Below are 72,089 nucleotides of genomic sequence, written 5' to 3'. Positions count from 1 at the left end.
GGTTAAACAAGAAAGGTGAGTGAGGGTCGCCTTGTCGAACCCCTTTGTGGCTCATAAAATATGGCCCATTTTTATTATTCAGCTTGATGCTAACCGTGCCATTGTTCAAGATATTGTTATTCCACTCACACGACTTATCATTAAAACCCCTCATCCTATGACACTCCAATAAGAAGTCCCAATTGATTTTGTCGTATGCTTTTTCAAAATATAGTTTCAAAACCACTCCAACCTTTTTCTTAACATGAGTATGGTGCAGCACCTCCTGCAAAGATAAAATCCCATCCATAATATTTCTGTTTTTGATAAAAGCATCCTGGTGACGACTGATCACTTTATCCGCGTAGATGGCTACACGGTTATCCAGCACCTTTGTAATCAGTTTATAGGGACAACGGAGAAGGCATATAGGACGGAATTGTTGGATCTTTTTGGCCCTTGCCATTTTAGGAATCAGGGTGATCACACCATAGTTTAGCCGGGCTACATCCAGCGTTCCCGCATGAAAAGCCTCAAAGATACGCATGATATCCACCTTCACAAAGTCCCAAACAAGCTTTATAAAACTCTTCTGGAATCTTATCGGGACCAGGAGCCCTATTACTCTCCATACCAAACAAGGCTACCTTGACGTCTTCCTCAGAGAAAGGATGGGTCAGAAATTCATTATCTTCATTATTAAGTTTCTCATGATCACCCCAGGTGTCAGGGGAAAGGTGAAAAAGGTTGCCTGGGGCGGCCCCAAAAAGCTCTTTATAATAGTCAGTAGCATGATTAAGAAGGTTTTTGGTGCCCTCAATCACATTTTCCCCGTCGGTAAAGGATTGAATAGTATTCTTACATTTTTTGCCATTAGCGATGCGATGATAATATGTCGTATTTTGATCACCCTTCGAAAGTCGTCTCTCCCTAGACTGTTGGAGTCTAAAGAGTTCTTCATTGGTGAGGATCACATTGAGTTCAGCGAAAAGGGAGGCCCTACGGTAGCACATCTTTGCACCAATATTACCATCCTCCTCTATCTTTTCGATCTCCTAAAGGTCTTCACGAATTTCCTTCTTCCTTTTCCTATCGTGGCCCAAAATATGAGACCCCCATCCTTCAAAATATCTCTTGAATCTTTTCAGTTTGATATTAAGGATGTCTATGGGGTCGTTTGAGTTGACAGGTTGCTCCCAGATTTCTCTAGCTTTAGGCAAGAAAAGTTCATTACTCAGCCAGCTAAGTTCGAGCTGGAATTCTTTTTTCTTAGGGGACTCGAGTCTATTAGCTTTCAGTGAAAGCAAAAGGGGATTGTGGTCAGAAATGTCTCTCACAAGTTTTCGAACCGACACCAAGGGAAATAAATCCTCCCAATCATAACTCGTAAGCACCCTATCCAACTTCTCAAGAGTAGGATGTGCTTGACGGTTTGACCAGGTATACTTACCGCCGGTCAAGTGGATCTCTCTAAGGCTAAAAGCATTGATCACAGAGTTGAACTTGTCAACATAAGGGTTACATCTCATATCTTTGTTCTTATCATCTCCCCCTCTCAGGATATTGAAGTCACCACCTATAACATAGGGGATGTCACTATGAGAGCAGAAGGAAGCTAGTTCGACAAGGAAATCCTCTTTGAATTCCTCTTAAGCCGCTCCATAAACTACCAAAAGGGCCCAGACTACATCTCATTCCACATCGTGCACAGTGGCTTGTGAGATGAACTTACCCACTTTCCAGGAAACAACCTCAAATTTCTCTTTTTTATCCCACAAAAAATACCACCAGACTTACCTATCGAGGGGACCCTACGCCAGGTGAAGAGATCATATGGGTCAATTTTTCTAAAATAACTGTTATGAAAGTTCTTTTTCATTGTTTCTTGTAGCGCCAAGAAATCAAGGGAGTAGTCCTTAATAAGATCGGAGAGGCAGGTGGACATCCCTTTTTTCCCTGCCCCCCTACAGTTCCAAAAAACAACACTCATTTAGTAACCGTAGTATTTTTTCTCCCCCTGGTAACCTTGTTAGGAGGCTGAACAAGGTTACCGATTTTATTTAAGGACACATCCTTATTCTTTTGACTCCTAGTGATAGGTCTACTGACATTCACCATAGGTTTCCTCGTTCTTTTCTTCCTGGATTTCACCAGGGTATATTCATTAGTATCAGATTCAGGATCGCGCTCATCCCCCCAATCCATATTCAAAGGAGTCTTATCCCCCTTAGCATTAATTAAGAAAAGGTTGCCGCTCTTGTTATCATTCTGAATTTTTTCAGTGTTAATTCTCAAAATATTAACTCTAGATTTCTAAAGTTCATGGAGGATATCTACACTTGCAAAATCTGTGTCAGGAATATTAACACCCATTTTCACAGCACGCAAAATCAATTCCGGATCAGAAAGAACATCAAAGGTATTACTAGTGTTGTTATTACCTTCCAGATTGCGCTTCTTGGCCACCGCTGCTGCCTTTTCCTCAATTCGCATCAGGTTAGTTTGAGCATTTTGCAGACTGAAGCGGAGGTTCTCTTCCGTAACAAGAGGTGGGGTGGGAATCACCTCATTCTCATTATCCATCGAAGAGTCAGGGGACTGGACAAGATACTTACTCGGGCCCTGCCCATTGAGAACACTGGTCTCCTGCAAAGGTTTTGTTTGCGTACCACATTTAACAGTATCAGCATAAGATCTTTTTTCAGTGCAGGATATATTAGAGCTTTCAGGAGATTTTATCATGTTCAACAAGGGGGAAGTGCTTACACTTTCATATATAGCATACTTGCCAGAGGATAGAGCCCATTTTTCTTTCTTTTTTTCAGCTTCATCATGTTCCCTAGCCAGAGTGTCAATCAGAAGGGTGTTATCAAGCGACTCATCCAATCCATCATCATCAGGTGTACCTTGGCTTTTTTCCTGGCTCTTGAATTGAGTACCACTTGCTATACCAGCAGCAGTAGAGGAAGTTCCCATATCATTCTTTTCATTATAATTCTGCATTTTCATTCTCTTAAACATATGGTTTCCAGTGTCAGAAGGATTTGTCACTGGTATTTTCCCACGGTCCGGGTCTCTGATCAGCACCTGATCCAGCTCATAAAAGAAGTCAAAGAAATGATCGCCCAACACTGCCTCAGCTATAGGTGGGATTTCATCCACATTCCTGCATCCAATCTTCACACGCACAAATTCAGGACGATGAAGGGTAGCACCATCAATTTCCAAGGGGACTCCAACTAGAGAGGAAACAAATGCCAAGTTTCTTTCATTTCTTTTTTCCAAGGGGACATTACTAACCTTAATCCATGCTTTCTCCATGATCCCTTTGGTTCCATGGGCCGAGGTCCATGGGTCAATTTTCACCACAGTACCAGTGGATTTGAGGGTCATTCTACCAGAGTAGCAAGCTTTAGAGACATCACGATGATTAGGAAATCTAACAATGAAAACACCAGGCCCAATAGATCTAGCAGTGCACCTCCACCCCGTACCAATGTATTGGGACATATCAAACTCCATTTCCCGAGTCGACGTGTGTCCCTCAACAATAGTAATCACCACACAAGTTTCACGTTCGTTCATCTGCCTAGCAGTACACCAATAATGGATGTGATAGAACCCTTGCCCTTTAGCAGAGAAGGCACACATCGGTGCAATGCAATCCCAAGGAAGAAATTGAATGCAATCCCAAGAGAAGGCAAGGTGACCTAGCTTACTGCATCTCTTACACAAGGCTTGCGGACATCTAGCAGGTACATGATCAGGAGACTTGTAGATCAGACAGGCAACATGATTCATGGACGAGTTCAACTGAGTGGGTTGATTGCCCAGTGGACAATGATGAGGTAATCCCCAGTATGCTTGTCGATGTTGTCTCCCCCTCCAGATCTAGACGTGGCTTTGGGTGTCTCCACCCAAAACCCACCGGATTTGGGGTCCTGGCGACCTGTCGCAGCAGCTCCCCACCGGTCAACGGCGTCCATAGACTGGACGACGTTGGAAGAAGAGTGGTCGGCCTCTCCGTCGTTCCTCCGCCAGGAGAACTTGTTGTGCCCATGGTCGAAGCGCCGTGCTCCCCGATCCGCTCATCCAGCTCCGCTGCCGTCGCGATTGTCGCCCCGGTAGCCACGCCCCCGCCACCAGCCATCGAAGGAGTCCGCGCCGGGGAGGCCGTGACCTCCGCGAAGGATCTGTCGTCGCTTCCAACCTTGCCGCGCCACCAGTGGAAGGAGGGTGGAGGACTTGTTCTAGGGTTTTTCGGTGCCGCCCAAATATGGGAGAGGGCAGAGTCTAGATCGAGGGGGCGGAAGGATTTGGGATTTATACCCGCGGCACCTGTGTTGCTCCTCTCATGGCGGCCCGGTGCACCGTCCACGTGGGCAGCATCCGCCATGGGTGGTGCCGTGCCACCCCTAGGCCCCGCACCCTGCAACCCCGGGTCGTTTGACCTCCTCGGTGCAGCGCGCCCGTGTACCGCAGTATCGCGCCTCCCCGCAGCCAAACGTGACGGGCCACCGGGTTCGATTGCCGGTGCCGGCGCCGCCGAGGCCACCGGGATCCTGTCCCAAATCCTGGCAAAAAAAACATGGGAATGGAACTATGTGGCCGATGTCGATGTTCTCGCCCTCCCTCAGGAACTGCGCGTCCATCGTGCACCCCTCCTCGTCGAGGAGAACCAGGCGGAGCGCATCGTGTCGGAGAACGATCTTGCCGACGTCGAACGTGATCGATCGGGCGGCAAGGAGATCCGCCGCATAAGTCGCCCCCCAGCGCGTATCGCCTGCCATCTCCCAAATGCCTGAGATCCGTGAGGCGCGAGCTATAGAGGGAGGGACGGAGGAGGACAGAATGGACCGAAGGAGCACGACGAGGAAGGTCAGTTTTTATGTAGGAGAGTTCCTTCGGGTTTTTTTTTGTTTTGAGAGAGAAGGAGAGTTTACCATATATAGTCACATATCATCCAATAAAATCTACGCGACGGCACGCAGAAAGCCACCAACTAACCCATGTGTGAAAAGCCAAGGTGGAGCGTGCCTTGCCATCTGCAGTAGTCAAATCAACGCGGCATGCACCAAGCCACCAACTAAGCCATGTGTAAAAAGCCAAGGTGGTACTTGACGCGGTGCACTGCAAAGTCTGCAGCCACCTAATATATATATATTGTCGTCCCCAACCAGCTATATATAGCTACAACTGTCGTCAAGCTTTCCGAATAGATTTACGTGTGAAACATATGCAGGCCACCCGCCTAATATATGCATGCTACTGCTAGAGATCCAATCTAGATCACGCCCACATGCTCTCTACGTGTAAAGCCTGGTGCCCGTGCTGCTAGTTGCTCATTGATCTATTGTCACTTGTGCTCTCGCATCAGTCCGTCGGGTAGGAACTCCACCCTATAAGAAGCCCGGCATTCCACTCCATTAGGCATCAACCTCCCAGCACGAACCAACCCAGTCCCTGCTACATATTCAGTTTTTGCAACCAATCCTCGCCAACCAGACGCAAGCATGAGGCCCCAGGTGCTGCTCGCCGCGCTGGCCATCTTCGTCGTCCTTGCAGCTGCTCTGCCCGTCATCCACGGCCAAGGTGAGCCCGGGATCCTCCTTTCTTTCTTCATCTCCTCGCCGAGTAAGCCAGTGTAGCCGCTTACTGACATTGGTGGCTGCCTGCAGGTGCGACCCCAAGCGCGTCGCTGTGCTGCGACAACTGCGGCACCTGCACCAGGTCTATCCCGCCCAGGTGCACGTGCATGGACGCCTCGCCCAGCGGCTGCAACCTGGCCTGCAAGACCTGCGACAAGTCCACCATCGCCGGCCGCGACAGCTTCCAGTGCAAGGACCGTGTCGCAAACTTCTGCCAGCGCAGCTGCACTAAGGCCACATGATTCAACCTGCTGTCGCCCGAATAATGCCGATTAGCTTGTTCTTTTCCTTTGTTTTTTGCAGTATTTAAGAGTTCCCTCTGCATCTTGCTCTGGTAGATGCAGAGAAGAAATGAGAGTTGGATGCATGCTCGTTGTTCCTTCTTGTGTCTGAAATAAAGAGCATATTCTTTGCTCAAAATCTTCTTTGTTAAACCATTTATGCATTGCGACCAGTAAAACGCATATGCATTGAATGGAATGGAATATGAATTCAAATCCAAATCATCTACCACGTAGAGGCAGGAATGGAATGCATTGATCGATGTACAAATCATCAAGATGGAGAGCTGTCAAATTTAAATCCAAGTTAAAGAATCTATCATCAAATCCGTTACAAAATGGTAATCTCAAACCCAGTCCAAATTCTTTAGATCCAGATCTATTAAAATCCAACGAATAACAAAATTTTGAAATCCACAAAAAAGTTCGACACCAAAAATGTCAACATCGTGTTAAAACTATAGTTTTCATGAAATGAATGGGATATTTTGGAGATGATTTAGCTTGTTTAGGAGTTACTATTTTTTGCAGTTGGCAAGTCTATATGCACAAGTGAAACCCCCCAAAACCGGAAATCCATTTTGGCTCTAGGGAGCACATGCTCCTGCGTGCCAAAAATGGATTTCACAAATATAAAAAAAATTGGACAAAACTAGATGTGTTCATTGTCGCACTCAAATGGAATATGCAAAAAAATTTAGGGGAAATTTTTGACCTATGCGAAAAAAAAACAAATCGAAGGCCATATGTTACACTTAATTTTGTTTTTCTCACCGATGAAGCACTGCTATCCCGTATGGCATGAAAATTTTCATGGGCACTTGCTACACTAATATGAACATCTGCAAAAAAAAAGTCAGTGTTTTAAAAATATATTTACTATTTATTTTATTTTACTATTCATTACGGAGCATATGCTCCCTAGAGCCAAAAATCCGCGTACAACAAACACTAAATTTAAACCCACTGTGGATGATTGAGATCAATTTCAGTATTTAATCTCATGTTTAGGCAATCTGCCATGTGCATGCACTCAGCAAAAGGGAAGGTTTTACCCTGTGTAAAAAATCGGCAAACATGATGACCAATAACAAGAAAAAATTAACATTGGGGAGGGTCCTTCGAGGCCGCCGCACCACGCTTCGCCACCGCATCTAAGCCGACGCACTACCTCACCACCTCGTCATGCCCGAAGTTCGTAGAGGTTGCCCTCCCACACGCTCTACTCGTGCTGGACCAACAAGAAGAACATGACGGCCAGCAAGAGAAGCAATAGCGGGACCGGGGAAGAGGAGTTGGTGCTACTGGCACGTCGAGTCCGGCTAGTCGCGGTTAGCGTCGACGATGTCATGGAAGAGGAAGAGCGGGCGAGGGCGAGTGCCAAGAGAGGCGGGCGAGGTGATGCAACATCGGAGGCAAGATAGCGTTGAGCAACGGCAATGCTGGTTAAAGAATAAGGTCATTAAGCGAGCAACACTGACACCTCGGCTTGAGGCGGCCGGGATCTAGGACAAATGGATGGTCCAGATGGATGGGCCGTTGGCAATCCGCGGGACACTCGAATTGACGAATTAGAGTGTCAACCAAAAAACCATCGGCAAACATAATGTTTTCTTCTCTATTTTTTATTTTTTTTATTTTTTCGGCCCCTACACCCCTGTCAAGCCCATTCAAAAGTGTCTTCACACTTCTATGAAAAACCTTATACACAGAAACTTAGCAGTAGCGCTGGCCAAAAAGGGGGCGCTACTGTTAATTAGCAGTAGCGCGTGCAACAAACAGGCGCTACTGCTACCAGCTTAGCAGTAGCGCGGCTCGATAGAACCACGCTAGTACCAAATTTGGCGTACCGTTCCCGTCACGCTAGGTTTAGCAATAGCGCGCCCATGGTAACCGCGCTACTGCTAATGTGATAGTAGTAGCGCACTTTTACTGCACGTCGCTTGTCACACCCTAGCTAGTTATGCATTAGAGTGTTGCATCATGTTTACTCATTCATCAGAAACTTGAAATGGGGATGCAGAACCCCCAGTCCCCTCTGAAACCAACTAGGGTTTACTAAAATAATTTTTCAATGAACCTGAAATGCCCTTCTAAAATGCCCATCATTTTTGCCTTGGTTCAGAACCTCTGCCAAAAGTGGTGCACATTTTCCTAGGCCATCCTAGGGTTTTGGATTAAATCATAACTATTTGAATTTGGGCATTTAAAATTATATAAAATATTTAAATGCTCAAATATCTCCAAACTAAAATGTTTCATGTTGGAAATAATCCAACTATGGACCAGGAGTAGTTTGGTGATTTTTGGAGTTGCCTAGGTATTTTATTTAATTCAACAAAGTTGCAGTTATATTAAATAAAAACAGAAAACAGAAAAGAAAGGGGAAGACTTACCTGTGCGGCCCAGCCAGCTGGCCGGCCCAGCCAGCAACCGACCCAGCCCAGCACTGTAGCTCCCCGTCGTCTTCCTCCCCTCGCCCCGAAGCTGCTGCGTGCTCGCGCGCGCGCGGCCGCGCGGCCACCTCCTGCTTGCCGACGCCCTCCTGGCCGCGTGGACGATGCCCGCAGCCCGTCCCGATCCCCTCTGCTCTCTCTCACTCCCCCCGGCTCTCTCCTTCCTCTCCCTCACTCTCTCTCTCTCACGGCCGAAGCTCACCGTCGCCGCCGTTCGCCTTAGCCACCGTCTCCCACCACCCCTCGCTTCCCCGACCAGCTCAGAAGCTCCGCCTCGACTCCTTCTTCCTCCCCACCGCTCCACGGGTCCCCGGAAGCCCTGCATCGCCGCCACGTCGCCGTTCCCCTCTTCGGACTCCGACCACCGTCGCCGTCAAATTCGTCGTCTCCGACGCGTCCCCGAGCCCGCTTCGACGCCCACTGCAACCGCGGTGAGCTACGCCACCGTTTCCCCCTTCTCCCCTGCTCTCTCCCGACCCCTAGGCCCTAGCCCCACCGCGGCCGAAAGCTTCACGCCGCCGGCGATGTCGCCGTCGTGGCCACGATCGCCGTAGCGCCCAACCGAGCACGCCATCGTGCTCCACATCTCACTAGGAGCACGTAGCACGCTCCAACACCCCCCCTAACACCCTGCAACACCGTTCCCGTGCACGACCGAACCCCGGCCGCCGCAGCCGAGCTCGCCGCCGTCGACTCCGGCCACCCCGACCCGAACGGACTCCGCCAAGAGCCGCGGGTCGTCCTCAGCTTCACTCCGGTGGCCTCCGCGGTTCATTTGGTGGCCGAAACGACCAAAACCACTATCGCCGCCGCACTGATGGTCGCCGCCGGCCAGAACTCCGGCGAGCTGACATGGCCTAGTTAATTAGCCACTAAACCACCACCTACTGACGCTGACAAGTGGGCCCCAGGGCTTAGTCAAAGCTAACCAGCCCGGGTCAACACGGGATTAGCCCCTGTGTCACTGACGTGTGGACCCCACACGTCAGGTTTGACCCGAGCCAGCCCTGTTGACCTGCTGATGTCACTGTGACGTCAGGCTGACGCAGTAAATGATATTTCTGGATTTAAATTAAATCAGGAAATTCCAGAATATTAATTAAACTTCAAAAATTCATAACTTTTATTCTGTAACTCCAAATTGGACAAATTATATATGAAAAATGATCAGAAAAATCCAATCTATCCATCTGCACTATTTTCATGCATGATCCAACAAGTTAAATGGATGTTTTAATCAGAACAAGGAAAAGCACTTTAAAAGGCCATATTTGAAATTGAAATTTGAATCTTTGATTCAAATTTGTTCAAACCCTTCTGGCTTTAGTTGCATTAGCCCAACACACTCATATTGCCATGTTTCATGCATGCATCGTATTGTTGCACATTGTTTGGTGATGCCTGTGTATCGTTATCCTTTACGACAGGATCTGTCCCCGAGGAGTACCGTGACTACCCTAACGAAGAACCGTATCCGTGCATCGAACCATCAGGCAAGCAACCAACCATTTGATCATATCGATACAATCCCATGTTCTCGCTCCTGCTCTCTTTTACTGCATTAAGACAACGCGATTCAAACTGCTGTGTGCTACGGTAGTTGAACCCATTTCCTCTGCATGACCTGTCATTGCCACAGTAACTAGATGAAACCCACTAGCATGTGTAGGAGTTGATTGAGCCATATGTATGTGTTGTTCCTACCTTGCTATGCCTGCTATGCTTAGAGTCGTGTCAGGTCTGGTTCATCTGGGTGATGGGCTAGAGTGAAATGATTATGTCGGTAATGAGAGTGGTGTGGTGAACACGATTTTGTAAAGGTATCGATGAGAGGCCATGTAGGAGTACATGGTGGGTTGTTTCATTGAAGCCGACCTTAAGCACTGAGATCTGTATGCGTGATTTAAGATACAGCTACTACCATGCATTGGGCCCTGAAATATGACCCCGCTCGACTTCTTATTCACCCTAGCTCTCTGTCCAGGAGTTGCAAGTAGTTTCTGGTGTTTGTAGCCTACTGGAGGCCGTGGATAGCGCTGACCGTAGGGGTGGGCTGTGATGCGGTAGGTACGTGGCCGGGTGTACCGAATACCCGTTAGGTATCTCGGGAACCCTGTTCACATCGTTCGGGGCCGTATGGGAAACCTCGGCCGGACTCCCTGCGGATGGAACCTGAATAGGCGATAAACCTGGACTGGAGGCTTAGGTGATTAGGTAGGTCGTGGCCGACACCCACGTTGGGCTTCCGCTTGAAGGTTGCCGAGTACATGTCGTGTAAACGACGGTAAGTGGTGAGAGCGTGTATGAAGAAGTACCCCCTGCAGGGTTAACATGATCTATTCGAATAGCCGCGTCCGCGGTAAAGGACTACTTGGTTGCCTATACAGTTCATAGACAAGTAAATGAAAACTGTTAAAAACCTCAAGATAAGTGTGAGTGCCGAGGATGGCTCTTCCGTAGGAAGACGGAGGCGGATCCTCGGTAGTGTATTGAAGTGGTGAGTAGTGGACTCGTGTGCGCAAAACCATTTCAAGTTGGAGTATCGTAGGTTAGCCTAGCCAAGAGTCAATGCATGTATGTAGGATCTGATGTAAGTCTTGCTGAGTACCTTTGTACTCATGTTGCTATAATCTACATTTTTACAGAAGACGCTGCAACCCCTTCTGATGGGTTCTATGTAGACGTTGACATCAACGAGTAGGCTAAAGACCCAGGTGGTGACCCTGAGCTTGTGAAGGACCACGTAGTATAGCTAGGCTTTCCAAGCCTCTTTTATTTTACTAGTTGTCTGTACTCAGACAAGTTACTTTCGCTGCTGGTTTGTATGACTGTATGACTTGTATGTGGGGTCGTGAGACCCGTACCTTTGTGTATGTTATGTATGGCTCACCGAGCCTTAAATAAAGTACTTGTGTCATAGAGTCATGTTGTGATGCTTCGTTGTATTTGCACATATCGAGCATATTGTGTGTATGATTGAAATGCTTGGTATGTGTGGGATCTGACTATCTAGTTGTTTATCTTTGGTAGCCTCTCTTACCGGGAAATGTCTCCTATTGTTACCGCTGAGCCATGGTAGCTTGCTACTGCTCTGGAACACTTAGGCTGGCCGGCATGTGTCCTTCTTCGTTCCTGTGTCTGTCCCTTCGGGGAAATGTCACGCTTTGAGTACCGGAGTCCTGTTAGCCCGCTACAGCCCGGTTTACCGGAGTCCTGCTAGCCCAGTGCTACAGCCCGGACCCACTTGCTGATGACCGACACGTTCGAAGCTGGGTCATGGATGCCTGTCCCTGTAAGTCTGTGCCACTTTGGGTTTACGACTAGTCATGTCAGCCCGGGCTCTTTATCATATGGATGCTAGCGACATTTTCATATACGCGAGCCAAAAGGCGCAAACGGTCCCGGGAAAAGGTAAGACGACACCCGTGGGGATACCGTGCGTGAGGCCGCAAAGTGATATGAGGTGTTACCAGCTAGATCGATGTGACATCGAGTCGGGGTCCTGACAGCGTTGGCATCAGAGCAGGACTGCCTGTAGGTTCTCCAAGCCAAACTGGTCGATGTTGAGTCTAGAAATTCTTTAGTTATATGTAGGGGAATTGTTTGTGGGTTGGAACGTAAGGCTCTTTTTACTCCTTATACCTTATGACTTTCTGATCTGAGTCAGTCCATTCTTCCACCGGGGGTTAAGGAATTAGGATCTACTCTCTCTATCAGGATCACGTGTTACTAATCAGTAGTACCTTATAAGTTTGATGGTTACAAGCCTAGTTCAGTTCTACTACCACATTATGTTGTTAGAATGGTTCCAGAACCTTGATATGATGATGTTGGGTGTGTACGAAATCCTTTGTCAAATGTCTCAATATCCTTTTTGAGCATTTACAGTTGTTATGCTGCCGAAATTTTGCTAGAAATTCTAATGCCTTGCATTATGATTATGCTTTCAGATGGCCACTCGCGACCTCAATCAAGTGGTTCGCCTAACTCGATGCCTAGATGTACCCGGCCATACTGCTAAGTTGGTCAGGGTAATGACTGAGGCTGGATACCGCTGGTATCCTGAGTACACGGTCGAAGAGCAATTCCGAGATTTTAATCAAAGCCAGTATCTCTGCACTGTCAGGATATTTCCATCTTATCCTGGATCCACTGAGCCTCTTCACTGCTCCTATGGACTCGGGGTTACTATCGAGATGGCTGTGCAGGATGCCGCCTACTCTATGATGACCATTATGCGAGTCAGATCTGGTTTATTTCGGGACTCTGATTTCCGGTATATGCCAGGATCACTTCCGGGAGCACAAGGATATCTCCAAGCTATTTATGCTGACTCCACTCAGGAGGATTCACGGACTCGCACCACTGCTGAGATGCTCGAGGATAAGGACCGTGAAAATCGGGCCTTAAGGTTAGAGCTCTTCAATACCCGTGCCGATCACTGGGCCACTTTGACTCGGTTCGCACCGGCGGTGCAAGCTGGATATTCGGATATGCGCGATCTCTATCCTGTGAGATCTGCTCTGCCGGACGTGATGGTTTGGCGTGATGTAGGAGGCATCACCCCACCTCACGGTCCCCGCAGGCCACCGTTTGTTGGTCCAAGGCCTCATCCTAGACCCTATGGTCCACAAGCTCCGCGAGATCGTCTGTTTCCGGATGAACATGTTGAGCTTCCAGGCTATGGAGGTGACTTTTATGAGGACTACTACGGATCGGTCTGAGTTAGGGGTAGCATCACTAGTTCGCACTAGCTGTGTCATCTATCGTTCCGCGTGACTCGTGGGATATGTCCTAGTTTGTACTCTTTCCGGAGGTGTAGAAAATAATGTATAGGATCTTGGAATGCCTCTGACGAGATGTAATCCTTTTCTCACCATAATAGTACTTTGTTTGGTCTTGTACTAAACCTTGTATGGTGTGCATGACGATGGAATAAAGAAGCAGTTTCTGTATCTACCATGTCATACGGATGATCATCTTGCATTTCGAGTTATTCCTTACCTTATGTATCCTATGTCGGAATTTTACCATCCTGACTAAATCATTGTCTTGTCTACCTAGGATGGTCAACACGCGCGCTAATCCTGCTTCCCAAGAGCAGGCCGAAGGCAGTGAAGCCAGGAATGAAAATCTGCCTCATCCTCCTTCACTAGCCGAGGTGATGATGGAAGCTGAGAGAAACAAGCGGGAGACAAACCGTTTGTTGGAGCGTATAGAACAGAATACAGCACACCATCAGAGGGCTAACGTGGTATCACTCAGTGATTTTATCAAATTGCATCCACCCACGTTCCACCACTCCGTCGAGCCTCTCGACGCTGATGACTGGCTTCGCAGTATCTCTCACAAGCTGTGTTCCGCGTTGGTAGCGGAGGCTGACAAGGTCACCTTCGCCGCATATCATCTTGAAGGCCCCGCCAGTCTATGGTGGGAGAATTATGGAGCCATGCGCCCAGCGGGCCATGTCACCACTTGGGCTGAGTTCAGTGAGGCTTTCCGTGAACATCACATTCCGGAGGGTCTCATGGACCGTAAACGTGAAGAATTTTGCAGTTTCACCCAAGGCCGACTTTCTGTGGATGCCTATAGCAGAGAGTTTGGTAATCTCGCACGATATGCAACTGAGGAAGTTTCTACTGACGCCAAGAAGCAAGCAAGGTTCCGAAAGGGCCTTAGCCCTGAGCTTCGCCGCGACCTCCGTCTGCATGAGTGCACATCTTTTTCGAAACTTGTCAACAAAGCCATCAGTGCTGAAACTGGTCAGACTGATTATGATGCAACACGCAAGCATGGACGTGATATGGGTTCCTCATCTGGTGCTGGTCCTCAGAAACGCCGCGTGTGGGTACCCAATACCGCCCTGCCACCCAGGTTCACACCGAGGCCATCTTTCCAGGCGCCTCGCCCTGTTCAACAGTCTGCACCGGCCAAGCCCTATGGGGGTCCATCCAATAATGCTCCTCCACGTACCAGTTCCGTGACTTGTTTCAAGTGTGGGGAATCTGGTCATTATATGCGCGAGTGTCCCCAGACCAACCCCAATCAATCTGCTAAAGCTGTTGGCCGTGGCAAGCCGACAGGGAAGGTGTTCCATGCCAAACCGGTCACCGCTTCACGTGGCCATGTCAACTGTATCTCTGCCGAAGAAGCTCAAGAGGACCCCAACGTCGTTCTCGGTACGCTTCTTGTTAATTGCCACCCGGCATCCGTTCTTTTCGATATAGGAGCCTCTCATTCTTTTATATCTGAAAGTTATGCCCGTTTGCATAACGTTGCATTCTGTGACTTGCCATCCACTATGGAAATCTCTACCCCTGGGTCTAGATGGCAGACCTCTAGGGTAAGTTATGGAAATGAGATCCAAGTCGACAGACTTGTTTTCCTTGCATCCTTGATAGCCCTTAAATCTTCGGATATTAATATCATTTTGGGTATGGACTGGATGTCAGCTCATCAAGCCAAAATTGATTGCTTCTCTAGGACTGTTCAACTCACCCATCCTTCAGGGAAGATAGTCAATGTCTTGACCCGAATAGCCAAGCGACAATTATATTCTCTTAACGCCAGCCCTTTGCCAGACCTTGAGGACGTTCCGGTAGTCCGTGACTTCCCGGATGTCTTTCCAGAGGAATTGCCAGGTGTTCCACCTGACAGGGATGTTGAGTTCGTAATAGATCTCATTCCAGGAACCGTTCCGATTGCTAGAAGACCCTATAAGATGGCACCCCTAGAACTAGCCGAGCTTAAGAAACAACTCGATGAATCCTTGAAAAAGGGTTTCATCCGCCCTAGTTCATCTCCGTGGGCTTGCCCCGTCCTATTCGTTAAGAAAAAGGATGGTACGGACCGGATGGTTGTAGATTACCGACCTGTCAATTTGGTCACAATCAAGAACAAATATCCACTTCCCAGGATCAACGACCTGTATGATCAGCTCGCTGGATCCTCAGTCTTCTCCAAGATGGATTTAAGGTTGGGCTACCATCAAATCAAAATCAGAAACGGGGACATTCCTAAAACGGCCTTTGTTACTCGCTATGGCCAATACGAGTACACCGTTATGTCCTTCGGATTAACCAACGCTCCAGCCACCTTTTCTCGGTTAATGAACTCAATCTTCATGGAGTATTTGGATAAATTCGTCGTGGTTTATCTCGATGATATACTCATCTACTCCAAGAACGAGGAAGAACATGCCGAACATCTAAGGCTAGTGTTGAAGAAACTTCGAGAGCATCGCCTTTATGCCAAATTCTCTAAATGTGAATTCTGGTTGTCAGAAGTGACCTATCTGGGTCATGTAATATCTGGTAAAGGTATTGCTGTTAACCCTGAGCGAGTTCAAGCCGTCCTTGATTGGACTCTGCCCGAATCAGTCAAGCAAGTTCGGAGTTTTCTAGGCTTAGCGAGCTATTGCCGTCGCTTTGTCGAGAACTTCTCCAAGGTTGCTAAACCTCTAACTGAACTCCTCAAGAAAGATAAGAAGTTCGAATGGACTCCACAATGTGAGCACAGCTTTCAGGAACTGAAAAGACGCCTGACCTCTGCTCCCGTACTGGTACCGCCAGACTTCTCCAAGGACTTTGTTATCTACTGCGACGCCTCGCGACAAGGACTAGGTTGCATTCTCATGCAAGATCGACACGTAATTGCTTACGCTTCACGGCAATTGCACCCACATGAGGAGAATTATCCCACTCATGACTTAGAGCTTGCAGCCGTAGTCTATGCACTTAAGACCTGGCGACATTATCTCCTCGGTAATCGTTGCGAAATATTCACTGATCACCAAAGTCTGAAGTATATTTTCACCCAACCGGATTTGAATCTCAGGCAGAGACGTTGGGTTGAATTGATCACAGACTTCGACTTAGGGATAACCTATACCCCAGGGAAAGCCAACGTCATGGCTGATGCGCTAAGTCGTAAATCTTATTGTAACAACCTGATGTTACAACAAAGTCAACCGCTTCTCCATGAGGAATTTCGGAAGCTTAACCTTCACATTGTACCTCAAGGTTTTCTTTCCACCTTGGTGGCAAAACCTACCCTTACGGATCAAATTTTCAACGCACAGAAGGTAGATCCGGGAATCTCCCGCATCAAGAGAAACATTCAGAAAGGAATTGCGAATTGTTTCTCCGTTAATGATCAAGGAGTCGTATACTTCGGGAATCGACTAGTAGTTCCCAAAGTGCGCAACCTAAGGCGATTAATCCTTAAGGAAGCTCATGAATCTCCTCTCACCATTCACCCCGGTAGCACAAAAATGTATCAGGACCTACGCCAGAGGTTCTGGTGGACTAGGATGAAGAGAGAAATCGCTCAGTATATTGCTAATTGCGACGTCTGTCGTCGTGTAAAAGCAGAGCATCAACGGCCTGCTGGCACCCTTCAACCATTAGCTATTCCTGAATGGAAATGGGATAAAATTGGTATGGATTTCATTACCGGTTTTCCCAGGACCAAAAGAGGGAATAATGCTATTTTCGTTGTGGTCGATCGTCTTTCCAAAGTAGCTCATTTCTTACCTATTCGTGAGAGTATAACCGCTAGTCAGCTGGCAGACTTATACATCTCCCGAATAGTGTCTCTTCATGGTGTCCCTTTGGAAATCAATTCGGATCGAGGAAGTCTTTTCACCTCTCGATTTTGGGAAAGTTTCCAAAATGCTATGGGAACCCGTCTCTCCTTTAGCACCGCTTTCCATCCTCAGTCAAGTGGTCAAGTGGAACGCGTCAATCAGATTCTAGAAGACATGCTTCGAGCCTCTGTTATCTCGTTCGGAATGGACTGGGAGAAGTGCCTTCCATTTGCCGAATTCGCTTACAACAACAGCTATCAATCCAGCTTGGGTAAAGCCCCTTTTGAAGTCCTCTATGGACGGCGATGTCGAACACCCCTTAACTGGTCAGAGACCGGGGAAAGACAATTCTTTGGCCCGGATATGATTCAGGAAGCAGAAGAACAAGTTCGTATCGTTCGTGAAAAGTTGAAAACAGCCCAATCTCGTCAAAAGAGTCAATATGACCGAAAACATAAGGCTATGACTTTCGAGGTTGACGAGAAGGCTTATCTTCGGGTCACCCCTCTGAAGGGAACCCATCGTTTCGGTATTAAAGGCAAATTGGCTCCTCGTTACATTGGACCTTTTCGCATTCTTGCCAAACGAGGAGAAGTTGCCTACCAATTGGAACTACCTCCGCACCTCTCCAGAGTTCACGATGTCTTCCACATTTCTCAACTCAGGCGTTGCTTCTCGGATCCTATCCGTGAAGTGGACCACGAAACGCTTGATCTCCAAGATAATCTTACCTATCGAGAGTACCCCATTCGTATCCTCGATCAAGCCGAACGTACCACGCGACGTCATAATATCAAGTTTCTCAAGGTTCAATGGTCGCACCATTCTGAAGATGAAGCAACCTGGGAAAGGGAGGATCGTCTTCGACTTGAATATCCCGCCTTCTTCCCGGAGGAACCCAAATCTCGGGACGAGATTCTTTTGAGTGGGGGTGAGTTGTCACACCCTAGCTAGTTATGCATTAGAGTGTTGCATCATGTTTACTCATTCATCAGAAACTTGAAATGGGGATGACAGAACCCCCAGTCCCCTCTGAAACCAACTAGGGTTTACTAAAATAATTTTTCAATGAACCTGAAATGCCCTTCTAAAATGTCCATCATTTTTGCCTTGGTTTAGAACCTCTGCCAAAAGTGGTGCACATTTTCCTAGGCCATCCTAGGGTTTTGAATTAAATCATAACTATTTGAATTTGGGCATTTAAAATTATATAAAATATTTAAATGCTCAAATATCTCCAAACTAAAATGTTTCATGTTGGAAATAATCCAACTATGGACCAGGAGTAGTTTGGTGATTTTTGGAGTTGCCTAGGTATTTTATTTAATTCAACAAAGTTGCAGTTATATTAAATAAAAACAGAAAACAGAAAAGAAAGGGGAAGACTTACCTGTGCGGCCCAGCCAGCTGGCCGGCCCAGCCAGCAACCGACCCAGCCCAGCACTGTAGCTCCCCGTCGTCTTCCTCCCCTCGCCCCGAAGCTGCTGCGTGCTCGCGCGCGCGCGGCCGCGCGGCCACCTCCTGCTTGCCGACGCCCTCCTGGCCGCGTGGACGACGCCCGCAGCCCGTCCCGATCCCCTCTGCTCTCTCTCACTCCCCCCGGCTCTCTCCTTCCTCTCCCTCACTCTCTCTCTCTCACGGCCGAAGCTCACCGTCGCCGCCGTTCGCCTTAGCCACCGTCTCCGACCACCCCTCGCTTCCCCGACCAGCTCAGAAGCTCCGCCTCGACTCCTTCTTCCTCCCCACCGCTCCACGGGTCCCCGGAAGCCCTGCATCGCCGCCACGTCGCCGTTCCCCTCTTCGGACTCTGACCACCGTCGCCGTCAAATTCGTCGTCTCCGACGCGTCCCCGAGCCCGCTTCGACGCCCACTGCAACCGCGGTGAGCTACGCCACCGTTTCCCCCTTCTCCCCTGCTCTCTCCCGACCCCTAGGCCCTAGCCCCACCGCGGCCGAAAGCTTCACGCCGCCGGCGATGTCGCCGTCGTGGCCACGATCGCCGTAGCGCCCAACCGAGCACGCCATCGTGCTCCACATCTCACTAGGAGCACGTAGCACGCTCCAACACCCCCCCTAACACCCTGCAACACCGTTCCCGTGCACGACCGAACCCCGGCCGCCGCAGCCGAGCTCGCCGCCGTCGACTCCGGCCACCCCGACCCCAACGGACTCCGCCAAGAGCCGCAGGTCGTCCTCAGCTTCACTCCGGTGGCCTCCGCGGTTCATTTGGTGGCCGAAACGACCAAAACCACTATCGCCGCCGCACTGATGGTCGCCGCCGGCCAGAACTCCGGCGAGCTGACATGGCCTAGTTAATTAGCCACTAAACCACCACCTACTGACGCTGACAAGTGGGCCCCAGGGCTTAGTCAAAGCTAACCAGCCCGGGTCAACACGGGATTAGCCCCTGTGTCACTGACGTGTGGACCCCACACGTCAGGTTTGACCCGAGCCAGCCCTGTTGACCTGCTGATGTCACTGTGACGTCAGGCTGACGCAGTAAATGATATTTCTGGATTTAAATTAAATCAGGAAATTCCAGAATATTAATTAAACTTCAAAAATTCATAACTTTTATTCTGTAACTCCAAATTGGACAAATTATATATGAAAAATGATCAGAAAAATCCAATCTATCCATCTGCACTATTTTCATGCATGATCCAACAAGTTAAATGGATGTTTTAATCAGAACAAGGAAAAGCACTTTAAAAGGCCATATTTGAAATTGAAATTTGAATCTTTGATTCAAATTTGTTCAAACCCTTCTGGCTTTAGTTGCATTAGCCCAACACACTCATATTGCCATGTTTCATGCATGCATCGTATTGTTGCACATTGTTTGGTGATGCCTGTGTATCGTTATCCTTTACGACAGGATCTGTCCCCGAGGAGTACCGTGACTACCCTAACGAAGAACCGTATCCGTGCATCGAACCATCAGGCAAGCAACCAACCATTTGATCATATCGATACAATCCCATGTTCTCGCTCCTGCTCTCTTTTACTGCATTAAGACAACGCGATTCAAACTGCTGTGTGCTACGGTAGTTGAACCCATTTCCTCTGCATGACCTGTCATTGCCACAGTAACTAGATGAAACCCACTAGCATGTGTAGGAGTTGATTGAGCCATATGTATGTGTTGTTCCTACCTTGCTATGCCTGCTATGCTTAGAGTCGTGTCAGGTCTGGTTCATCTGGGTGATGGGCTAGAGTGAAATGATTATGTCGGTAATGAGAGTGGTGTGGTGAACACGATTTGGTAAAGGTATCGATGAGAGGCCATGTAGGAGTACATGGTGGGTTGTTTCATTGAAGCCGACCTTAAGCACTGGGATCTGTATGCGTGATTTAAGATACAGCTACTACCATGCATTGGGCCCTGAAATATGACCCCGCTCGACTTCTTATTCACCCTAGCTCTCTGTCCAGGAGTTGCAAGTAGTTTCTGGTGTTTGTAGCCTACTGGAGGCCGTGGACAGCGCTGACCGTAGGGGTGGGCTGTGATGCGGTAGGTACGTGGCCGGGTGTACCGAATACCCGTTAGGTATCTCGGGAACCCTGTTCACATCGTTCGGGGCCGTATGGGAAACCCCGGCCGGACTCCCTGCGGATGGAACCTGAATAGGCGATAAACCTGGACTAGAGGCTTAAGTGTTTAGGTAGGTCGTGGTCTACACCCACGTCGGCTTTCGCTTGAAGTCTGCCGAGCACATGTCGTGTGCAGACGCTAAGTGGTGGAAACATGTATGAAGAAGTACACCCCTGCAGGGTTAACATGATCTATTCGAATAGCCGCGTCCGCGGTAAAGGACTACTTGGTTGCCTATACAGTTCATAGACAAGTAAATGGAAACTACTAAAAGCCTCAAGATAAGTGTGAGTGCCGAGGATGGCTCTTCCGTAGGAAGACGGAGGCGGATCCTCGGTAGTGTATTGAATTGGTGAGTAGTGGACTCGTGTGCGAAAAACCATTTCAAGTTGAAGTATCGTAGGATAGTCTAGCCAAGAGTCAAAGCTGGCTTGCTGCAATAACTCCACCAACCCTTCTTGATAATATGCATGTATGTAGGATCTGATGTAAGTCTTGCTGAGTACCTTTGTACTCATGTTGCTATAATCTACATTTTTACAGAAGACGCTGCAACCCCTTCTGATGGGTTCTATGTAGACGTTGACATCAACGAGTAGGCTAAAGACCCAGGTGGTGACCCTGAGCTTGTGAAGGACCACGTAGTATAGCTAGGCTTTCCAAGCCTCTTTTATTTTACTAGTTGTCTGTACTCAAACAAGTTACTTCCGCTGCTGGTTTGTATGACTGTATGACTTGTATGTGGGGTCATGAGACCCGTACCTTTGTGTATATTATGTATGGCTCACTGAGCCGTAAATAAAGTACGTGTGTCATAGAGTCATGTTGTGATGCTTCGTTGTATTTGCACATATCGAGCATATTGTGTGTATGATTGAAATGCTTGGTATGTGTGGGATCTGACTATCTAGTTGTTTATCTTTAGTAGCCTCTCTTACCGGGAAATGTCTCCTAGTGTTACCGCTGAGCCATGGTAGCTTGCTACTGCTCTGGAACACTTAGGCTGGCCGGCATGTGTCCTTCTTCGTTCCTGTGTCTGTCCCTTCGGGGAAATGTCACGCTTTGAGTACCGGAGTCCTGTTAGCCCGCTACAGCCCGGTTTACCGGAGTCCTGCTAGCCCAGTGCTACAGCCCGGACCCACTTGCTGATGACCGACACGTTCGAAGCTGGGTCATGGATGCCTGTCCCTGTAAGTCTGTGCCACTTTGGGTTTACGACTAGTCATGTCAGCCCGGGCTCTTTATCATATGGATGCTAGCGACACTTTCATATACGCGAGCCAAAAGGCGCAAACGGTCCCGGGAAAAGGTAAGACGACACCCGTGGGGATACCGTGCGTGAGGCCGCAAAGTGATATGAGGTGTTACCAGCTAGATCGATGTGACATCGAGTCGGGGTCCTGACATCGCTACTGCTAATCTTAAACCTGGCCACATGGCGGGCCCCGCTTAGCAGTAGCGTGTCTGCTAGGAGCGCGGTACTTCTATATTATTAGCAGCAACGCGTTTTACTCCCGGCGCTACTGCTAAACCGCAGCCATACCACCTTATTCCTTCCCCTCCCCTCCTCCCCCATCCTCTCATCCTTCACTTTCCCCACCCACCTCCTCTCTCCCTCACTTTGCTTCTTCCTCACTACATCTCCCCCATTACTCTCCTTCTACCTATCTTTCTCTCTCTTTATTACTCCTAGTTAACTACACCGCCTCCGCTAATGCATCTCCTTTCTCTTTTCCCTTCCCCCTCCACTAGTTGAAGTGTCTCCTCCAAAACTAGTTAGCTAGTTAGATCTAGGTAGGATTTAGTGAAGTGACCTATGTACCTCCCTAACTAGATCAATAGCCTTGTCAAGAAGAGCTTTGTCCACTTTTGATCATTCCATAGGTGTGTGTGGCAACACCTATCGACAACATCATCACCGTGCTCGATCTCGAAATATGTGTATGTGTGCGATATGACATAGTCGGGCGATATGATGGAAATTGTGTGTGTGGCATGAGTTGCCGCCGAATTGTGCTTTGTGAGTTGCCTATGTTTTGCCGAAATGCGGATTTATTTCCATTTCGGTGAATTCTGGGCAAACTCTATATGTCCTATTTTTAGGGAAGGTCATGCCGAATTTTTGTATGACTTTGATGCATGCATGCATTTTTATAATCAATTTGTTTATTATTACCATGCAGGCATTCATGATGGTCAGTGGAACGGTGGTGGACAGGTGGTTGCGGTCGGCGACACAGGACATGAAAGAAACTAACCTGATAGAGGTTTTATGTCCATGTCGAAGATGTTGGTGAACGTAGCAGAAATTCAAAATTTTCTACGCATCACCAAGATCCATCTATGGAGTAATCTAGCAACGAGAGGAAGGGGAGTGCATCTACATACCCTTGTAGATCGCTAATCGGAAGCATTCAAGAGAATGGGGTTGAAGGAGTCATACTCGTCGTGATCCAAATCACCGAAGATCCTAGTGCCGAACAGACGGCACCTCCGCGTTCAACACACGTGCAGCCCGGTGACGTCTCCCGTGCCTTGATCCAGCAAGGGGAGAGGGAGAGGTTGGGGAAGACTCCATCCAGCAGCAGCACGACGGCGTGGTGGTGGTGGAGGAGCGTGGCATTCCAGCAGGGCTTCGCCAAGCACCGCGAGAGATGAGGAGGGAGAGAGGTAGGGCTGCGCCTTGGAGAGAAATAACTCGTCTGTTTTGCAGCCTCCAATACCTCAAGTATATATAGGGGAAGGGGAGGGGCTGCGCCCCCATCTAGGGTTCCCTCCCTAGGGGTGGCGGCAGCCCCCAAAACCCATCTAGGGTGGCAGCCAAGGGGGGAGAGGGGGAAACTTGCCCCTCCAAGCAAGGTGGAGGCGCCCCCTCCCCTAGGGTTTTTCAACCCTAGGCGCCTTGGGCCCTCGTGGGGGCGCACCAGCCCACCTGGGGCTGGTCCCCTCCCACACTTGGCCCATGCAGCCCTCTGGGGCCGGTGGCCCCACCTGGTGGACCCCCGGCACCCTCCCGGTGGTCCCGGTACGTTACCGATAGCATCCGAAACTTTTCCAGTGACCAAAACAGGACTTCCCATATATAAATCTTTATCTCCGGACCATTCCGGAACTCCTAGTGATGTCCGGGATCTCATCCGGGACTCCGAACAACATTCGGTAACCACATATATCTATTCCCTATAACCCTAGCGTCATCGAACCTTAAGTGTGTAGACCCTACGAGTTCGGGAACCATGCAGACATGACCGAGACAACTCTCCGGCCAATAACCAACAGCGGGATTTGGATACCCATGTTGGCTCCCACATGTTCCACGATGATATCATTGGATGAACCATGATGTCAAGGATTCAATCAATCCCGTATACAATTCCCTTTGTCTAGCGGTATAGTACTTGCCCGAGATTCGATTGTCGGTATCACGATACCTTGTTCAATCTCTTTACCGGCAAGTCTCTTTACTCGTTCCGTAACACATCATCCTGCGATCAACTCCTTGATCACATTGTGCACATTATGATGATGTCCTATCGAGTGGGCCCAGAGATACCTCTACATCACACGGAGTGACAAATCCCAGTCTCGATTCGTGCCAACCCAACAGACACTTTCAGAGATACCCGTAGTGTACCTTTATAGCCACCCAGTTACGTTGTGACGTTTGGTACACCCAAAGCATTCCTACGGTATCCAGGAGTTGCACAATCTCATGGTCTAAGGAAAAGATTCTTGACATTTAGAAAAGCTTTAGCATACGAACTACACGATCTTGTGCTAGGCTTAGGATTGGGTCAGGTCCATCACATCATTCTCCTAATGATGTGATCCCGTTATCAACGACATCCAATATCCATGGTCAGGAAACCATAACCATCTATTGATCAACGAGCTAGTCAACTAGAGGCTTACTAGGGACATGGTGTTTTCTATGTATCCACACATGTATGTGAGTTTCCTATCAATACAATTCTAGCATGAATAATAGACAATTATCATGAACAAGGAAATACAATAATAACCATTTTATTATTGCCTCTAGGGCATATTTCCAACAGTCTCCCACTTGCACTAGAGTCAATAATCTAGTTCACATCACTATGTGATTGTAATGAATCGACACCCATGAGGTTTGATCATATCTCGCTTGTGAGAGAGGTTATTAGTCAATGGATCTGAACCTTTCAGATCCGTGTGTGTTTTGCAATTCTCTATATCATCTCCTAGATGCAGCTACCACGCTCTATTTGGAGCTATTCCAAATAACTGTTCTACTATACGAATCCGGTTTACTACTCAGAATAATCCAGATTAGTGTCAAAGTTCGCATCGGCGTAACCCTTTACGACGAACTCTTTTACCACCTCCATAATCCAGAAAATTCCTTAGTCCACAAGTTACTAAGGATAAGTTTGACCGCTGTCCTGTGATCCATTCCTGGATCACTCTTGTACCCCTTGACTGACTCATGGGAAGGCACACTTCCGGTGCGGTACACAGCATAGCATACTATAGAGCCTACGTCTGAAGCATAGGGGACGACCTTCGTCCTTTCTCTCTCTTCTGCCGTGGTCATGTATTGAGTCCTACTCAACACTCACACCATATAACACAACCAAGAACTCCTTCTTTGCCGATCTATTTTCAACTCCTTCAAAATCTTGTCACGGTATGTATTCATTTGAAAGTACTATTAAGCGCTTTGATCTATCCTTATAGATCTTGATGCTCAATTTTCAAGTAGCTTAATCCAGGTCTTCCATTGAAAAACACTTTTCAAATAACCCTATATGCTTTCCAGAAATTCTAGATCATTTCCGATCAACAATATGTCAACAACATATACTCATCAGAAATGCTATAGTGCTCCCACTCACTTCTTTGGAAATACAAGTTTCTCATAAACTTTGTATAAACCCAAAATCTTTTATCATCTCATCAAAGCGTATATTCCAACTCCGAGATCCTTACTCCGGTCCTTAGAAGGATTGCTGGAGCTTTGCACACTTGTTAGCATCTTTCAGGATTGACAAAACCTTCTGGTTGTATCACATACAACCTTTCCTCAAGGATATCGTCGAGGAAACAATGTTTTGACATCCTATCTGCAAGATTTCATAAATCATGCAGTAATTGCTAATATAATTCCAACAGACTCTTAGCATCGCTATGAGTGAGAAAGTCTCATCGTAGTCAACTCCTTGAACTTGTCGGATAACATCTTAACGACAAGTCGAGCTTTCTTAATGGTGATACTTACCATCATTGTACGTCTTCCTTTTAAAATCCAACTGTACCCAACAGCCTTACGACCATCAAGTAATTCTTCCAAAGTCTATAATTTTTTTTCATACATGGATCCTCTCTCGGATTTTATGGCCTCGAGCCATTCTTCGGAATCCGGGCCCACCATCGCTTCTCCATAGCTCGTCGGTTCATTGTTGTCTAGCAACATGACCTCCAAGACAGGATTACCATACCACTCTGAAGCAGTACGCGTCCTTGTCGTCCCACGAGGTTCGGTAGTGACTTGATCCGAAGCTTCATGATCACTATCATCAGCTTCCACTTCAATTGGTGTGGGTTCCACAGGAACAACTTCCTGTGCCCTTCTACACACTAGTTGTAGTGACGGTTCAATAACCATATCAAGTCTCCACCATCCTCCCACTCAATTCTTTCGAGAGAAAATTTTCCTCGAGAAAGGACCCGTTTCTAGAAACAATCACTTTTGCTTCCGGATCTGAAATAGGAGGTATACCCAACTGTTCTGGGTGACTTATGAAGATGTATTTATCCGCTTTGGGTTCGAGCTTATCAGGATGAAACTGTTCCACATAAGCGTCCCAGCCCCAAACTTTTAAGAAACGACAGCTTAGGTTTCTCTAAACCATAGTTCATACGGTGTCATCTCAATGGAATTATGTGGTGCCCTATTAAAGTGAATGTGGTTGTCTCTAATGCCTAACCCATGAACGATAGTGGTAATTCGATAAGAGACATCATGGTATGCCCCATATCCAATAGGGTGCATCTATGATGTTCGAACACACCATCACACTATGGTATTCCAGGTGGTGTTAGTTGTGAAACAATTTCCACAATGTCTCAATTGTGTACCAAACTCGCAACTCAGATATCCATCTCTATGATCATATCATAGACATTTTATCCTCTTGTCACGAAGATCTTCAACTTCACTCTGAAATTACTTGAACCTTTCAATAATTCAGACTTGTGTTTCATCAACTAAATATACTCAACATCTACTCAAATCATCTGTGAAGTAAGAACATAACGGTATTCACTGCATGCCTCAACACTCATTGCACTGCACACATCAAAATGTGTTACTTCCAACAAGTTGCTATCTTGTTCCATCTTACTGAAAACGAGGCTTTTCAGTCATCTTGCCCATGTGGTATGATTTGCATATTTCAAGTGATTCAAAATCAAGTGAGTCCAAACGATCCATCTACTGGAGCTTCTTCATGCGTTTTATACCAATATGACTAACATGGCAGTGCCACAAGTAAGTGGTACTATCATTACTATCTTATATCTTTTGGCATGAAAATGTATATCACTACAATCAAGATTCAATAAACCATTCTTTTAGGTGCAAGACCATTGAAGGTATTATTCAAATAAATAGAGTAACCATTATTCTCCTTAAATGAATAACCGTATTACGATAGACATAATCCAATCATGTCTATGCTCAACGCAAACACCAAATAACATTTATTTAGTTTTAACACCAACCTCGATGGTAGACGGAGCAGGCGATGCTTGATCACATCAACCTTGGAAACACTTCCAACACACATCGTCATCTCACCTTTAGCTAGTCTCCGTTTATTCCGTAGCTCTTTTATTTTGAGTTACTCACACTTAGCAACCAAACTGGTATCTTAATACCCTAGTGCTACTAGGAGTACTAGTAAAGTACACATTTAATTCAATGTATATCCAATATACTTCTGTCAACCTTGCGGGCCTTCTCATCTACCAAGTATCTAGGGTAGTTCTGCATCAGTGTCCGTTCCCTCATTACAGAAGCACTTAGTCTCGGGTTTGGGTTGAACCCTGGGTTTCTTCACTGGAGCAGCAACTGATTTGCCGTTTCATGAAGTACCCCTTCTTGCCCTTGCCCTTCTTGAAACTAGTGGTTTCACTAACCATCAACAATTGATGCTCCTTCTTGATTTCTACATTCGCGGTTTCAAACATAGCAAACATTTCAAGGATCATCATATCTATCCCTGATATGTTATAGTTCATCATGAAGCTCTAGTAGCTTGGTGGCAATGTCTTTGGAGAAACATCACTATCTCATCTGGAAGATTAACTCCCACTCGATTCAAGTGATTGTTGTACCCGGACAATCTGAGTACAAGCTCAACGATTGAGATCTTCTCCCTTAGTTTGTAGGCTAGAAAACTCGTCGGAGGTCTTATACCTCTTGACGTGGACACGAGCCTGAAATCCCAATTTCAGCCCTGAGAACATCTCATATGTTCTGTGACGTTTCAAAATCGTCTTCGGTGCCTCAATTCTAAACCGTTTAACATTACTGAACTATCACGTAGTCATCAAAACGTGTATGTCAGATGTTCGTAACATCCACAGACGACGTTCGAGGTTCAGCACACCGAGCGGTGCATTAAGGACATAAGCCTTCTACGCAGCAATGAGGACAATCCTCAGTTTACGGACCCAGTCCGCATAATTGCTACTATCAACTTTCAACTATATTTTCTATAGGAACATATCTAAAACAGTAGAACTAAAGCGCGAGCTACGACATAATTTGCAAAAGCCTTTTGACTATGTTCAGGATAATTAAGTTCATCTAATGAACTCCCACTCAGATAGACATCCCTCTAGTCATCTTAAATGATACATGATCCGAGTCAACTAGGCCGTGTCCGATCATCATGTGAGACGGACTAGTCATCATCGGTGAACATCTTCATGTTGATCGTATCCACTATACGACTCATGTTCGACCTTTCGGTCTCTTGTGTTCCGAGGCCATGTCTGTACATGCTAGGCTCGTCAAGTTAACCTACGTGTTTCGCGTGTGTAAATCTGGCTTACACCCGTTGTATGTGAACGTTAGAATCTATCACACCCGATCATCACGTGGTGCTTCGAAACAACGAACTTTCGCAATGGTGCACAGTTAGGGGGAACACTTTCTTGAAATTATTATGAGGGATAATCTTATTTACTACCGTTGTTCTAAGCAAATAAGATGCATAAACATGATAAACATCACATGCAATCTAATAGTGACATGATATGGCCAATATCATTTTGCTCCTTTTGATCTCCATCTTCGGGGCTCCATGATCATCATCATCACCGGCATGACACCATGATCTCCATCATCATGATCTCCCTCATCGTGTCTCCATGAAGTTGTCTCGCCAACTTATTACTTCTACTACTATGGCTAACGGTTTAGCAAAGAAGTAAAGTAATTACATGGCGTTATTCAGTGACACGCAGGTCATACAATAAATTAAGACAACTCCTATGGCTCCTGCCGGTTGTCATACTCATCGACATGCAAGTCGTGATTCCTATTACAAGAACATGATCAATCTCATACATCACATATCATTCATCACATTCTTTTGGCCATATCACATCACATGGCATACCCTGCAAAAACAAGTTAGACGTCCTCTAATTGTTGTTTGCATGTTTTACGTGGCTGCTATGGGTTTCTAGCAAGAACGTTTCATACCTACGCAAAAGCCACAACGTGATATGCCAATTGCTATTTACCCTTCATAAGGACCCTTTTCATCGAATCCGATCCGACTAAAGTGGGAGAGACTGGCACCCGCTAGCCACCTTATGCAACAAGTGCATGTCAGTCGGTGGAACCTGTCTCACGTAAGTGTACGTGTAAGGTCGGTCCGGGCCGCTTCATCCCACAATACCGTCGAAACAAAATAGGGCTAGTAACGGTAAGCATATTGAACAAAATCAACGCCCACAACAACTTGTGTTCTACTCGTGCATAGAATCTATGCAATAGACCTAGCTCATGAACCCACTGTTGGTGAACATAGCAGAAATTCAAAATTTTCTACGCATCACCAAGATCCATCTATGGAGTAGTCTAGCAACGAGGGGAACAGGAGTGCATGTACATACCCTTGTAGATCGCTAAGCGGAAGCGTTCAAGAGAACGGGGTTGAGGGAGTCGTACTCGTCGTGATCCAAATCACCGAAGATCCTAGTGCCGAACGGACGGCACCTCCGCGTTCAACACATGTGCAGCCCGGTTACGTCTCCCGTGCCTTGATCCAGCAAGGGGAGAGGGAGAGGTTGGGGAAGACTCTGTCCAGCAGCAGCACGACGGCGTGGTGGTGGTGGAGGAGCGAGGCATTCCAGCAGGGCTTCGCCAAGCACCGTTAGAGATGAGGAGGGAGAGAGGTAGGGCTGCGCCTTGGAGAGAAATAACTCGTCTGTTTTGCAGCCCCCAATACCTCAAGTATATGTACGGGAAGGGGAGGGACTGCGCCCCCATCTAGGGTTCACTCCCTAGGGGTGGCGGCAGCCCCCAAAACCCATCTAGGGTGGCGGCCAAGGGGGAGAGGGGGAAACTTGCCCCCCAAGCAAGGTGGAGGCGCCCCCTCCCCTAGGGTTTTTGAACACTAGGCGCCTTGGGCCCTGGTGAAGGAAATATGCCCTAGAGGCAATAATAAAGTTATTAATTATTTCCTTATATCATGATAAATGTTTATTATTCATGCTAGAATTGTATTAACCGGAAACATAATACATGTGTGAATACATAGACAAACATAGTGTCACTAGTATGCCTCTACTTGACTAGCTCGTTTATCAAAGATGGTTATGTTTCCTAGCCATGGACAAAAGAGTTGTCATTTGATTAACGGGATCACATCATTAGGAGAATGATGTGATTGACATGACCCATTCCGTTAGCCTAGCACTTGATCGTTTAGTATGTTGCTATTGCTTTCTTCATGACTTATACATGTTCCTGTAACTATGAGATTATGCAACTCCCGTTTACCGGAGGAACACTTTGTGTGCTACCAAACGTCACAACGTAACTGGGTGATTATAAAGGTGCTCTACAGGTGTCTCCAAAGGTACATGTTGAGTTGGCATAATTTGAGATTAGATTTTGTCACTCCGATTGTCGGAGAGGTATCTCTGGGCCCTCTCGGTAATACACATCACTTAAGCCTTGCAAGCATTGTAACTAATGAGCTAGTTATGAAATGATGTATTACGGAACGAGTAAAGAGACTTGCCGGTAACGAGATTGAACTAGGTATTGGATACCGACGATCGAATCTCGGGCAAGTAACATACCGATGACAAAGGGAACAACGTATGTTGTTATGCGGTTTGACCGATAAAGATCTTCGTAGAATATGTAGGAACCAATATGGATATCCAGATTCCGCTATTGGTTATTGACCGAGAATAGTTCTAGGTCATGTCTACATAGTTCTCGAACCCGTAGGGTCCGCACGCTTAACGTTACGATGACAGTTTTATTATGAGTTTATAAGTTTTGATGTACCGAAGTTTTTTCGGAGTCCCGGATGTGATCACGGACATGACGAGGAGTCTCGAAATGGTCGAGACATAAAGATTGATATATTGGACGGATATATTTGGATACCGGAAAGGTTCCGGATGAGATTGCGAATATACCGGAGCTCCGGGAGGTTACCGGACCCCCCGGTATGTATATGGGCCTTATTGGGCCTTAGTGGAAAGGAGGGAGAAGGAGCAAAGGAGCGGGCGCCCCCCCCCAAACCCAATCCGAATTGGGAAGGGGGCCGGCCCCCCCTTTCCTTCTTCCCTCCCCTCTCTTCCTTCCCTCTCCTACTCCTAATAGGAAAGGCGGGGCCAAACCTACTTGGAGTAGGATTGCCCCCCCTAGGGCGCGCCTCTCCCTTGGCCGGCCCCCTCCTCCTCTCCCCCTTTATATACGGGGGAGGGGGGCACCCCTAGAACACACAAGTTGATCTACGGATCATTCCTTAGCCGTGTGCGGTGCCCCCCCTCCACCATATTCCACCTCGGTCATATCGTCGCGGAGTTTAGGCGAAGCCCTGCACCGGAAGAACATCATCATCGTCAGCACGCCGTCGTGCTGACGGAACTCATCCCCAACGCTTTGCTGGATTGGAGCCCGGGGAACGTCATCGAGCTGAACATGTGCTGAACACGGAGGTGCCGTACGTTCGGTGCTTGGATCGGTCGGATCGTGAAGACGTACGACTACATCAACCGCTTTGTCATAACGCTTCCGCTTACGGTCTACGAGGGTATGTGGACAACACTCTCCCCTCTCGTTGCTATACCATCACCATGATCTTGCGTGTGCGTAGGAAATTTTTTGAAATTACTACGTTCCCCAACACCTGGTGGGGGCGCACCAGACCACTTGGGGCTGGTCCCCTCCCACACTTGGCCCATGCAGCCCTCTGGGGCCGGTGGCCCCACCTGGTGGACCCCCGGCACCCTCCCGGTGGTCCCGGTACATTACCGATAGCACCCGAAACTTTTCCGGTGACCAAAACAGGACTTCCCATATATAAATATTTACCTCCAGACCATTCCGGAACTCCTCGTGACGTCCGGGATCTCATCCCGGACTCCGAACAACATTCGGCGACCACGTATATCTATTCCCTATAACCCTAGCGTCATCGAACCTTAAGTGTGTAGACCCTACAGGTTCGGGAACCATGCAGACATGACCGAGACAACTCTCCGGCCAATAACCAACAGCGGGATCTGGATACCCATATTGGCTCCCACATGTTCCACGATGATTTCATCGGATGAACCACGATGTCAAGGATTCAATCAATCCCGTATACAATTCCCTTTGTCTAGCGGTATAGTACTTGCCTGAGATTCAATCGTCGGTATCCAGATACCTTGTTCAATCTCGTTACCGGCAAGTCTCTTTACTCGTTCCGTAACACATCAGCCCGCGATCAACTCCTTGATCACATTGTGCACATTATGATGATGTCCTACCGACTGGGCCCAGAGATACCTCTCCGTCACACGGAGTGACAAATCCCAGTCTCAATTCGTGCCAACCCAACAGACACTTTCGGAGATACCCATAGTGTACCTTTATAGCCACCCAGTTACGTTGTGACATTTGGTACACCAAAAGCATTCCTACGGTATCCGGGAGTTGCACAATCTCATGGTCTAAGGAAAAGATACTTGACATTTAGAAAAGCTTTAGCATACGAACTACACGATCTTGTGCTAGGCTTAGGATTGGGTCTTGTCCATCACATCATTCTCCTAATGATGTGATCCCGTTATCAACGACATTCAATGTCCATGGTCAGGAAACCGTAACCATTTATTGATCAACGAGCTAGTCAACTAGAGGCTTACTAGGGACATGGTGTTGTCTATGTATCCACACATGTATCTGAGTTTCCTATCAATACAATTCTACCATCAATAATAGACAATTATCATGAACAAAGAAATACAATAATAACCATTTTATTATTGCCTCTAGGGCATATTTCCAACAGAAAATGCAAAGGTGGAGTCTGGCTCGACCCCTATGATGCGATAGCGCACCTGCTCATGACTGGTTTCATGGATGGCTATACTCGGTAGATAATTGAAGATGAGGATGATGATGTTGAGGACGCCGACAGGGCAGGCACGACGACACGGGGCAAGACGAAGAGATGATCGATAATGGAGGCGGAGAAGGGGCTGGACATGGTGGCGGGGAAGAGGCCGAACATGGCCGTGGAGAAGGGGCCAGACATGGCAGCAGAGAAAACATGGACTCCACGCCGCAGAATTCGTCGGTACTAAGTTCAATCGTACGGGACCCTCTGTTGGAAATATGCCCTAGAGGCAATAATAAAAGTATTATTATATTTCATTGTTCATGATAATTGTCTTTTATTCATGCTATAACTGTATTGTCCGGAAATCATAATACACGTGTGAATACTTAGACCACAATTTGTCCCTGGTGAGCCTCTAGTTGACCAACTCGTTGTGATCAACAGATAGTCATGGTTTCCTAACTATGGACATTGGATGTCATTGATAACGGGATCACATCATTAGGAGAATGATGTGATGGACAAGACCCAATCCTAAGCATAGCATAAAAGATCGTGTAGTTCGTTTTGCTAGAGCTTTGCCAATGTCAAGTATCTCTTCCTTAGACCATGAGATCGTGTAACTCCCGGATACCGTAGGAGTGCCTTGGGTGTATCAAATGTCACAACGTAACTGGGTGACTATAAAGGTGCATTACAGGTATCTCCGAAAGTAGCCGTTGGGTTGACACGGATCGAGACTGGGATTTGTCACTCCGTATGACGGAGAGGTATCTCTGGGCCCACTCGGTAATGCATCATCATATTGAGCTCAATGTGACCAAGGCGTTGGACATGGGATCATGCATTACGGTACGAGTAAAGTGACTCGCCGGTAACGAGACTGAACAAGGTATTGGGATACCGACGATCGAGTCTCGGGCAAGTAACGTACCGATTGACAAAGGGAATTGCATACAGGGTTTGATCGAATCCTCGACATCGTGGTTCATCCAATGACAACATCGAGGAGCATGTGGGAGCCATCATGGGTATCCAGATCCCGCTGATGGTTATTGACGGAGAGCGTCTCGGTCATGTCTGCATGTCTCCCGAACCCGCAGGGTCTACACACTTAAGGTTCGATGACGCTAGGGTTATTAGGAAGACTAGTATGTGACTACCGAATGTTGTTCGGAGTCCCGGATGGGATCCTGGACGTCACGAGGTGATCCGGAAGGGTCCGGAGGTAAAGATTTATATATGGGAAGTTGTCAAACGGACACCGGGAAGTTTCGGGGTCATACCGGTATTGTACCGGGGCCACCGGAAGGGTTCCGGGGGTCCACCGGGAGGGGCCACCCCTCCCGGGGGGCCACATGGGCTGCGTGGGGCAGGGAGCCAGCCCCTGGTGGGCTGGCCGCACCCCCCTCCCTTGGGCCCATGCGCCTAGGGTTGAGGGGGAACCCTAGAGGGGGCGCCCCCCTTGGCTTGGGGGGCAAGCCACCCTCTCCCCTCTCCCCTAGGCCGCCGCACCCCCCCTAGATGGGTTCTAGGGGGCCGGCCCCCTTCTCCCTTCCCTCTATAAATAGAGGGGTGAGGGGAGGGCAGCCGAACCACCCTCCAAGGCGCAGCCCTCCCCTCCCCAACACCTCTCCTCCTCCGTTGTGTGCTTGGCGAAGCCCTGTCGGAGTACTGCCTCTCCACCACCACCACGCCGTCGTGCTGCCGGTGGAGCTGTCTTCCTCAACCTCTCCTTCCCCCTTGCTGGATCAAGAAGGAGGAGACGTCTCCCGTCCCGTACGTGTGTTGAACGCGGAGGTGCTGTCCGTTCAGCACTTGGTCATCGGTGATTCGAATCACGTCGAGTACGACTACATCATCACCTTGCAAGCTTCCGCACGCGATCTACAAGTGGTATGTAGATGCAAACTCTCTCCCTTGACTCGTTGCTTAGATGAACTCATAGATGGATCTTGGTGAAACCGTAGGAAAATTTTTAATTTTCTGCAACGTTCCCCAACAGTGGTATCAGAGCTAGGTCTATGCGTAGTTCTCTTTGCACGAGTAGAACACAATTTTGTTGTGGGCGTGGATTTTGTCATCTTACTTGCCTCTACTAGTCTTTTCTTGCTCAACGGTATTGTGGGATGAAGCGGCCCGGACCAACCTTACACGTACGCTTACGTGAGACCGGTTCCACCGACTGACATGCACTAGTTGCATAAGGTGGCTGGCGGGTGTCTGTCTCTCCCACCTTAGTTGGAGCGGAATCGATGAACAGGGCCCTTATGAAGGGTAAATAGAAGTTGACAAAATCACGTTGTGGTGATTCGTAGGTAAGAAAATGTTCTTGCTAGAACCCAATTGCAGCCACGTAAAAGATGCAACAACAATTAGAGGACGTCTAACTTGTTTTTGCAGCGATTGATCATGTGATGTGATATGGCCAGAAGTTGTGATGAATGATGAATTGTGATGTATGAGATCATGTTCTTTGTAATAGGATTCACGACTTGCATGTCGATGAGTATGACAACCGGCAGGAGCCATAGGAGTTGTCTTTATTTTTTGTATGACCTGCGTGTCATTGAATAACACCATGTAAACTACTTTACTTTATTGCTAAACGTTAGTCATAGAAGTAGAAGTAGTCGTTGGCGTGACAACTTCATGAAGACACGATGATGGAGATCATGGTGATGGAGATCATGGTGTCAAGCCGGTGACAAGATGATCATGGAGCCCCGAAGATGAAGATCAATGGAGCTATATGATATTGGCCATATCATGTCACAACTATATAATTGCATGTGATGTTTATTATGTATTATGCATCTTGTTTACTTTGGACGACGGTAGTAAATAAGATGATCCCTTATAAAATTTCAAGAAGTGTTCTCCCCTAACTGTGCACCGTTGCTATAGTTCGTCGCTTCTAAGCACCATGTGATGATCGGGTGTGATGGATTCTTACGTTCACATACAACGGGTGTAAGACAGTTTTACACAGCGAAAACACTTAGGGTTAACTTGACGAGCCTAGCATGTGCAGACATGGCCTCGGAACACGGAGACCGAAAGGTCGAACACGAGTCGTATGGAAGATACGATCAACATGAGAATGTTCACCGACGATGACTAGTCCATCTCACGTGATGATCGGACACGGGCTAGTCGACTCGGATCGTGTAACACTTAGATGACTAGAGGGATGTCTAATCTAAGTGGGAGTTCATAATTTGATTAGAACTTTATTATCATGAACTTAGTCTAAAACCTTTGCAAATATGTCTTGTAGATCAATGGCCAACGCTAATGTCAACATGAACTTCAACGCGTTCCTAGAGAAAACCAAGCTGAAAGATGATGGCAGCAACTATACGGACTGGGTCCGGAACCTGAGGATCATCCTCATAGCTGCCAGGAAACAATATGTCCTAGAAGGACCGCTAAGTGACGCTCCCGTCCCAGATAACCAAGACATTATGAATGCTTGGCAGTCTCGTGCTGATGATTACTCCCTCGTTCAGTGTGGCATGCTTTACAGCTTAGAACCGGGGCTCCAAAAGCGTTTTGAGCACCACGGAGCATATGAGATGTTCGAAGAGCTGAAACTAGTTTTTCAAGCTCATGCCCGGGTCGAGAGATATGATGTCTCCGACAAGTTCTACAGTTGTAAGATGGAGGAAAACAGTTCTGTCAGTGAGCACATCCTGAAGATGTCTGGGTTGCACAACCGTATGACCCAGCTGAACATTAACCTCCCAGATGAGGCGGTCATTGACAGAATCCTCCAGTCGCTCCCACCAAGCTACAAGAGCTTTGTGATGAACTACAACATGCAGGGGATGGAAAAGACCATTCCTGAAGTGTTCTCGATGCTGAAGTCAGCAGAGGCTGAAATCAAGAAAGAACATCAAGTGTTGATGGTCAATAAGACCACTAAGTTCAAGAAGGGCAAGGGTAAGAAGAACTTCAAGAAGGACGGCAAAGATGTTGCGCACCTGGTAAGCCAGTTACCGGGAAGAAGTCAAAGAATGGACCCAAGCCTGAGACTGAGTGCTTTTATTGCAAGGGGAAGGGTCACTGGAAGCGGAACTGCCCCAAATACTTAGCGGATAAGAAGGCCGGCAACACCAAAGGTATATTTGATATACATGTGATTGATGTGTACCTTACCAGTACTCGTAGTAACTCCTGGGTATTTGATACCGGTGCCGTTGCTCATATTTGTAACTCACAGCAGGAGCTGCGGAATAAACGGAGACTGGCGAAGGACGAGGTGACGATGCGCGTCGGGAATGGTTCCAGAGTCGATGTGATCGCCGTCGGCACGCTGCCTCTACATTTACCTACGGGATTAGTTTTGAACCTTAATAATTGTTATTTAGTGCCAAGTTTGAGCATGAACATTGTATCAGGATCTCGTTTAATACGAGATGGCTACTCATTTAAGTCTGAGAATAATGGTTGTTTGATTTATATGAGAGATATGTTTTATGGTCATGCTCCGATGGTCAATGGTTTATTCTTAATGAATCTCGAACGTAATATTACACATGTTCATAGTGTAGATGCCAAAAGATTTAAAGTTGATAACGATAGTCCCACATACTTGTGGCACTGCCGCCTTGGTCACATTGGTGTCAAGCGCATGAAGAAGCTCCATGCCGATGGACTTTTAGAGTCTCTTGATTATGAATCGTTTGACACGTGCGAACCATGCCTTTTGGGCAAAATGACCAAGACTCCGTTCTCCGGAACAATGGAGCGAGCAACCAACTTGTTGGAAATCATACATACCGATGTGTGCGGTCCAATGAGCGTTGAGGCTCGCGGAGGATATCGTTATGTTCTCACTCTCACAGATGACTTGAGTAGATATGGGTATGTCTACTTAATGAAACACAAGTCTGAGACCTTTGAAAAGTTCAAGGAATTTCATCATGAGGTAGAGAATCAACGTGACCGAAAGATAAAATTCTTACGATCAGATCGTGGAGGAGAATACTTAAGTCACGAATTTGGTACACACTTAAGGAAATGTGGAATCGTTTCACAGCTCACGCCACCTGGAACACCTCAGCGTAACGGTGTGTCCGAACGTCGTAATCGCACCCTATTGGATATGGTGCGGTCTATGATGTCTCTTACCGATTTACCGCTATCATTTTGGGGATACGCTCTAGAGACAGCTACATTCACTTTAAATAGGGCACCGTCTAAATCCGTTGAGACGACACCGTATGAATTATGGTTTGGAAAGAAACCTAAGCTGTCGTTTCTAAAAGTTTGGGGATGCGATGCTTATGTCAAGAAACTTCAACCTGAAAAGCTCGAACCCAAGTCGGAAAAATGCGTATTCATAGGATACCCTAAGGAAACTGTAGGGTATACCTTCTACTTAAGATCCGAAGGCAAGATCTTTGTTGCCAAGAACGGATGCTTTCTGGAAAAAGAGTTTCTCTCGAAAGAAGTAAGTGGGAGGAAAGTAGAACTCGATGAAGTACTACCTCTTGAGCGGGAAAGTGGCGCAGCGCAGGAAACCGTTCCTGTGATGCCCACACCAACTGAAGAGGAAAACAATGATAATGATCAAGGTACTTCGGATCAAGTTACTGCTGAACTTCGTAGGTCCACAAGGACACGTTCCGCACCAGAGTGGTACAGCAACCCTGTCTTGGAAATCATGTTGTTAGACAACAATGAACCTTCGAACTATGAAGAAGCAATGGCGGGCCCGGATTCCAACAAATGGCTTGAAGCCATGAAATCCGAGATAGAATCCATGTATGAAAACAAAGTATGGACTTTGACAGACTTTCCCGATGATCGGCGAGCGATAGAAAACAAATGGATCTTTAAGAAGAAGACGGACGCGGATAGTAATATTACCATCTATAAAGCATGACTTGTCGCTAAGGGTTATCGACAGGTTCAAGGGATTGACTACGACGAGACATTCTCTCCCGTAGCGAAGCTAAAGTCCGTCCGAATCATGTTAGCAATTGCCGCATACTATGATTATGAGATATGGCAGATGGACGTCAAAACAGCATTCCTTAACGGGCATCTTAAGGAAGAACTGTATATGATGCAGCCGGAAGGTTTTTTCGATCCTCGGAACGCTAACAAAGTATGCAAGCTCCAGCGATCCATTTATGGACTGGTGCAAGCATCTCGGAGTTGGAACATTCGCTTTGATGAGATGATCAAAGCGTTTGGGTTTATGCAGACTTACGGAGAAGCCTGCGTTTACAAGAAAGTGAGTGGGAGCTCTGTAGCATTTCTCATATTATATGTAGATGACATACTCTTGATGGGAAATAATATAGAATTTCTGGACAGCATTAAGGCCTACTTGAATAAGTGTTTTTCAATGAAGGACCTTGGAGAAGCTGCTTATATATTAGGCATCAAGATCTATAGAGATAGATCGAGACGCCTCATAGGTCTTTCACAAAGCACATACCTTGATAAGATTTTGAAGAGATTCAAAATGGATCAGTCCAAGAAGGGGTTCTTGCCTATGTTACAAGGTGTGAGACTGAGCTCAGCTCAGTCACCGACCACGGCAAAAGATAAAGAAGAGATGAGTGTCATCCCCTATGCTTCAGCCATAGGATCTATTATGTATGCCATGCTGTGTACCAGACCCGATGTAAACCTTGCCGTAAGTTTGGTAGCAAGATAGCAAATTAATCCCGGCAAGGAACATTGGACAGCGGTCAAGAATATCCTGAAGTACCTGAAAAGGACGAAGGACATGTTTCTCGTTTATGGAGGAGACGAAGAGCTCGTCGTAAAGGGTTACGTCGACGCTAGCTTTGACTCAGATCTGGATGACTCTAAGTCACAAACCGGATACGTGTATATGTTGAATGGTGGAGCAGTAAGCTGGTGCAGCTGCAAGCAGAGCGTCGTGGCGGGATCTACATGTGAAGCGGAGTACATGGCAGCCTCGGAGGCAGCGCATGAAGCGATTTGGGTGAAGGAGTTCATCACCGACCTAGGAGTCATACCCAATGCGTCGGGGCCGATCAAACTCTTCTGTGACAACACTGGAGCTATTGCCCTCGCCAAGGAGCCCAGGTTTCACAAGAAGACCAGGCATATCAAGCGTCGTTTCAACTCCATCCGTGAAAATGTTCAAGATGGAGACATAGAGATTTGCAAAGTGCACACGGATCTGAATGTCGCAGATCCGCTGACTAAACCTCTCTCGCGTGCAAAACATGATCAACACCAGAACTCTACGGGTGTTCGATTCATCACAATGTAACTAGATTGGTGACTCTAGTGCAAGTGGGAGACTGTTGGAAATATGCCCTAGAGGCAATAATAAAAGTATTATTATATTTCATTGTTCATGATAATTGTCTTTTATTCATGCTATAACTGTATTGTCCGGAAATCGTAATACACGTGTGAATACTTAGACCACAATATGTCCCTGGTGAGCCTCTACTTGACCAGCTCGTTGTGATCAACAGATAGTCATGGTTTCCTGACTATGGACATTGGATGTCGTTGATAACGGGATCACATAATTAGGAGAATGATGTGATGGACAAGACCCAATCCTAAGCATAGCATAAAAGATCGTGTAGTTCGTTTTGCTAGAGCTTTGCCAATGTCAAGTATCTCTTCCTTAGACCATGAGATCGTGTAACTCCCGGATACCGTAGGAGTGCCTTGGGTGTATCAAACGTCACAACGTAACTGGGTGACTATAAAGGTGCATTACAGGTATCTCCGAAAGTAGCCGTTGGGTTGACACGGATCGAGACTGGGATTTGTCACTCCGTATGACGGAGAGGTATCTCTGGGCCCACTCGGTAATGCATCATCATATTGAGCTCAATGTGACCAAGGCGTTGGACACGGGATCATGCATTACGGTACGAGTAAAGTGACTCGCCGGTAACGAGACTGAACAAGGTATTGGGATACCGACGATCGAGTCTCGGGCAAGTAACGTACCGACTGACAAAGGGAATTGCATACAGGGTTTGATCGAATCCTCGACATCGTGGTTCATCCGATGACAACATCGAGGAGCATGTGGGAGCCATCATGGGTATCCAGATCCCGCTGATGGTTATTGACTGAGAGCGTCTCGGTCATGTCTGCATGTCTCCCGAACCCGTAGGGTCTACACACTTAAGGTTCGGTGACGCTAGGGTTATTAGGAAGACTAGTATGTGACTACCGAATGTTGTTCGGAGTCCCGGATGGGATCCTGGACGTCACGAGGTGATCCGGAAGGGTCCGGAGGTAAAGATTTATATATGGGAAGTTGTCAAACGGACACCGGGAAGTTTCGGGGTCATACCGGTATTGTACCGGGGCCACCGGAAGGGTTCCGGGGGTCCACCGGGAGGGGCCACCCCTCCCGGGGGGCCACATGGGCTGCGTGGGGCAGGGAGCCAGCCCCTGGTGGGCTGGCCGCACCCCCCTCCCTTGGGCCCATGCGCCTAGGGTTGAGGGGGAACCCTAGAGGGGGCGCCCCCCTTGGCTTGGGGGGCAAGCCACCCTCTCCCCTCTCCCCTAGGCCGCCGCACCCCCCCTAGATGGGTTCTAGGGGGCCGGCCCCCTTCTCCCTTCCCTCTATAAATAGAGGGGTGAGGGGAGGGCAGCCGAACCACCCTCCAAGGCGCAGCCCTCCCCTCCCCAACACCTCTCCTCCTCCGTTGTGTGCTTGGCGAAGCCCTGTCGGAGTACTGCCTCTCCACCACCACCACGCCGTCGTGCTGCCGGTGGAGCTGTCTTCCTCAACCTCTCCTTCCCCCTTGCTGGATCAAGAAGGAGGAGACGTCTCCCGTCCCGTACGTGTGTTGAACGCGGAGGTGCTGTCCGTTCAGCACTTGGTCATCGGTGATTCGAATCACGTCGAGTACGACTACATCATCACCTTGCAAGCTTCCGCACGCGATCTACAAGTAGTATGTAGATGCAAACTCTCTCCCTTGACTCGTTGCTTAGATGAACTCATAGATGGATCTTGGTGAAACCGTAGGAAAAATTTTAATTTTCTGCAACGTTCCCCAACACCCTCATGTTCAAGCACTGCTTCGCAAGGAGACAAGTACTGAGAGAGATGTTTCTAGAGAGGAGGCCAAGCTGTAGCAACTAGTGGTAGACTCCAACACTCCATTGTATCATGGTTGCAATCCCGAGATGACCCGCTTGAGTTTCACGCTCGAACTCCTGAAGACAAAGGCTAAACACAAATGTACCGACACTAGCCTCAATGAGTTTCTCAAGTACCTAAAAGATGTTCTTCCGTGGGGAATCTATGTCCTACTAGTGTGGATGAGGCCAAGAAGATCGTGTGCCCTCTTGATCTGCCGCACGTTAGATACCATGCATGCATCAACGATTGCATAATTTATCGGAAGGAGCACACGGAAAAAACAAGTTGTCCGGTGTGCAATGCTTCTCGATACAAGAAGGCCGAGAAGAAATCTTCTCAGAAAGTTGTATGACCTTACCGATCACTCCCCGTCTACAGCGGTATTTCATAGATCCCAAGGAAGCAAAGCTCATGCGCTGGCATGCGGAGAGAAAGAAGCCCGACGATGGAGATGATCCGAAGCTGAGACACGTCGTGGATGGAAGCCAGTGAAAAGCTTTCATTGACGAATATCGGTATTTCACATGTGATGCAAGGAACATCGTGCTCGGCGCGTGTACCGATGGCATGAATCTGTTTGGCAAGACTAGTGTAGAACCGGGATTTAGCACTAGTTCGTAAGGCCTTTTAGTGCCGGTTCAGCAACCAGCACTAAAGGGTGGGGACTAAAGGGGCCACCCTTTAGTACCGGTTCAGCACGAACCTCCACTAGAGGGCCATCACGTGGCACGAGCCAGCGCCGGGGCGGCGAGACCATTAGTACCGGTTGGTAACACCAACCAGTACTAAAAGGTTTAGGGGTTTTGGTTTTATTATTTGTTTTTCCTTTAGTCTTGTGTTTTCCATTTAATTTTATTCATTTGCTGGTATTTTATGAAACTACATATTGTACACGTTGTGCATATATATAAATAGAATTTCTCCTAGAGCCGTGGATGTCTCGCACCACCATTCACATGCATACACACATTAGAGATTGTTTTTACATTATAATGAGTTATTAAATCACTATGTGAAAGAACCGTGGATTAGTTTTAAGTGGATGGATTCTAAGTGATCAAGTAATAGATTATCACGATAATCCATTACTTGATCACTTAGGATCCATCCACTTGAAACTAATCCGCGGTTCTTTCACCCAATGACATATAACTCATCATCATCATCATCATCATCATCATCATCATATTAATATATATAAAAACTCTTGCATCATATCATCACCAACAAGCTAATAATCATCATGGCCATTACCACTATTTAATCATCATAGTCATTCTAGCTAGCTAAATCACTCCTACTGCTCTCTCTTAGGTAAAATAGCATAGAACATGTGTAAGATCTAATCATATATATCCAACAATACAAATAGGATTTTTAAACACAATTTTGTCACTTTCTTTGTCGATACACATACATAATGCGGCACACAATTACAGAGAGATAAATGCCAGTGAGCTGACAAAAGCTACAGAGCTTAGCTTCACGATTCTCTTTGTACTCAAAACAAAACAGGCCCCCCAAAACACGAGGACGATGCGCCAACCTTCATTGTGGCATCACCCACGGCGCCACAGGACACTGGGGGTGGACTACGCACAATCATGGGGATCTTACACTTGTGAATGGACAACATCTCCAGAGGGGTAGATGCATTGTGACAACATAGTCTATGATACATGATAGAATCCGAACACTGACCACTGAACCTTCATTTGTGAAGAACAACTTTTGAGATAAGATGGACTGACGGGCATTAAATTTCACCTCCCAGAACTCCTCGTGGGTCTTGTAAACGCTATGTGGATTTATCATAAAGTCGCCTCTCAACAGCCTAGCCTGAAGACAACAAGATAAAAATCGTCAGATGCGCTCACCTTTTCCTGCGAAATGGTCTTAAAGGGGAAAAAAGTGGATGTAAATTAACAATGAGTGAAAGAATGGTTGAAAGACGTTCTAGAAATTTCTGCTATGCAGAAACTCACCCACTACATAAAGCATGTCACGGTATTATAATTTCTGCTGCTACTAATATTCTTCTAGAAAACAATTGATAACAGGGGCTGGTCGACATGAGTTTTGCTTATCTTAGGTGGATTCATACCAAAAAAAGAGCTATTTATATGAACAATACGGCTAAGGACACACAGTTGTGCTGTATGTAGCAAGAAAAAAAGAACATCAGATATCGATAGTATGATTTGGTTTTACCCATGGTAACTTATAGTCTAATACTGCCACCAATAACAGTGAATAAAACGCCATTATTAGAATCATGTCACGATACACTGGTGCTCCAATCTCCAAAAGCACAAAAACGAACAAATGCTACTTAAACCTAGTAATTTAGCATGCTCCAAAAGATTTGTTCATCTGTCATCCTATAAAGACCTTTAGTTATCAATAATAAATATCAATGCTTTATCCTCATTAAAGTATAGCTAAGGTTACCTGCTGAATCTCTGTGAACTTTGCAAGCACGTCATCTTGAATTGCCCAATCGTAAACATCGAGGTTTTTCTTTATCCTTTCTTGATTTGTGCTCTTTGGTAGTACACTGTGACCCATCTGAATGTTCCAGAGCAGAGCCACTTGTCCAGTTGTCTTGCCGAGTTTCTCAGCTATTGAGATGATTATTGGTTCTTTAAGGACATTACCATTCATCCAAGTAGTACCAGGTGAACCTAGTGGTGAGTAAGCCTGCCAGAACATACGGGTGAGAAAAGAACGGCAACAACAACAAAAAAGTATGCTGCAAAAGCAATCCAGCTTCTTTAGTGATAAATAACACACAAGATAATCACACTAACTGTCTAATATAGAAATAGTTGAGGTCATCAGACTTACACTAAGATGAACTCCGGTTGACTGACAAAAGTTGTGGAGCTTAGTTTGCTGCCAACCAGGATGACATTCCACCTGATTAACAGCAGGAGGTACACGAGCTACAGAAAGCAAGTCACCCAACTTCTTTGATGAGAAGTTACTCACACCAATCGCGCGAGCTTTGCCAGCATGATGTAACTTTTCCATTGCCTCCCAAGTAACAGGGATGTTAGGTGTAACAAAGTTTTCAGGGCTGTGGTCTGTTCCCTTCTTGACACTAAATGGGCAATGGATCTACAAACACACAGAGGATAAGAGATTTTAACCAAATCATTTGTAAACATCCTACTACAAATTTCCAACACGTAATCATGTAACGCTAAGTTGAAGGTACCAGAGCCAGAAGAATATGTTGAACAACACAAGAGATAAAAACTCATTGAACATACATAATCTTTTCAGCAATGTATTCAAAGTACCAGGAACAAACAACAGAAGTGATCTTCAAATAATTGAGTATCTAACACCGGAAATCAATAGCACCAACATTATGCATATCAAATAAGATGGAAAAACGTCCATCAATGTAATACGGCTAACTGAATAGACAGAATTCAGGTAATAGGACACATGTATTAAAAAGTGGACAGAACCATATGCCCAGTTTACACTCTATATACCATAGCAATAGCACCCAATAGACAAACATGGATACATAATTTTTTCATTAATTGTGATTAAAATTTATGCATAATATAGACTAGACGAGTGCCCATTTCTTGCCGAGGAGACTTTCTAACTAAATGATAACATACAAAAGTAGTGCCATCAGTACACATAAAAGTGATATATTAATGTTCTAAAGAGCAGACTAGAGGAAGTCAGGTACTGAAATATAATTATAAATAGGAGGTGCTCACAAGATAAAGATCCAAGTAATCAAGCTGTAAATCATTGAGGCTTTCATTTAGTGCCTCTGGCACATCTTCAGGAGCATGACGGTCATTCCTGAAAAATTAAGGCATCCAAAGTAAGTTAGATGTGAACTACTAGAAGCTTCAAATAAGAATTACTAAGATATCCAGAGATTTGTGGTTACCATAGCTTAGAGGTGATAAACAGATCTTCACGCTTCACTATACCCTCTTCAAATAGTGTCTTCAGCGCCAAACCAATCTGGATAATGCAAATAATTGAAATCAGGCCTCCACTACTACCATTGTTATGTAGCACAAATCCAGAAGATACTGCAGGCAGCGTATGTCAATTTGCCACTGATATTGCAAAATACAGTAGACCTTAATTAATCTTGCATAGTTAAATGTTGGAAAGGGACGGACAGAAGAAATTCCTAGTAGGATAGGAGAAATGTCCAGAATTGCACTGCTTATATCACTATGCTTTTCTGGCTGCATTTGCAAGGACAGCAGATCATGTGCACCTTAAATAACATATAAGTCTGACCAAAAGCTGTTTTTTACGGTGGACTAAACAAAAAGAAATCTTTATAGGTAGTTGGTTGATTTGACAGTAGTTTTACCTCCTTCTCATTGCCGTATTCGCTGGCGCAATCTATGTGTCGATAACCCGCCTGCACAATCCGGAAGCAATTATGAAACGAAATATTCACGATCTCATCGAAATAAAAACAAGGAAACAGGACAGTACGAAGGGATAGATAGAGGGTGAAAAACATGCCATCAGGATGGTGAAGCGAGTGGTGAGAAAAAGCAATAGTTGGGTGTTTGTGCGGACCTTGACGGCGGCGTAGACGGCGGCGCCGACGACGCCGGGGTCGGCCTGCCAGGTGCCGAGCCCCACCGAGGGCATCCGGTTTCCCGTGTTGAGCAGGAAGTGCCTCGCCATAGCCACCTCTCTCTCTATCTCCCCCACGGCAACAACAGGGGATTGTGGAAGCAGCAGAGGTTGATATGCTAGGAGAGGGGGTGATTGTACGTATGATAGAACGAACTATCCGGCTTTTTGTAACTTATTGTAAGACCAGTCTTGCAATAACTGACAAAAGCAGCAGGGGTGGGTAGGAAAGGGGGTGATTGGGGAAGTAGCTTGCAGACAAGTCTTGACTTCCATGATAGCTCCAAGGAGAACGATGTCCTACCGAAGAAGGAGCACGTTGATCATTTTCAAATTTTGTGACGTGGTGTTGTGAGGAAATACCTCCTCCTTGGCTCTTCCCTTCCCTGTTTAGTTGAGACGTCTCTCTCACTTGATAGAACTTTCTCTCTAGTCAACTATCCCATCTGCCGTCCAAACTACATTGTCAATGGGACTTATCTAATACTAGTTCCTTTGTGGTGGAACACTGTATTCATCAACCAAACATACCCTACTTGCTTCAATCACTTTTTCCCAAATATTTTCTAGTGCTAGTTAGCTAAAGGCCGGCAGCGGCGACACACATCATGACGGTTATCCGGCGGCAAGGAGCGGCGGGATCCCGGCGGTGTGAGTGGCGGCAGCGACAGCGGAGGCACAATCACCTCGCATCGGAGGCGCTCCTATGGTGACGGCCGGGTTCGCGGATCTCGCCCGACCCAGATAGGCTTGGGCGGGCCGGCGGCTCGGTTTTACGGCGATCGGCTGGCGCGGTTGGCCTGACAACGCCGACTGCTTAGGTACCGTGGTGGTGCCGTGACCGGTCAGGTGGCGGCAGCTGGACCCTTTTCATCCAGTCCCCGTCAGAGAAGGTGGTAATCCATGCACAAGAAGCTTGATGGAGATTCTTCGAACTAACCTGGGTGAAACCTGCTCTCGACTAGCTGCCAAGCCGGAGATGGTGGCGCTCTTGGGTGTCGTTCCCTCCTTGAAGGCGTTGCTGTTGAGAAGTTCCAGACCACACTCCCTAGATCGGTAGATTGGATAACGCGGCGCTCTTGTGTCGTTTCCCTTGGAGGTGTACATGGGCTTCACGAACCAGTGGACGACATCTTTAGTGGAGCGGTGCTTCATCCTAAACATTCATGCCAAGGATGTCGGTGGCGTGGCGCAGTCGAGACTCGGCGTCCGATGTGCAGTGATGGACTCGCGTACGAGGACGATGTTGTCTAGCGTCGTGGTGGCGTCGACGGCAGTGAGGTCTCGCAAGGCCGATGCGTCAGTATATGCTCTGAAGATGGATCGATGGAAGATGGTGGTGACGGCCCTTGCGGCGTGAGCATGTGGTGCCCACTGAGAGTGCGTCGGACTGGTAGTCCCGGCATTGTGGCTTGGATGGGTACCCGGCTTTATATGTTAGGCTTTGGTGCGATGTCTGTTTGGTTAGGCTCGAACATTCGGCACCCCTTCATCAAGAGGATCGGAGTAGCGACAGGTGTTATCAAGATGGAGGCTTCAGGCTTATTGATGTATTACTTTCTAAGGTCTTTGAGAAAAATTAATAAAATGACTGCATGCTTCGCCTGTATGCAGAGGCCGGGGGTATATCCTCCTTTTTTTCTAAAAAAAGCTAAAGGCGACCTAGGGTCCACCTCTCCAGAAGCCGGCGCCACAGCGGGTTTTCCCCTGCCCCGCCGCCCGCCGCTACAACGCCGGGTGGGTGGCGGGGGGGTGGACCTATGTATGTCCGGCTGGTGTCACATGACGCTAGGTAATTCTCTGATTACCACGTACATATCGCCCATATATTCTATGTGACATCCATAAACCATAAATTTATGGATGGATACTGGCTACGGCGTACGCGCAACTCATATAACGGACCATGCAGCTATAATGAAGCACTTTTTTTGCGGGGTAAAAGGAGTTTATTCAATGTTTATAAAGTTACAATCGAGAAGCACAAGTTCCTCGGTAGATGGGAGACTCTGGTTAAGGCACACAGCCATGGTGCATTCCCTGCGGCTGTAGTTTGCCACATGATTTTCTACTCTGTCTTGTTTCCTTCGTATCTTGTGTTGAACCCCCCCTACCGGTCATCATTTATCTGAGCTCAGAAACTAGTTGTCCTTATGTCGATAGATCCACACTAGTACTAGACACGATCCAAGGGGCCATACCCTGCATTAAAGCATGGATCTCTGCTTCAAGGGGTGTCATTGTAGTGAAATACTCCCTCCATTCTCAAATATAAGTCTTTGTAGAGATTTCAACAAGTGACTATATACGGAGCAAAATGAGTGAATCTACACCCTAAAATATGTCTACATACATCCGTGTGTTGTTGTCCATTTGAAATGTCTAAGAAATACTTATATTTAGGAATGAAGGAAGTATAAAACAATAGGTTGTAAATATGACCGACCCATCATGGGCACAAAAGATTATACCCGCCGTCGCCAAAGCCATCCTCGATGAGAAGGAACCATCCAAAGAAAGCGCCACATGGTCCACCGGTGGCGGAGACAATGGGAGAATCAGCGCCGGGGCTGGTACATGAAATAATGGCCCTTCCTCTTCAACTGACATTTTACCCTTTAAAATTTCATCAACAGAATATTTGCGAGTATAACCAATAGACTTCAAATAGTTGTTGAAAAACTTCACAGTCGTTCCAACAGGTGGCACCTCGTTGTTATGCATCAGTTCATTTCGAAGATGCCAAATTCGCCATATAACCATGATAACTCTGTCATGGAATTAGAGTGTTGTTGAAGCACATGCCGAATCCACTCTTTTCCATTGTCTGGTAGTAACTCATCATCCGGGATATCCCAAACCTAGCGCCTGCTCAAGCATAAATTCCCGTGCATGATTGCATCCAATAAGCACACGGAACGAGCTGTCGTTCTCCTTCCCGCATAGGCCGCAGGTGGCAGACGTGGATAAGTGGCGCGCAACCTTGCAAGACGATGTGGCAAGAGCACCCGATGCCATCCACCAGGCCGTGACATGCACCTTTCTTCGAACTTGAGCCCGCCATACGCAAGCCATATTACTTTGCCCTTGTCCACTCCCCCACCAATACTGACTGGCGGATCGTGGCTGGCCGACCAGAGACACTCATAGCATAAGTGGGAATGGTGTGGGCCACAGCAAGTCCTTGCTACCTGAAGACATGTATTGTTCACCCTAATCCACAAGTCTTATAATCAACACTAATTGCAGCTTTATGCATTCTCCCTTCCAGAACCGGGACTTCCAGTGCGACTGCCGGCGAGCAATTGTCAGAAAAAAAGGATGGAACACTTTGAAGGTTTTCTAACCTTTCACCAAACCTGCTTGCTACACAAAGCTTGGGAAAATAGTAATGAATCATCACAAAAAAGAGATGTGAGATAACCGGTGCTCTTCTACAAATACGGACTCCTTCAAGACCATCATCCACCATAGGTTTGTTGATCAACGTAGATAAAGCGTCAACCACAAAAGAAATAAAAGCGGGGATAATGGATCACCTTGGTGTGTAAAATATTCCGGTAGCTTCCCATCAAATTTCATCGAATATTACACCGAGGTAACAAATATCATGGTCTAACAAATCCATGTATGACAAAAGCCCCATTTGAGCAAGGCCTTCTCCAAAAATTACCAATCCACACAATCATTAGCCTTTCATAGATCCAATTATAAGAACATCAGGCTGGTGCTTCACCCCCTCATTGCCTAGATATGGTCGATACACTCAAAAGCTATGACAGCCCTCCCACATATGGGGAGGATATGGGGATCTTCAGGCGTGTTCGGGCAGTGTGCCACACGTAGGATTCGACCCACCATGGATCATTTTTTGTCTTTTTTGTTGAGAGTATTTGAAAATACGACATTTTTTAACATTTCTGAACAGTTATTGAGACGGGAACATTTTTTGAGACCCTTGAGCAAGAATTTAAAACATGAACAATTTTTTAAATTTTGAATTTTTAAACAGGAACGTTTTCAATCTCCCAAACAAATTTGGAAAGATGACCATTTTTGAAATTGTGAATAATTTGTGACATAGAATTAATTATTGACATCTCCAATCTTTCAGAAAGGTTGTGAAAATTTTGAACATGTTCGAAAAGTGGTTTTTTTAAAAAAGTGAATTGTTGTTTAATGTTGGTACAAATATTCAAATTCGGAATATTTTATTAAATTTTGAACACGGTGATAAACACAAAAAGGAAGAAAGGAGCTGGAGAAAGGGAAAAGAAAGAAAAGAAAGAAAAACAGTTGAAAAGCAAAAAAAGCGAGAAAACTAGGACAAAAAACTAGTCCAAGAACCTTCAAGAATGTTCCCAAAACCAGAAGAAAAAAAATACATAAAAATACAAACGCTAGGTAATGGGCGGCCCACTGCATCTCTCGCTCGCATATCCCCCTATGTGTATCGTCAACATTACGATACGAGCGTGCAATAGGATTTTCCTGAGAGCAATTAATTGAGGAGCGCTCGTTATGGAGCCTCCCAAGGGTCACTTGGCAGGCTTGGAGCGCGTCAATTGGAGCGCTCTTAGGCCCCGCCATGTGTCGCGCTTTCGACGGTCCCTCTGGATTTTTCTTTTTTGTTCGCATGCGTTTTTGGCTTTTTAGATGTTTTTTCTCGGGTTTTTTGACTTTTCTTTTTTCCACCGGTCTTTTTTAGCTTTTTGATAAAAATATTTTCTTTTGAAAAAATGCATTATTTTTTTCTTTTTTCTTCCGTGAGAGGCACGACCGTGCCTATCAGAAAACGAAAAAAAAATCATTTTTTTCTTCCATGAGAGGCACATTTTTGCTTTCACCGTGCCTCTCGAAAACGAAAAAAAATACAATTTTTTTATTTTTCCTTCCATGAAGGCACAATTTTGCTTCCACGAGAGGCAAAGATTCGGTTGAGCGAAAAGAATAGCCGTGCCTTTTGGAAAGGAAAAAAAATGCTTCCGATGTGGTTTTCTCGTCTGTTCTTTTGAAAAAAACAGAGTTCACCAAGACCTATCAACATGGTACCTAGTTTTAGAGATCTTAACGCGAGGAATCCAACTATGAAAACGGTTTGAGATATGAATGCAGGGGTCAAGAGATAAAACATTTCGAATAAACGGATGTATGAAAAAAAAGAAAAACTCTTCGATTGCGACAAGTGGCGCACATGCAGCGCGTCACTTTTTACAACCTAGGGAGATGAAAGTGATTTTTCGAAGGAACACTTCTCAATTAGTGATTTCGGTCCCTGCTCCACGTCAAAGAAAAGAGAAAGAGATTAGTGTACTATAAACTCAGTACGGTTGATTCTTTGCCAAGTGGCTTCAACGTTACCTCGGCCTCGGCCCAAAAGCCCAAATTAGCTGCCGTTCTTCTTCCAACCTCGGCCCTAGCCCGCCACTCCGCTCCTGCTCCGCCGCATATGCAGCTGGCCCCGTCGCCATTCTGTGCACACGGAGGAGCGCCAGGATGCGATGGACACGACCCCGCCGCTGTAGCAGGACGGCGGAATCGGCTTATTCTTCCTCGGCTCCGGCCTGCCACCTCCTCGCCCCATTCCCATCTCGTGGTGAGCCCCTCGCCAGTCCCCGTACGACAAATTTCGCATATCCATGACTGTATGTAATATCCGCCTCCGCGCGTCTCCGTTACGGGTAAAGACTGTAGCAGTACTGGGTACTGCAGCTAGCTCCAGCTCGCGCGCCGGCGATGTCTGGTCTGGCACAGTAGCAATCGAATTATTATACTACTAATAATTCTTCATTAGATAAGCCAACTGACTAGACGGTGTTGATGAAGATGCTCTTTTTGATCTGACGAACAAAGCAAGTAATTTACGTTTTGACTAAGGCAGCAGGGCATGAGGCATCCCGTTCACATCCTGATGTAATGTGCTCATCCTAGCTAGATTGGAGATAATGCCCAGCAAAATCCTGCATCACGAACAGTAACTTAACCGAACCTCGAGCCTCGTTACATGGCGCATGCCTCCCTCCTTGCTAAACTGAATTTTATTACTATTCCGACAGTACTACCAGCAATTGTTCAGTTTATCATACATTAGACAACCAGCACACAGGACAGAAAGTGGTTCAAATTATTGAATCAAATCTATAATAATACCTAAATAGTTTATCCCCACTAAACTAATTCTCTTGACATCCAGCCTGGCCACAATATCATCACATTTGCCACATCAGCGCTCAGTTCCAAACAACGACGAGTTTTTTTTTATGATAACCACGCACTAATTACTCCATGCTCCACGCGGCCCACCCGCAAACCTGAACGTTTCTACGACCCTATCTCCCAGCAACCCGCAATTAACTCCCCCAGTGCCCCACCGATTGATTTCCATGGATCCTTCTATATATGGCAGAACATCTCCATCATCTCCCCTATTAACGCCCCCACCAACTAATTTTGCATGCCTCTTTTATACTGTATACAGCAGATCTCTACTCCTAATGGACGACTTGGTGAATAGTCTGCGCGGTTTAATTTCGCTGGTTTTTTTCGTCATCCTCCCACCTCCGGTTTTTTTTCGTCATCCTCCCACCTCCGTTAACTCGCAACCCTCCGGCGGAAAAAAACCGTGTCAAAAAAAATCTGCCTCCCGATCCCATCTCGATCTGCAAGCTCCAGCGCGCCGCCACCTCCTGCCGACCGCCGCCCTCCTCGGCACCGCGCGCCGCCACGAACGCCGCGGCCGTTGGCGGCTCCCCCCGACCTCGCCGGCTGCCCCGGTCGTTCCTCGGCGCCGCTCGCAGCCTCCCGCCCAACGCGCCCGCACCTGCGCCCGGGGTGGTCCAGATCAGCGAGGAGCACCTCGTGCGGTGCGCGGCAACGGGGAGGCTCCCCGATCCAAAAATCCATCCACCCAGTCCTCTCCTCGATTTCCAAATCGAGCCTACCGGCAGCCTCCGTGCGCAGCTGTGCCCCCGCGCCTCTGCCTCACCGAGTGCCCGACCCGGCTGTCGTTCATCGTCAGCACCCGCGGATCCGGCCGCCCCTCACCTTCCCAATGGGCTGCACCTCCCAGCGCCACCGCCCCTGCCAAACTCCGCCGCTGGAGGATGAAATTCTGTCAATGTCCACTGTCTTCAAGTAATTGATTCATGTAATACAGTAAGTTCTGTCAATGTATACTCCGTCTTCAAGTAATCGATGTTGCTAGAATACTTACTGTCGTGTGCACACCTTGATATCATGGCCAAACACGACTCAGGTCATGGCTTGGTGCCTCATATAAACCTGCATAAATATGCCAAAATTGTACTGCAAGTTGCATGGGTAGCAGTGGAGAATCCACACACTTGCTGTTGTCCCTTGCAGAGGTCCAGGAAAAAAGTGTAGTGGTTCAGGAAAAACAGAAAGGAGCTGCTCTATTATTCATTTAGTCAATCTTTTGGCCTATCTCCTTATGTATTATGATTTCCATCTTGAGAAAAAAAAAGGCAAAACATGTAAAGCTGTATGGTTTTTCTATGTTTGCAATTTCTTGTTTTGTGGAGAATTAAAGGATCGTGAAGGCTTGCCCTTGAATCCAACTGTCTTTAGGTTTTTAGTGTCCAAGGAAAATTCTTGACATGACGGAAATGAATTGTACTCTCAAGAAAAGGTGGAATACGAATTGGATGGAAAGCTAGAGCTACAGCAGGTTGGCTATCAAAACTCGCAAAATCCTTTTCAACTTTACATGTATTATCATTGCTATCAACTTTACTCGCAAAATATGAGTTACATGTTTTATCAAGCTAGAGCTACAGCAGGTTCTATTTTTTGTAGCCATGAGAAATAAGAAGAAAGTGGACGATGCATTGCGTAGCACTCAAAAAAATTCAGTTCAGGTTTGTACTACACATATTCCTTTACCCGAGCAATATTTTATACTGCATAGATTCTGTTTAAAAATCTTATTTTTGTTTCTCCTTTTTTGGCTCGAAATTGTTTTTGTTTCTTTTAGATGTGGTGCAACATATCTGAAGCTATCTTGTCGAGTATAAGAGTTGTTTGCTTTGTGATACTTAAGTTTGAGTGTATCGGCATATGTTTATTACTCGTTAAAAGCTGACTTTGCCAGGTGGATATACCACTAAAGATATCTACAGGAAAAAGCAGTGCAAAATATACCACTAAAGATATCTACAGGAAATTTTCTACAAAATTGCAGTCAAACACTACCCCTGCCAATACGTAAGATTTGCAGCGTCATCAACTTTGCCAGGCGGATTGATAGTTGGATTTTGTTGGAAGGGAAGGAAAATAATCTGCTAATGCACTGTGAGAAAGGTGGATCGATGGTGTTGGCATTTATGCTTGCAGGTCTTCTTCTGTACCAGAAACATTAGACATTGTGTACAAGCAAGCACCAAAGGAGTTTCTTCAGATGTGAAATATTCAGTATCTACAATAAATGATTTTTTTTCATCATGGCGCTCTCCGGCAAGGAGCTCCGGCAGGCAGCGCCCGGCGAACAATGGCCTGGTGGAGGTTGCTAGGGAGGACACACTCGAGTGTGTCGAGTGACGGTGTAAACATCCGGTGCTGGTTGGAGCTTGGTCAAGCTCAGGCCCAAGGTCAAACTACGGGAAAACTAATATTCAGGATCTGAAGTTACAGTCTTTGGTTGGAGTTTGGTCAAGCTCAGGCCCAAGGTCAAACTACCGGAAAACTAATATTCAGGATCTGAAGTTACAGTCTCATCTGGTCGGCCAATGTGGTGGCCTTCATCTTCTGCGATGTCTTCCGCTTCCACCAGAATTCTGCTTGTTTACAAGTAAAATGACTAAGAATCAGTCGTTCTAATTTTTATGATGAAAAGACACCTTGTGGACATGTTGGTTACAATACTGAGAGAGGAAAGAAAGGAAGTTGTGCTCTCTGCTCTTGGTGCATAACAATCTAATAATGTCCCCAGGTCAGGGCTTTTATCTAATGCTACACTATAAGCTGCTCAAGGGTACGCTCATGTGACGTTTGAAACTCGTCTGTTGGATTAGAGATGGTGGTAGTGGATGGAGAAGCAAGAGGAAGAAGAAGAACATGAATAATATGAGTGCATAGTTAAGTGTTTGAATTCAAAGTTTACACAGGTGGGGGTGGAAAGAGGGACTCCGAGTTTGATGTGTCATTGTCAGAATGATGTAATGGTAAAGTATGTATACAACGATGCATATGTGCATGAAGCTTGAAAAATAATATATTAGACACGATTGATGGGTGGTAGACAGAGTGAGGGGAGCGAGAGAGAGATGCATTTGTATTTATGGGTGCAATAAAAAACGAACTAAAAAGCCCGTGGCAACGCCGAGACGAGGAAATCTTTTAGTTACATTACATCCTTGGCCTTCTTCCTGTGACAGAGAAAGTTATGGACATGGTAGAGGCTGCCGAGAGGAGTTCCCTTGCTGCAACCTCCAATGGTATTTCCGGTGCAGTGTCCAAGAGGTTAGTGGACATTGTCCCTTTCTTTCGTATTCAGTGATGGATGAAAAGTCAGAAATGACAATTCTGCTATATTATTCAATTCGAACTAATGTTTAGTACTTTATATTGCCGATAGAAATAATTTTATCCGCTTGATTTAGGAAGTGCACATAGGTAGGTCAACATATTTTGTAGCTCTTTCACATGTAAAAGCATATGTTGCATAAGAAATTATTATCTTCGAAGGATACTCACATTTCACTAACAAATAGGGGGAGGTTCAGACTTCAGAGCAATGATAACAAGGTTTGTTCCTCACTCTTTTGTTGGAATTTTAGAAGGGGAGCCTTGGCGCAGTGGTAAAGCTGCTGCCTTGTGACCATGAGGTCATGGGTTCAAGTCCTGGAAACAGCCTCTTACAGAAATGTAGGGAAAGGCTGCGTACTATAGACCCAAAGTGGTCGGACCCTTCCCTGGACCCTGCGCAAGCGGGAGCTACATGCACCAGGTTGCCCTTTTTTTTGTTGGAATTTTAGTTCCAAGTTAACATGATTTCTTATCCGCTTCATAAGTCATGCATTTGCTTAATTAGGTGATAAGTAGAGCAAAAAATTGATCATGTTATTGTGGGGTTTGTTTAAACTCCAGCATAAGGAATTCTGGTTTAAGAAAAAAGACTTTTGGCTTCTTTAATTACAAATTGATTGCAACATCATGTTAGTATGTGATTTCTCACATGTGGTTATAATATTTGTGAAGACGTGCATTGCACGTGCACTTGGAAACGGGCCCGTGGCCCGTGCCGGACGGGCCACAAATCATTGGTAGTACATGTCGTGTTTATCCTCACTGTTGAATATTCTGTATATAACTATTTATGCAATACTTGGACCATAGGAGCAATTCATTCTGTATATTTTGTTGGGGATTGTGCCTTCTAGTCAATTTATAGATGGGTAAGATGTATCACTATATCTTTGACTTGCATTCTCTATGATGTCAAGTAAGAAAATAGAATATATACTCCTTGAATTATCTTTTGATGTCTCTATCTTACTTATATAATCCAATTGGCATTCGCTAGAGTTTCTGTTGATGAAACATTTGTTTTGTGATGTCAGGAGGTTCTGTTTGTGACTTTGCAATCAATATTCGTTGATAAGGTTCGTAGATCATGATATCTGCACAATCTCAATCTACTTCCTGTGACTATATATTGTATTAATGGGTTGTGTCAGGGTTATTTTATCAACTACTCGGTTGTTGATCTACATTACGGTTTATTTCTTACACGAATTAATGTTGACTCGATTCCCTGTAGTAGGTTGAGAGGCTTCTCCTCTCATGATTTGCTCTGATTACTTTGCTTGGCTCCATGCTACTCATGATTTCTTTGAATTTTTCTGTAGGAGCTCGATCAAAAATCACCTATGAAAAATATGTCGTTCTTCTCTACAGGGGTTGAATGTGGAATTTGAGGAGAATCTATGCACCAGCATCCGACTCCTTGATGTTGCTCTGGTCATATTGTGTAAATATATTTCTAATAAAGCAATCGCCCGATGGTGTACATGTTAGAAATAACAAGATGTAATCATCAAGTGTGAGAGATGGCAACATCATGATGGGATGGTATGTATTGTTGTGCTCATCAATAGGTTCGTCTTTCATTCTCTTGCAGCCAGCATGTTTTTTGTTATGCAACCAATTAGGAAATATCTAATTTCCATGTACGTCCAAATATACATAAGTAGTTGTTGTTAGCACTGAATTTGGATTTGTTAACGGTCGCTGAATTTGCTCTATCTCGAGCCTCTGGCTGTGGATCATGTTCTTTTGATATCCGCTTGCCATGATATGTTATCTCTGGTATGTGTTACCTCTATTTTTTTTGTCTGGACTAATTAGGGCCTGCTTCTGTTTGCTCTAATTGATATAATTGTTGTGGCATGCAGCAGCCAAGCCAACAACAGAGCCAGGCTTAGGCCTAATGACGACTTGACAAATATGATCAAGATGCTGAAGATGAGGAATCTGACGAAACTGAAGAAATAGGGGGTACTCTTAGCTTTAGTTCCTTATATCATTTTTTGATATTCATTGCTATGTATCTGTATAAACTTGCTTCGGCCATTATTGACAATTGGTCAGCAAAAGAATTGCATATCTCTACCCATCCAGAATAAGCGGATGAGATGATGTGCATTCATTTGGTGGCACAAAATCAATTTCCTTTGCCAACTAATAGTACATAAATTAAGAAAATTACTACAGTTGGCAGCTCTTCACTGCATGTTTTGAAATGTTTCGTGTGCTTGTCCTACCAAGTTACTTATAGAAGCAGGTACAACATGCTAAGTAAGCATCCAATTATTTACCCTATTTTTTGTATCAATTCGAGAAAGACGAGAATGATGGCTGGAAGGCAGGGCGTTGTTGGATGGAAGGAAGAGTGAGAGAGATAGGAGCGGCATGAGGTGACAAGTTCAATGGGGTTGCCAAGGAGGTTTGAGGGAAACAGGCCGCCATTGAGATTTTTATATCCGCTGGCATGCACGCTTGCTTGCTGATGTGCGTGTTTGGCTGTTGTTGCTGCGCATGTGTGCGTGGTATGCCCCTGCCACTGTGTATCGCTGCGATGTTGTGTGCTTGCTGCTGCTGATCAGCGTGTGTGCGCGGTTGTGCGGTTGCTGCCGCGTTTTCTGGTAAAACCACCATGCACTTCTTTTTCTTGTGCTGAACAATTCATGATCACTATACCACTGAACTCTTTCTTGAACAGAAGCCACGTGAACTTAGTTTGAGCTCTTATGTTGTTAAATGAAGCATGATTTTTAGTAAGCTGAACAATAGTTCTGATTTCCTCACTTAACAGGAAATTTCCAGTTCTATTTGTATTGTTCTAATCAGTTGTTTTTACACTACTATGTAACCAGCACTCTTATATATCAAGTGATTATAGCATCTTGATTATTTCTGTATTGACTTTCCTTTCTCATATTACTGATCCATGGTCTTCCTGTAGATTTCAATGCTGGCTTGAATCCTGTTAGGAGTTGATCAAGATAATCCGCTGTGTTGTGATGCAATCACTAATTAATTTGAGAGAGAACAGTGTGGAATCAGAAGTAACGAGATGTGACCATTAAGTTTGACAGATGGCAAGAGAATGTGATTGTAGTCCTCTATATGCACCAATAGTGCATTCACTTTTCACGCTTCTATGGTTGGTTCATATGTGGTTATCGAAGCAGGATAAGTTCTTGAGAAAGACTCTAATTGCTATGGACCACAAGATTTCAGATGTCGCTCCCTATTGCGTATTGCCGTTGACATTGGACTTTCTATCCAGTAAGAGGAACATTGGGATCATTGTTCATCTAGAGAAGTCAGTGCCAAATCTATGTCAGGACATTGGGATGTTAATGATTGGAGGTGATGTTTTTCTCTTCCATACCTAAATTGTCTTTAGCATAAGTCCATATAAAGAGAACTGCAGTGTTCTAACTATTGAAGCACAATTGTTAAATTAATTAATTTTAGCTATGTTATAGTTTGAGCTGAGGCCTTCTTACCATTTTTACTTCTACTAGATTCATTTGTCACACAGTTTTTAGAGCAGGGTACTTGACAAATGAGTTAGATCACTTTTCTGTCTGAGAGTCGATTTTTTTGTGTGTTAGATGGATTGACAAGTACCAAAGATTGATGCCAAGCAGAACTAAAACCTGTGCATGGATTACCTTCAGTCCCGCATTCCAATCAACAACATTGGGTCGAGCGAGCACGCGGGTGGCGCAAGAGGCAATGGGCAGCCGGTGGCGATTGAGTGGTGAGCGGCGGTGGCGAGGTCGAGCGGTTGGCACAAATGGCGAGTAGGCAATTACCGTGACGGGCGAGCGGACGAGGCGAGTATGTGTCACGATTGCATCACAATTAGAATAAAGTAGACAATGCATACGTGTGGCCATTGACTGATTTTGTGTGTTGTGTACTTGTGTTAACAGCCAGCCAAATCAATGAGACAAGGACCATTATGTACGTGAGTGTGTTAGCAGTGGGTATATCTGAAGATTATTTCTCAACTCGGCATGTGGGTAGAGACTAAAAAGATGTTGCCATGGTAGCATGCGCAGACCTGGCAAGTGCCACGAACATGATGATATTCTTCCTTTTCTTAATTCCTTGATTTAAAAAATAATTTGCTCTGCGTGTGTAGGAACATAGCAGTCGGGCAAATGACACTTTGTCATCTTGATCTATCAAGGGAAATAATTTCTTTACTTTAGAAAATGTGGGTTCGGATTGGTCTGTTGAGTTATGGGACTTATGGCTGGCTGATCGGAATAATTTTTCGATTTAAAAAATGTAGCAAATAGCATTTCATTAGAGATTGGTCTGTTGAGTTATGGCTGGCTGATCGGAATAATTTTCCTATTTAAAAATGTAGCAAAGAGCATTTCATTAGAGATGGCTTTGCAGCAAATTGCAAATGGCGCAAACCAAGCCATCGCTGCCTCGTCGCTCTCGCTGGGAGCGACAATGACCGCCGGTCTCTTCTTTGCCTTCTTAGTCGGCATCTCCTCCATCCGGATGCCCTGCGGCATGAGCCACTCTGCCACCGCCTGGGACTCGACCTCCGGGAAGTTTAGGTCCGTCTTCGTCCGTCCGGCACGTCACACCGCCACGTCCTAGGCACGCGCGGCCTCATCGGCGGTGGGATACGTGTCAAGCCACCAACGCTGCCCGGCGTCAGAGAACTCCCGTCTGAAGTTCGCGGAGGGCTTTTCCCTCATGCCGAAGAAACCAGACTTGGCCTTCGGTGTCTTCTTCGGCGCCATCGCGGAGCGGGCGGCGGCCGAGCGGGGAGCGAGGCAGCGACGTGCGGCGCGGGGCGGAGGCAGACGGAGCGGGATGGCGGCATGTGACGCGGGGCGGAGGCGAACGTATCGGAGAGAAGGCGGACGAAGCATGGCTGGAAAGGCGGCGGATGGAGCGGCGCCGGGCGGAGGATGGACCGGAGGCGGAGGCGGCCGGAGAGGAGGCGGGCGGGGTTCGGGCGGGCAAAGGCGGCCGAAGCGGAGGCGAACGCGATGGGGCAGCGCGGCGGCAGGCGGCGGCCTAGGCGGGGTGGAATCAGGGGTCTGGATCTACGGTAGGGCGAGGCCTTAGAAAGTTAACATGTAACTCTTGCAAACTATTTTAAAAGCCCGTGGCAACGCACGGGCACTCTACTAGTTATCTTAGTCTTCTATGGCAGATTATCTTCGTCTTCTACACCGAACAAATGCAAACTGAAGATGCGGACCTTCAGTGTGCGCCATGAAGAGGATGGTCATCAACTCATCATAGGTACTTAACGTCATGGCTCTGCAAAAGCTCGAACCTGAAGAACCTGCATAGGATGTCCATCGCCATATTCATCTGCAGGTATGTCTAGTCCATTCGTAAGCAGAGCCGCGGCACTGGGTGGAACACTGTGAACTTGAACGGCGACGCGCTGCAAAACCTGCCATTTCGTCAATGGTCCATCCACCGCTCAGGCTGGAAGCTAGAGTCTTAGGTGCCCCAATTATACTCGATCTACCCCATGGAGAGCACGTCATTCACCATGTTCTGGTGTACCATTCCTTCGATGGTACCAATGACTTAGCCACTGAGCCCGTAACTATCCCTTACCTTAATACCTAATTATATCTCTCAAATTTATAGCTAGAGTCTTAGGGGATGTTAATTTTTCTTCATGCATGTATATTTCCGCTCATACAAGTTATAGTGCTGGGCGGAATTTGGAGTTCCTTATGTATGTCCCAGGCTCCCAGCGTCACACAATCTGATTCATGTCAGGCTGTTCCTATTACTCAATGGCTCCATTCATGGCCTTCCTCTAGAATCTTACTAATTGTAAGGTTATCCTACATGGTTTCCTGATTGTTTTTTGCCAGGCACATAGATGAATGAGTCTCTGTATTATTTTCTATCCGAACGATGCATGGTCATTAATTATTCCTCTGGATCGTTATCTAATTGTGTTATGTAATTTAGTACGCATTCTGCTTTGTAGGGAGGTGCTTACTAAATCCACACAAGCTTCGAGGCCCTGGATTGAAACGAGGAGCATAATTAGTTTTCTCTATTAAGCATTTGATAGCTCAGGTGGTGCTCTTTACACTAAAGTTTTTAAAATTTGATTGGTGGTGCCCTTGGCAATTGTCTTAATGCTTTCCGCTCTAAAATCATGTAGCACCTACTTGGCTATAATTTGTAGTACTTATATACTAAAATGCAGAAGGTTGATATGATTTACTCCCTCCGTCCGGAAATACTTGTCATTGAAATTGATGTATCTAGATGTATTTTAGTTCTAGATACATCCATTTTCATCCATTTTGATGACAAGTATTTCCGGACGGAGGGAGTACAATAGGAGTCACACACAATAAACCATAAGTATCTCAGAACGAAAATATTTACATAACCTTTCATATCGCCTCCATTTTAGAATCTCCGTATTAATGTGCATGTATACATTGGTTTGTATGTAAATCATACGAGATTAATTATGCCATACCACTATATTTAATAAAAATATCACATGATGCACATTTTTCTATCTTTATAATTACACTCCAAGAACTGTGTATATTTCAATTTTTTTCATCTTGAGATCATATATCTACTATGCAAACAAATGCATTCAGTTTATTTGTTATCATATGTGTACCACTCAGAGTTCGCGCGGCAACGCGCGAATCATTATCTAGTTATAATATAAAGCAAAGAACTAAAACAGGCCATCATGGCTGGGAGAGGGCCAGCTCATCGATCCTAGCAACGCTTCAGCCTTTGACTCATCGGTCACATGCACGCACGCCTCCGGTCTCAACAAACGATGCAACTTTATGCTCGATCAACGCTGTGTAGCCAAATTAATTAGCCGTTGCTGCTTTTGAATATTAGGCCGGTCATAATGGGGAGTAACTTAGACTAGTAATATGTTACTAGTCTATGTTACTACCTCTATAGTGCATACTATTATAGATTAGTATTATAGGTGGTCTCATTTATTGCCATGCATGACACATAGTACCATCATATTTATTATGTTACGGTATCTATCTATGTTACTATAACTATGTCTTTCATCTTTAATTGCTTGCCACATAAGCATGTTTGCAAGTCCTAAGTACATGATACTACTTATGTTACCCCACTATGACCGGCCTTAGTTGTATCAGCTCCATGACAGTTTTTAGTAGGGGTGCACATGCCGGGAGGAATCACGCGAAGTCCTAGGACCGTCCAAACAGACTGTTCGCATTTCCAGAGGGTAATTACCAATTGTTTGAGCGATCAGTTCATATCCTAGACCCACACATGCCCCAATACCCAAGCATGTCACAGCAACTCCAATGAGGCGACTTATTTTGTCCGTCACCGTCTATTTAGGATAGCGCGGACAAAAGAGGAGGCCCAACATGCTGACCCAAACCCAAAACACGTCCGCGTCGACGCATTTGCGGCCCAAATTTGCGCCCCAAATGCATCAGCGGGGACGCGGAACGGATGCCACGCGCGTCTTCTCGTTATTCGCCGCGGCCCCACGTGGCGGTCGTCCAACTACCTGCCACCTCGCCGGTCAGTTTAATTTATGACCCCGGGTCCACGCTCAGCGACGGCGGTCGTCCTTTTTTAAGCCGACCCTACAGCGGGGTCGTCCTCATCCAGCCCTCGTCCCCATCTAGCCGAAACTCGCTCCCCCATCGCCGGTAAACCCTAGCCAACCCTAGCCACCCCAGCAGTGCCAAATGGGGCTCTTCTTTGGCACCGGCAGCAGCAGCAAGTTGAAGGGCAAGGCCCCCACCGTCTCTTTCCCCGCGGAGTTCCTCCCGCCTCTGTTGCCGCCGACTCGCCGGCAGAGGCAGCGCGTGAACGTGCCCGTGCACCAGGCGGAGTGGCACTGGCAGCACCGCGTGCCTCTGTCATACCCCGACGCCACCCTGCCGCACGACTGGCCTCTGGATTCGGAGAGGATCCCAGTGCCGGCGGCGCCGCGGTCGGCTAGAGCGCACACGGAGGAGGTGTGTCGCCGGCGGGCGCTGCTGACAGTGCCGCGACTCCGCCTACGCAACCGACTCGCCCAACTAGGCGAGATGGTTCGCGTTCGAGCACGAGGATGCGAGGCGACGCGGCGTGCGCGGGGTCGACCGTACCTTGCCGCTGCCCCCGCTCATCATCCGCGAAGAAGACCAGGCGGTGGAGGACGCCTACCAGGCGGCCCTTGTGGCCGTCTACTGGGAGAGCAAGGAGGACGAGCAGCGCAGGACGAAGGCGGTGGAGGAAGAGGAGGCTCGGTACGAGACGGCCATGGCCCTCTCCGCGGTGGGCGACTACGTGGTGCTGCCAGTGGCCCCGCCGTCCCCTCCCCGCCGCCTCGTCAAAGCCGAGCCGCAGCCGGAGCCGGAGCTGGTGCCCCTCGAGCGCTATTCCTGGACGGGAATAGTGCACGAGTGGGTCAGCGCGCCGCCGGTCCGGCTGGGGGCGACGCCGGCGCAGGAGGCGGCATACCTCGAGAACTGGCGGCAGATACGGGTGGTCGAGCAGCGCCGCAACGGCGAGTACCTCAAGATGCTCGAGCGCGATGCCGAGGCCAAGCAGCGTGAGGCCGAGGAGGAGGCGTGCCAGGCCGCGGCGGCCCAAGCGGCGGCACAGCCCGCACCTGACATGAACGCGCTCTGGAACACAGCGTTCCCCGGCCCGGCCCGGCGCCGATGCTCATCGACCTCACGGACCCCGAGGACGACGACGACGACGCCTTGGGCAACGCGCCGTCACGTAATTTAGTTTGTTTTTATTTTTGTTAAATGCAAATGTGGACGTGTGGGCTCTAGCCGGCCTTCGTGGCCGGCTTTAATGTTTAATTAATGTTGCTTTTATTTTAAATATGCATGCATTCTTTTTTTTCTAGCGTCGTCAAAATGGGTCGCGCCAGGGTTGGGCACACGCGCCGACCCAAACACGGAAGCGGACATTCGTGTCCGCCTGGCCGACCCAAACGGACGAAAAGCAGACAAAACCGCCGTCCGTTTGGGTCGGCCCATTGGAGTTGATTTGAGTGTACATTGTTTTTTGTTTTTTATTTCTTTTAGAAGATGAGGATTACCTCCGGCCTCTGCATTTGGGCTATGCATGCAGCCATTTTATTAATTATTCTTAGAGACCTTACAAAGCATTATGTCAGTAAGCCTGAAGGCACCATCTTAGGTGACACATGTCGCTACTCCTATCTCCTTGATGCAGGGGTGCCAAATGTCCGAGCCTAATACCAAACAAATATCGCACCAAAACCTAACATCTAATGCCGGATGCCCCATCCCAGCCGCATGCCGGGAATGGGTCACACACCTGTCCGGCGCACTCATCGAGGCTACCGCCGCCGTCATCCACCTAACCATCTTCAGAGCACGTACTGACGCAAAGACCTTGCCAGGTCAGCTGTCGACGCCACCATGGCGCTAGACAGTGCCACCGCCCTACGCAAGGCCATCACGCCAAGTCTAGCACCGAGACCCCGCTGCTCCATGCCGCCGAGACCCACCGTCGTCGACGCGAGAGAAGGCACGCCACACCACCTCATGCCTTTTCCATCCGGCGCCGCTCCAGAAACGATGCCCCCAAGAGGGAACACGACATAACATCGCCGTCATCGTCTTATCCGGTTATTTTTGGATTTCTCCCAGAACGGCATGAGCAGGTTGATGATAGTTTCTTGACGATGCCTTCATCAAGGAAACAATGTAGACGCCGCCATCGCGCGCCATGACGGGAGTCAGCTCGATTTTCTCCGGCGACTATGTCTCCCCAACTCGCCGCCGGTGCTAATAGTGGGATCCAAAGATGCGTCACTACCAGCCTTGCCAACCGCCTTCGATGGAGACGCGGAACGGACGCCACGCGTGTCTTCTCGTTATCCGCCGCGGCCCCACCTGGCGGTCGTCCAACTGCCCGCCACCTCGCCGGTCAGCTTAATTTATGACCCCGGACCCACCCTCAGCGACGACGGTCGTCCTTTTTTAAGCCGACCGTGCGGCGGGGTCGTCCTCATCCAACCCTCGTCCCCATCTAGCCGAAACTCGCTCCCCCATCGCCGCTAAACCCTAGCCAACCCTAGCCACCACAGCAGTGCCAAATGGGGCTCTTCTCCGGCACCGGCAGCAGCAATAAGTCGAAGGGCAAGGCCCCCACCGTCCCTTTCCCCGCGGAGTTCCTCCCGCCTCCGCCACCGCCGACTCGCCGGCAGAGGCAGCGCGTGAACGTGCCCGTGCACCAGGCGGAGTGGCACTAGCAGCACCGCGTGCCTCTGCCATACCCCAACGCCACCCTGCCGCACGACTGACCTCTGGATCCGGAGAGGATCCCAGTGCCGGCGGCGCCGCGGTCGGCTAGGGCGCACACGGAGGAGGTGTGTCGCCGGCGGGCGCTGCTGACCGCGCCGCGACTCCGCCTACGCAACCGACTCGCCCAACTAGGCGAGATGGTTCGCGTTCGAGCACGAGGATGCGAGGTGATGCGACGTGCGCGAGGTCGACCGCAGCTTGCCGCCGCCCCCGCTCATCGTCCGCGAAGAAGACCAGGCGGCGGAGGACGCCTACCAGGCGGCCCTTCTGGCCGTCTACTGGGAGAGCGAGGAGGACGAGCAGCGCAGGACGGAGGCGGTGGAGGAAGAGGAGGCTCGGTACGAGGCGGCCATGGCCCTCTCCGTGGTGGGCGACTACATGGTGCTGCCGGTGGCCCCGCCGTCCCCTCCCCGCCGCCTTGTCAAAGCCGAGCCGCAGCCGGAGCCGGAGCTGGTGCCCCTCGAGCACTACTCCTGGACGGGAATAGTGCACGAGTGGGTAAGCGCGCCGCCGGTCCGGCTGGGGGCGACGCCGGCGCAGGAGGCGGCATACCTCGAGAACTAGCGGCAGATACGGGTGGTCGAGGAGCGCCGCAACGGCGAGTACCTCGAGATGCTCGAGCGCGATGCCGAGGCCAAGCAGCGTGAGGCCGAGGAGAAGGCGTGCCAGGCCGCGGCGGCCCAAGCAGCGGCACAGCCCGCGCCCGACATGAACGCGCTCTGGAACACGGCGTTCCCCTGGCGCGGCCCGGCGCCGATGCTCATCGACCTCACGGACCCCGAGGAGGAGGAGGACGACGCCTTGGGCAGCGCGCCGTCACGTAATTTAGTTTGTTTTTATTTTTCTTAAATGCAAATGTGGACGCGTGGGCTCCAGCCGGCCTTCGTGGCCGGCTTTAATGTTTAATTAATATTGCTTTTATTTTAAATATGCATGCATTCTTTTTTTCTAGCATCGTAAAAATGGGTCGCGCCAGGGTTGGGCACACGCGCCGAACCAAACGCGGAAGCGGACGTTCGTGTCCGCCTGGCTGACCCAAACGGACGAAAAGCGGACAAAATCGCCGTCCGTTTGGGTCGGCCCATCGGAGTTGATCTGAGTGTACATTGTTTTTAGTTTTTTATTTCTTTTAGAAAATGAGGATTACCTCCGGCCTCTGCATCTAGGCTATGCATGCAGCCATTTTATTAATTATTCTCAGAGACGTTATGAAGCATTACATCAGTAAGCCTGAAGCCACCATCTTAGGTGACACCTGCCGCTACTCCTATCTCCTTCATGCAGGGGTGCCAAATGTCCAAGCCTAATACCAAACAAATATCGCACCAAAACCTAACATCTAATGCCGGATGCCCCATCCCAGTCGCATGCCGGGAATGGGTCACACACCTGTCTGGTGCACTCACCGAGGCTACCGCCGCCGTCATCCACCTAACCATCTCCAGAGCAGGTACTGACGCAAAGACCTTGCCAGGTTAGCTGTCGACGCCACCATGGCGCTAGACAGTGCCACCGCCCTACGCAAGGCCATCACGCCAAGTCCAACACCGAGACCCCGCTGCTCCATGCCGCCAAGACCCACCGTCGTCGACGCGAGAGAAGGCACGCCACACCACCTCATGCCTTTTCCATCCGGCGCCACTCCAGAAACGATGCCCCCAAGAGGGAACACGACACAACAGCGCCGTCATCGTCCGATCCTGTTATTTTAGGATTTCTCCCAGAGCGGCATGAGCAGGTTGACGATAGTTTCTTGAAGATGCCTTCATCAAGGTAACAATAGTCGGCTCGATTTTCTCCGGCGACTATGTCTCCCCAACTCGCCGCCGGTGCTAATAGTGGGATCCAAAGATGAGTCACTACCAGCCTTGCCAACCGCCTTCGGTGGAGAAGGCAGCCACCACCACTATGCCCGGGCCAAGATACCGGACGTCCTCGTGCCGCGAAGATTACCCAGGGGGGATCTCCTCTTGTTGTTGCCGAGACGAGGCGTAGCCTCAGTGGATCTCGATTTAAACCCCTCGGGCCCAGATCAGATCTCATCGCAGCCAAAATCTCATCCGCCAACGGCTGTCGGAGATCTCCTGGCCACCGCCAACCCGCTGCGCACTATCGCTGGAGGAGGAGGGAGATGGACGCCGCTGCAGCCACGCGTTACCGCCGACCGAGGACTGTGCCGCTGCCGCCACCTCCGCCTCACCACAGGGGCTTTGCCCCGCGGCGTCCTCAGCGACGGTGGTGGTAGTGGGAGGCGATGGAGGGGGAGGGCTGAGGGCGGTGTAGACGGGGACTCTCCGGGGGCGGCGCGGCCGCCGCCTCGAGGGAGAGAGGCCGGGGGAGATTCCCACATGCATGTTGTGGACTGATCACCAATGACTATTTAGGACAAAATTACCCTTGTCTAATTCATAGATTAGCGGGAAGTAAATCATTTACGATAGGAAAGGAAGATATACAGAATCGGGAGAGAGATAGTTTCCTATTCTTTCTCTACAAGGATAGATACATGCAATTAGGGGAGAGATACTTTCCTTTTTCTGGAGGGCCAAGATCGGAACTACGAGGAATTAGAACAAATGCACCTTACATTGTGGAATTTTATCAGAAAACAAATACACCTTATATAAAGGAACGGACGGAATATATATACGAGAAAACAAATACACCTTACATTGTAGACAGGTTTTTCTTGATCGAGGAATGAAATGTAAAATGACTGATCTCAGATTGCTCCTTTGGCCCCTACTTCTCAGTCTCAGATCAAACCATGGTTAGTTATCAATCGATCTTCATACACTAATACATTGCAACTTACAAGATTTAAGCGCAGAGGTCTCTTAAATTCAGTCTTCCCGTTTAGGCGAGACGGCACTACTTTAGCTGACATGATGAAAAATTGTCTCTCTCGCCTACTAACTATTTGGCTTGTCATCCATGTTTATTTGTTAAGATCTGAGCGCTGTCCAAGTCCTCATATAAAGTGTCAACTTTGTCAGTTTTTGTTTGAAATTGTGTTTTTCTATGTAGTAAACAGTAGCAAACGCCGTGTTGGGCCATATAATCGGTAACAATCGTCTGAATCTTTTTTTTTTGCCGATCACTAAAGTGGCAGTAAATCTATCTCAATGTTGAGGAACGCCATCTGTCTCCACTCTAGGTAGGTCTGAACGTTTGCTATAGAACACTATCTATAATGTGTCAGGTACTGCAACTGTTAATGGTAATGTACAAAGTCTTGGAAATTTCACCTGATTTTTAGCTGTTTTCTTTCTCCCTAATACAAATCAAGTCGTCTGAAGAAACTTTGCCATAGACATCTTACTTAATTCTCTAATGCAATTATTGAGGCCCTTCATATGCTCAACCTCATCTTCCAGGTTTGGCTGGCCTATTTGATAGTCATTGAAGATTTCTGTAATTAACGATACGGAAAGTGGTCAGTCAACTTTGTGTTACAGCTAAAAGGCTATTATCTTTACAAAGCCTAATGCATTTTGACAAATTATAAGCTCGAACCGGGCATAACCCCTCTCCATTATTGCGACATAACAGAAATACAACCATGTCCAGAGAAATAAGACGGGAAAGAGGAAAGCTGGTTCAAGCATCACCGAGAAACCCACCATGAGCACTGATACGTCCATTTTGCATCATGCTTTTATATCAATATTTATTGCATTATGGGCTATTATTACACATTATATCTCCGTACTTATGGCTATTCTCTCTTATTTTACAAGGTTTATCATGAAAAGGGGAAATGCCGACAGCTAGAATTCTGGCTAAAAAAGGAGCAAACGTTGCAAACCTATTTTGCACAACTTCAAAAGTCCTGAAACTCCACGAAACAACTTTTTAGGATATATATGAATTTCTGAGCGGAAGAAATAGGCCAGGGGGGCCACGCCCTGTCCAGGAGACAGGGGGCACCCCCCCTATAGGGCGCGCCCCTATCTCCTGGGCCCCCTGGTGGGCCTCTGGCATCCATCTTCTGCTATATCATCACTTTTACCCTGGAAAAATCGTGGGCAAGCTTACGGGACGAAACTACGCCGCCACGAGGCGGAACCTTGACAGAACCAATCTAGGGCTCTGGCAGAGCTGTTCTGCCGAGGACACTTCCCTCCGGAAGGGGGAAATCATCACCAACGTCATCACCAACGATCCTCTCATCGGGAGGGGGTCAATCTCCATCAACATCTTCATCAGCAGCATCTCTTCTCAAACCCTAGTTCATCTCTTGTATCCAATCTTGTATCCAAAACCACAAATTGGTACCTGTGGGTTGCTAGTAGTGTTGATTACTCCTTGTAGTTGATACTTATTGGTTTACTTGGTGGAAGATCATATGTTCAGATCCTTAATGCATATTAATACACCTCTGATTATGAACATGAATATGCTTTGCGAGTAGTTACGTTTGTTCCTGACGACATGGGTGAAGTCTTACTATTAGTAGTCACGTGAATTTGGTATTCGTTCGATATTTTGATGAGATGTATGTTGTCTTCTCCTCTAGTGATGTCATGTCAACGTAGACTACATGACACTTCACCATTATTGGGCCTAGATGAGGGCATAGGGAAGTAATAAGTAGATGATGGGTTGCTAGAGTGACAGAAGCTTAAACCCTAGTTTATGCGTTGCTTTGTTAGGGGCTGATTTGGATCCACATGTTTCATGCTTTGGTTAGGTTTACCTTAATACTTTTGTTGTAGTTGCAGATGCTTGCAATAGGGGTTAATCATAAGTGGGATGCTTGTCCAAGTAAGGGCAGTATCCAAGCACCGTCCACCCACGTATCAAATTATCAAAGTACCGAACGTGAATCATATGAACGTGATGAAAACTAGCTTGACGATAATTCCCAATGTGTCCTCGGGAGCTCCTTTCTCATTATTAGAAATTGTCCAGGCTTATCCTTTGCAACATAAAGGACTGGGCCACCTTGCTGCACCTTATTTACTTTATTTACTTGTTACTCGTTAATATTTATCTTATCATAAAACTATCTATCATCTACAATTTCAGTGCTTGCAGAAAACCTTACTGAAAACCGCTTATCATTTCCTTCTACTCCTTGTTGGGTTCGACACTCTTACTTATCGAAAGGACTACGATAGATCCCCTACAATTGTGGGTCATCAAGACTCTTTTCTGGCGCCGTTGCTGGGGAGTGTAGTGCTTTTGGTGAGTGGAACTTGGTTAGGAAACATTTATATAGTGTGCTGAAATTTTCTGTTACTTGTCACTATGGAAACTAATCCTTTGAGGGCCTTGTTTGGGGTATCTTCACCCCA

At 47.1% G+C, this 72,089-nt stretch overlaps 2 protein-coding genes and 1 long non-coding RNA gene across 3 annotated transcripts; 2 read left to right on the top strand and 1 right to left on the bottom strand.

Moving 5' to 3' along the window:
* Positions 1-5,403: 5,403 nt before the first annotated feature.
* On the top strand, positions 5,404-6,061 carry LOC119299627 (Bowman-Birk type trypsin inhibitor-like). Its single transcript, XM_037576804.1, has 2 exons — positions 5,404-5,571; positions 5,658-6,061. The coding sequence occupies exons 1-2, from the start codon at positions 5,493-5,495 to the stop codon at positions 5,867-5,869; spliced, it is 291 nt and encodes a 96-aa protein (XP_037432701.1). The 5' UTR covers positions 5,404-5,492; the 3' UTR covers positions 5,870-6,061.
* A 37,782-nt stretch (positions 6,062-43,843) lies between these two features.
* On the bottom strand, positions 43,844-47,087 carry LOC119349998 (aldo-keto reductase family 4 member C10-like). Its single transcript, XM_037618058.1, has 8 exons — positions 46,877-47,087; positions 46,662-46,712; positions 46,221-46,297; positions 46,042-46,129; positions 45,143-45,415; positions 44,747-44,995; positions 43,997-44,134; positions 43,844-43,876 (listed from the first exon to the last, which is right to left on the bottom strand). Exons 1-8 carry the CDS (start codon positions 46,985-46,987, stop codon positions 43,844-43,846), a joined length of 1,020 nt encoding a protein of 339 aa, XP_037473955.1. The 5' UTR covers positions 46,988-47,087.
* Positions 47,088-56,334: 9,247 nt separating this feature from the next.
* On the top strand, positions 56,335-58,025 carry LOC119299619. The gene is made up of 3 exons (XR_005146238.1): positions 56,335-56,413; positions 56,665-56,698; positions 57,802-58,025. It is a non-coding gene; the product is annotated as an uncharacterized LOC119299619 (long non-coding RNA).
* Positions 58,026-72,089: the final 14,064 nt, after the last annotated feature.

Source organism: Triticum dicoccoides, chromosome 1B (genome assembly GCF_002162155.2).
Source record: "Triticum dicoccoides isolate Atlit2015 ecotype Zavitan chromosome 1B, WEW_v2.0, whole genome shotgun sequence".
Lineage (NCBI taxonomy): Eukaryota > Viridiplantae > Streptophyta > Magnoliopsida > Poales > Poaceae > Triticum > Triticum dicoccoides.
This window is presented reverse-complemented; position numbering and strand designations above follow the sequence as displayed.

Excerpts from the sequence above, each read along its gene's own strand:
- LOC119299627 (XM_037576804.1), top strand. The coding sequence starts at position 5,493 with ATGAGGCCCCAGGTGCTGCTCGCCGCGCTGGCCATCTTCGTCGTCCTT. Across the intron at positions 5,572-5,657 it reads GCCCGTCATCCACGGCCAAG|GTGCGACCCCAAGCGCGTCG; the intron begins GTGAGCCCGGGA and ends GGCTGCCTGCAG.
- LOC119349998 (XM_037618058.1), bottom strand. The coding sequence starts at position 46,987 with ATGGCGAGGCACTTCCTGCTCAACACGGGAAACCGGATGCCCTCGGTG. Across the intron at positions 46,713-46,876 it reads CCGTCTACGCCGCCGTCAAG|GCGGGTTATCGACACATAGA; the intron begins GTCCGCACAAAC and ends CGGATTGTGCAG. Across the intron at positions 44,135-44,746 it reads AGTTCACAGAGATTCAGCAG|GCTAGGCTGTTGAGAGGCGA; the intron begins GTAACCTTAGCT and ends TGTTGTCTTCAG.